At 46.9% G+C, this 61,835-nt stretch overlaps 5 protein-coding genes across 24 annotated transcripts in view; 2 read left to right on the forward strand and 3 right to left on the reverse strand.

Annotated features, from left to right (window-relative positions):
* Nucleotides 1–9,468, reverse strand: part of ZNF800 (zinc finger protein 800) — a 271,901-nt gene extending 262,433 nt beyond the window's left edge. The window contains exon 1 of the mRNA XM_032761627.2: nt 9,451–9,468. The gene's annotated coding sequence lies outside the window, so the exon portion shown is untranslated. The remainder of the gene's footprint in view (nt 1–9,450) is intronic.
* On the reverse strand, nt 1,105–14,092 carry GCC1 (GRIP and coiled-coil domain containing 1). 2 transcript variants are annotated; one of them, XR_009209306.1, is made up of 4 exons: nt 14,010–14,092; nt 12,285–12,476; nt 10,244–10,437; nt 3,648–3,784 (listed from the first exon to the last, which is right to left on the reverse strand). XR_009209306.1 is itself a non-coding variant. In XM_032761624.2 (2 exons), the coding sequence occupies exons 1-2, from the start codon at nt 5,657–5,659 to the stop codon at nt 2,489–2,491; spliced, it is 2,328 nt and encodes a 775-aa protein (XP_032617515.1). In that variant the 5' UTR covers nt 5,660–6,074; the 3' UTR covers nt 1,105–2,488. The 2 variants fall into 2 exon arrangements, 1 of the variants encoding a protein (XP_032617515.1); XM_032761624.2 differs by lacking the exons at nt 10,244–10,437; nt 12,285–12,476; nt 14,010–14,092 and adding an exon at nt 4,628–6,074 and having other exon boundaries at nt 1,105–3,784.
* ARF5 (ADP ribosylation factor 5) lies at nt 8,859–12,172 on the forward strand. The gene is made up of 6 exons (XM_032761634.2): nt 8,859–9,052; nt 9,570–9,650; nt 9,973–10,082; nt 10,544–10,615; nt 11,437–11,562; nt 11,687–12,172. Exons 1-6 carry the CDS (start codon nt 8,986–8,988, stop codon nt 11,771–11,773), a joined length of 543 nt encoding a protein of 180 aa, XP_032617525.1. The 5' UTR covers nt 8,859–8,985; the 3' UTR covers nt 11,774–12,172.
* A 101-nt stretch (nt 14,093–14,193) lies between the features above and the next one.
* FSCN3 (fascin actin-bundling protein 3) lies at nt 14,194–22,307 on the forward strand. Of its 2 annotated transcripts, none has more exons than XM_032761632.2 (7): nt 14,194–14,461; nt 15,601–16,297; nt 16,634–16,752; nt 18,946–19,105; nt 19,886–20,056; nt 20,706–20,906; nt 22,133–22,307. In XM_032761632.2, the coding sequence occupies exons 1-6, from the start codon at nt 14,318–14,320 to the stop codon at nt 20,870–20,872; spliced, it is 1,458 nt and encodes a 485-aa protein (XP_032617523.1). In that variant the 5' UTR covers nt 14,194–14,317; the 3' UTR covers nt 20,873–20,906; nt 22,133–22,307. The 2 variants fall into 2 exon arrangements, with proteins under 2 accessions (XP_032617523.1, XP_032617522.1); XM_032761631.2 differs by having other exon boundaries at nt 14,196–14,461; nt 20,701–20,906.
* Nucleotides 22,308–31,343: 9,036 nt separating this feature from the next.
* On the reverse strand, nt 31,344–60,663 carry PAX4 (paired box 4). 18 transcript variants are annotated; one of them, XM_058435750.1, is made up of 15 exons: nt 60,622–60,663; nt 55,839–55,916; nt 54,551–54,613; nt 39,330–39,761; nt 38,613–38,791; nt 36,276–36,387; nt 35,761–35,891; nt 35,240–35,455; nt 34,843–34,918; nt 34,166–34,291; nt 33,860–33,942; nt 33,430–33,499; nt 32,481–32,536; nt 32,072–32,213; nt 31,344–31,743 (listed from the first exon to the last, which is right to left on the reverse strand). In XM_058435750.1, exons 6-15 carry the CDS (start codon nt 36,286–36,288, stop codon nt 31,601–31,603), a joined length of 1,056 nt encoding a protein of 351 aa, XP_058291733.1. In that variant the 5' UTR covers nt 36,289–36,387; nt 38,613–38,791; nt 39,330–39,761; nt 54,551–54,613; nt 55,839–55,916; nt 60,622–60,663; the 3' UTR covers nt 31,344–31,600. The 18 variants fall into 18 exon arrangements, with proteins under 18 accessions (XP_058291733.1, XP_058291746.1, XP_058291745.1 ...); XM_058435763.1 differs by lacking the exons at nt 54,551–54,613; nt 55,839–55,916; nt 60,622–60,663 and adding an exon at nt 39,975–40,267 and having other exon boundaries at nt 39,330–39,535; nt 39,650–39,761; XM_058435762.1 differs by lacking the exons at nt 54,551–54,613; nt 55,839–55,916; nt 60,622–60,663 and adding an exon at nt 39,975–40,267 and having other exon boundaries at nt 39,330–39,552; nt 39,650–39,761.
* Between the last annotated feature and the right edge of the window lie 1,172 nt (nt 60,664–61,835).

The raw sequence follows: 61,835 nt of genomic DNA on the forward strand, positions 1-61,835 counted from the left end.
TCACAAAACAAGGTTGAGAGCTCGAGTCCTAGGTAACAGACAGGGATTTAGCAACAGCCAGGGCATGATACAGGGACAGGTTTATTCCCCAGATGGGAGGTGCCCAAGAAGGGGTCAGACTGCCTTCCCTCCACATTCTCCATCCATCTCTTCTTCATAGCAATCCTCCTCTGACTTGCGTGGTAATGGTTAATCACGTAAGGCTCAGCCTCATTACCTTACTGACACATCTCCTATACTGTCTGATATTCTGGGACCAGGGCCCAAGGAAAATGTGTTTTTCTCTAATTCTGATCTCAATTCTTTCACCCTCGCTCTCCCTTTCCTTCCTTACAGTATCTGTCACAGGCAAACCAGCCAAATAACTGGAAAACTTGTTTCAGGGAAGGGTGTGGGAGATAAGGAATTTTGAATTTAGCATGTCTGCATTGATTTTGTCTGTTTCTAGACCGTGTCAAGGGTAGGAAGGGAGTAAGTCTTTTAGTTTCAGTTGGGAGTTTTCACAGCTTTATGTATCTCCCGATTGTTAAAACTATTAATCAGAAATTGACTTGCTTCTTTTCCTGTTTGGTATCTTCTCAAAAGTCAAAAGCACAGGGATTATTAGTCCTAGGAAAGCAACTGTGACTATGGATCTTTCTACTCTGTCCACAGCTACCTAGAAATAACAGTTACAAGACATCCTACATTTAGAGAGAACAAGGTAAGAAAATTAAGCAAGTTTATTACTATTTTTTAGTTTAGCTTGATGTCCTGAGACACTTTTTCGGGATACTATGAATCCTGATTTTAAGGATAATAAAGTATTCATAAACAGATTACTTATAGAGGTTGAAGTGTAATTACGGAAGTTTTAAGCCTGCCTACTAAACCCATAAGAAAGCATTTTCCAGCATAGGTGGCCACACACAAACATATACACACACAATTCCAGGCTAAGAAATGTGTTATAACCAAGGTGGTTAAAGCACCGAGGTATTCTTCCCTGGATTCAAGCTCATGGATTAACATATGAAAACATTATTTCCATCCTTTTCATTCACCATTTACATTCACAATCTATTTTTGTCTAGATATATAGATACCATTAAGGTGCCACACAGGTCAAGTCACTCAGGTTTAACGATTCCATCATTTGAACACATAAACTTCTGTTCCATTTAAGTCTGTTCACTGTAGATAATCCAGGTCACCCAGCCTCTCAGTAAGATTTAATCAGTTTTCTGCACCCCAAACCCTCACAAAACAGACCTCTATGATGAAATCACAGAAAGATATATATTAGTCCAGTTAGTGGCCAAACATTGGTCTTTAGAGTCCAAAGACCTCTATAACCAGTAAGAGTAGTTGGGAGAAAAGAAGGAACAAAGAAACTGCGTTTTCTGAGAACCCCCTTTCCAGACTGCCTGAATAGGTTGCCTTTCCTTAAAAGAGCAGGATTAATCTACTTATGCCAAGACCCACTGGGCAGAAAGCACCCCAACCCAGGTTTAGCTGATCTTTACCACTGCCCTGTGAGAGCTACAGCAATCTTTTGGAATTTTCTGCAGCAAATTTTCCCCTTTTGCTGCCCCTACAAAGGCAGAAAAGCTAGGGGCCAATCTCTGAGCTAATTCCTTGAATCCAGGCGGGATGAGCATTCATCATTTGGACCCCTCTCTGTAAGAAGCTAGGACTTTATTTCTTAATGAAAGTTCAACACTGAGGAAAAGATAGCAAAGTCGTTGACTCACAATCTCAGGCCAACCTCAGGCAGATAGGTTAAGGCAGGGATAGGCAAGAGAGGTCTATTTTAACCCTATCCAGGCAAAAAGCAGGTTACTTAGGAAATCCCTAAGATCAAGCTGGTGCTCAGGGCCCTCTCTAGGATGGTCATAAGCAGTGTGATTGCATAGGTCATCCCCAGGCACTAACTAGACTAAGCTTCCCAGTTCCTTCCAGAATAAACTCACTATTCCTTAGCCCTTGGGACTAGTGGATGATCTGTCACTATTTCAAACTTCCCGGTCCCTTTCCAGCCTGGCTTTATGTCCCCAGAGAATTGGGGCAGCAATGGACCAGACTCAGACTGTGATGAGAGGGAGAAAATAGCTGGTTTTTGTGCATTTCAGAGATTAACTGAACTCCCTTTGGAGTCACATTTACTCCTAGTTTTGTGCCAGGAGCATATTATTAAAACAAAACATCTTATTTTAAAACAGCCCTACCACTGTTCCAACTTTTGCACTTCTCAGTCCTAACCTCATCTTCTCCTCACATGCACACCATCAGAAGATACTGCCCCAGGACTTTCAGTATCTCTAGGGCCTAAGGATAAAGCAGCATTAATGGCATTTGGCAGAAAATCCCATCCCACATTTAAGACTCCTCCCAGCTCAACACAGTGAAGAAATAAATGACAATGTAAGAGAAGAGGCAGCAGAAACCAGAGCCTGCCCCTTCCCACATAAAAGAGGCACAGAAATTCCACGAATTCGTGAAAATGGCATCATCTCTTGCCAGAAGGCCACCAGCTGGCACTAGTTGGGAGTCGCATTATCACTTGTTTCTCCTCTGGACTGAAGTGCAAGATAGTCAGTATGGCTGTGAGAGTCTGCTGGCGGCCCAGGGAGTCAGGTAAGGTCAGGAAGCGGTAGATGATGTTTTTGAGGTACTCCAGATTGGCTCCCTCCCTGCTCTGGTCCCTGATGTTCTTTTCAATGTGGCTCTGCAGGGCTGCAACCTCCTCACTATGCCGTTCGCCCTCCTCCAGCAGCCGATCCTGCAGCTGATGCACCTCGACCTCCAGCCTGCGCTTCTGCTTCCTCAGTGATGTGATCTCCACCTCCTTGCGGGCCAGTTGTTCAGCGTACAGAAAGAAAGTGGGCTCACTGGCCGCTGCAAGTTGCAATGCTTGGGTCAGGCTATCAGAGGATGATGTGTCAGCCGGGTCCCCAGGACCACCACCACCCACAGGACTTCTGCGTCCTGGCAGCCCAGAGGCCAAGGCCACAGACCGCAGTTGCTCCAGTTCCAAGTCCTTCTCAGTGAGCACAGCCAGGGCACGATCCCGCTGCTTGTGCAGCTCCTCCTCCAGTTTCAGTGTGCGGTCCCTGAAGTCCAGCTGGCACCGCTCCAGCTCCTGCCGGTGGAGCTGCTGCAGCCGGACCAGCTCCTGCTTCCAGTCATCAGCCTCCTGCTGGTGTTGGTGCTCCAGCTCCTCGCAGGAGAGCCGCAGGGAGATATACTTCTCCTTCAGCTCTGCAAGCTGTTCCTGGGCTGCCTCCAGCTCCTTTCCCAGGTTACCATCTTTGGTATTCTTGCTTTTGAGGACGACCTGGGCTCTCATCTTGTACCTCTCAAACTCTTCCTTCAGCTGTTTCAGCTCCTGTTGGTAATAGAGTGCAGTAGCCTTCTCCCCATCAGCAGCCTCCGAGCTGGGCATTATCTCCAGGTCACAGAGCTTCTCCATATCCAGGGTCACCTGGCTTTTCCTGGCCGCAACCTGCAGCAGCCTCTTCAGCTTCTCCATCTTATCTTTCAGGACACTGACATCCAGACTGGACTCCTCTCCATGGCTGTCTAAAGGGGACCTGCTGGAGGCTGCTAGAGCCAGTGTCTTGTTCTCCAGGTCCAGCTGCAGAATGCGCTCCTTCAGCTTCTGAATGGCCAGCTGGTCCTTCTGCTTGGCTTTCTCATAAGTGCCTAGCAGCTCAGACACCTCAGATATTTGATTCTCCAGGGCTGCCACCCTCTGTTCTTCCACCTGAGATTGCTGACGGAGTTGATCCTCTGCAAGAGCTGTCTGCAAAACAAGGGAACAGACAAAAATGCATCCACAAAAGCCCCACAGCAAACTCTGAGAAAGCAGGAGAGGGGAGCAAAAGGGTCACAGGTTTGGGATGGCCTAGCAAGAATGCTAACTAGGGATTTTTCAGTTGATTCAGGAGCTAACAAAAGTTCCTATTACCTGCTTGGGTTCTGCAAGACACATATTATACCGAACAATATTAAGCACCTTGGTACATCTGCTATTGTTCTGCTTTCCACCTAACCACATATAATGTGTGTTACTGTTGTTTTTCAAGTGCTTCCTCAAATCCTATTAAGAAATCATACAGCATTCTTTTCCTTATCCAATATTCCTGGAAGTTCAAAACTGCGCTGGATCTCCCTCTCCACATTGAAAGGAGGCACCCTTTCAATACCTGTTCTGGAAAATAGCACTTCTCCAGAACAGGCAAATCTTGAGTAAAGGCAATGACAAGAGGTTACTTCTGAGAAAATCCCCTTTGCCTTCAGCCACCCTCCCTAGAGGCACATACCAACAGAAGACACGCTGCCTTTTACTGTACAGCTGCCACTATACTGCTTCATAGAGCACAGCTGGTAAGATGCCAATGCCCAGAAGTGCAGAGCTGTCTGGCTTCAACCCAGCCTACACTGAGAAGCTCCACATCCTCCTGGAAGCACACATGTCAACACCACATAGAACAGGACTTCCCAGGTTCACTAGTGGAACTTCTCAGGTAGCATCAAAAATGACAGTGTAGACGCTTAGCTCTAACTAGCAAAGGAGGAAAAAGAAAACCTAATATTTCTCACTTCAGGTCAATGACTGATGTTTGAAAGAGATGTGGATAATTACCTTTCTCATTTCCTGCTGTAACTGAGCCTGGAAATGGCTCTTAAGGCGGGCAGCCTCTTCCTGAAGTTCTTGCAGCCGGGGGTCTGGCTGATTCTTCTCATCTCGAATGGCCTGCAGTTCACTTTTCAGCTCCTCCACCTCACGGGTCAGCTGCTTGGTCTGCAGTTCAAATCCTTCCATCTGTTCAGCTGCATATGCTCGTCCTGCCAGGGCTTCTCGGGTCTCTTCTAACCTAAGCTCCAAGTCCTGGCGCTGGGTCCTCTCCTCCTGCAGCAGCTTCTGGAGCTCACGCAGCATCAAGGCATGGTCACTCTGTTCTTGGGCCCGATCATGCTGCTGCGTGATAAGCCGGGCTTTGGTTTCTGCTATTTGCTCCTGCAGCCCCTTCAATTCTCCCTCCAGGCGGGCCCTCTCCTCCTCTGCCTTGTTACTAGCATCCTCTAAGTCCTGCTTCATCTTCTTCTTGTCAGCCACGTAAGAAGCCTCCATGCGGGACTTCTCCTGAGTAACTGTGGCCAAAGAACTGGTCAAAGTAGCCAACTGAGTCTTCATCTGGTGCAGTCTTTTGTCCACCTCCCCACCTGCAAATGGCCCATCCCCACTGCTACTGCTAACGCCACTCTCGGACCCACTGGCCTCTTCGGACTTTGGAGGTGGTGGTCCACGGGCCGGTATGTCATCTTCTACCCCAAACTCACCCTTGGTGCTGGTGAGACTGGCCGCAGTATCCAAGCTAGTGGCGGTCCCAGTGCTATCCTCGCTGTGAGTGGAGCACCGGTCATCCACAGAGTCAGGAAAGGTGAGGCCTGGAAGCTGGACACCTGCGAGGCCCACATCTGCCTCGTGGGATACCGACAGCACCTTGATGCTGGCCTCTAATGCCTCTTTCTCCTTCAGCAGGCTTTTATAGGCACGGACCACATCTTTGAGCCGTGCCTGGTACTGGAGAAGCTGCTTCTTCTGCGTCTCTATAGTCTCCAGCAAGTCTTTCTTGCTCGGGCCGCCCCCGAAATTCATCCCAAACTTCTCCATGGAGGGTCTGAACGGATTGCCCCACGTCAGCTTTCCAGCAGAACGGGAGAGGGCCGCGAAGACGCAGGCGGGGGCTTAAAGAAACAGCGAGCGGGCTGTCCCGCGGCGGGCCGCACACCTACTCCACCTAGTTATCCCGGATCTAACGCGGATCGGCCGGACGGACCGGCGAAAGCGGTGGCCGGGTCCCAGGCCCGGAGGGCTGGGGCGGATTCTACCCCGGAGGCGGGGCGACACTGGCACCAGAGGTGCACACTGCCAGGGCTCGTTAGCGCTGGCCCAGAAGCCGTTCCGCACTCTCCGCTCGTCTGGGCCACAGCAGCCCGGGCCGGCCCCCTCGGCCCACGTCGGCCAAAGGGTTATGCCGAGCGCGGCCCCATAATGACTTCCTAACTAACGCTGCCTGCCGACAACGGCGCTTCCGTGTCCGCTGGAAGTGACGTCAGCGAGGCGCCGCAGGCTCCGCCCCGAGTGGGCGCAAGGTAGGCGGGGCCACGTCGGCCGGCGGGTGGGCGCGGCCTGTTGAGAACGCAGTGGGGCCGCGAGCGGCAAAAACAGGCTTGGGAAAGGCGAAGCCAGCAAAGTCGAAGACACCAGAGTGGTACTGGTTTTGTGAGGGCACCCACGCTTGACCTCAGGCTACGATCAGCGAGCGACAGAGAGCAACGTCGCACTGCATTCTTACCAAACACCCAGGTGAACGACGCATCCAACGATTTGGGAGCTCAGGACCCATGTCCCTAAAAGGCAACAATTAAGACTCCCATTCAGACCACGAAAACTGCAGTCCTCTATAGCACAGTGCCTGGTACCTAGTGGGCATACAGCGTAATAGTACCCTTCCCTAGTTCTGCTGAGTTGATTCCACAAATATTTACGGAGGGCACTGTATAGCCATGTCTATCCTGAATGCCAGCTATATACCAGGAGCTCACAAGAGTTTTGCTATTTAGTCTTTACAATAATTCTTGTAAGCACTGTACTCATTAGCACTATTTTACAGATATGAAAACATGACGCAGAAAGGTTATACGTAACATGCCCAAGGTCACACAGCTAGTAAGTTTAGGAGTTCTAATCAGTCTGATTCTCAACGTATCACGTGCTGTGCCAGATGGTAACACCATTAAGAGACACGACCTTGCCCTCAGGGAACTCACAATCTAGTGAGGAACCATACATACAAATATGTCCTGCTATCACACCAGTATGTCTGGGTATATACAAAGTGGTATGAAAGTTAAGAGGAAAGAGGCCTGTCTAGGTGAGGCATGGAAGGCTCCTGGGAATAATACTTTGGGATTTGAAGGATGAGTCGTGATTGTCCACCTAACCAGAGATCAGGGAAACTAGCATTCCAGGCAGGTGGAAAAAAATGCAAAGACCTGTAGGGTATCAGAGTTTGACTCACCCAGAAAGCATTCAGTAGCTTAGGGTATGTGAAGGAGGTGACAACAGAGGGGCTGGCACAATAGGTAGGGACCCAACTTATGGCATTTAAATTTTATCTTGGGTTATAGTAAGGCCCTAATGGATTTTAATCTGAAAAGTGGGATGTCATCAAGACTTCTATGACATGTTGGAGGGAACAAGGGGCAGGAAACCTGTGAGGAGTCTCTTTCAGTCATGGGGAACAGAAGGTAGTGACAACAGAGATGGAAGCAAAGAGGCTGATAAAAGAGCTAAATGTAGAATTGACCTAACTTGGTGAACACTAGTTCTGTTATTACATTAGAACTCTCTAAAATGTACTCTTCAGCCTCGTAAAAGCCTTCTTAGGGATGCAAGTCTACGACTGAAAAGAAAAGGAAAGTCATGCACTCACTCACACCTGTTTCCCAAAGTCTGTCCTTGTTACAGACTTTGCACATCAGGATGGGGCAGGCCCTGGAGGTCTGTTCAGACCCCGTTTCTCAGTGGCCCAAATAACATCAAGCTGTATTATACATACCATTCAGTCACATTATCAAATCATTTTAATATTCACCATAACCCCTTAAGTTAGAACAAGTCTCCTTTTATAGATGACGAAATAACAGAAGAGTTATGAGGAGTGCCGAAGCCAAATCCTCAAGAAATGGCAGAATTAAGATTTGAACTAAAGCCTGAAATCATGTGCTGGCACGTGGTGGGTGCTCAGTAAATATCTGCTGAAAAAGCAAATGAATGAGTGAAGGTTTTTTTATTCCCAGCTCCGTTTACCTCGAGTCCATAAACAATTGATCCTAGAAGCCCACTGGGAATCCAGAGTAGACATAACACCTGCCCTTGCTCCATTGAGAATCTATCAGTCCAGTTCAACTGAACAAGCATTTGTTAGGCCTAATAATGCCTGGCAATAAGCCAGTCTCCACCGCAGAATAATTTCATTCCTATTTTGCTATTCTCCTCCCAGATGTTAAAATGAGGCAGGGAAATGACATGTGAAGCTCTTTGGGTCTACGGAGTCAAGATCCTCACAAAATCCTGAATGGGTGTGCAAGAATAAGCCAGGTCCACAAGTCTGTGGCAAAGTAAGGAACTTCAGCAAAGCGGCCAGCGCCTGGACTGAGAGGCGGGGCCCGCAGGGCGATCCAAACGAAGGTGGACTTCTCCAACAGCCTAGGAGTGGGTCTGCGACCACGCCGCCCAAGGCCGGGAATCTTACACTGGTTCTGCGGATTGGGAATTAGGAAGTAGGTGTTTTGAGGAACCATGGAAGCTAGCTAGCACTCGGGCACCTTCCCCTACCTCCCGCGCACTCTTCACACGACCACCTACTACGCGCAAGTCCCTCGGTGGAATATGAGGCAGTAAAGGGAGGACCAAGACCCCTCCCTAATCGCAGCTTCCGCTCCCCAAAGAAGAGTGGTGCACACGTTCAGTGCTACTGGTTCCCAAGGGCTAAAACCGGAGCCCCTAGGGGCCTGGACGCAACAAACCAAAGCCCAGCGGCCGGCCACTGAAAATGCGGGCAGGGGCCGCGGCGGAGCGATGAATCCTTTCCTCAGCCGCGCTCGGGCTGCTGGTTCGGCGGCCACAGGCCTGGCAGGCGCGTTAGAGACCCAGACCCGTTCCCCAGTAAGGGCCGCGCGGGATGCAGGCCAGCAGCTGCAACTCGCGGAGCTTCGGCTCCCCGAGGAGCCAGAGCCGGGGGGGGGGGCGGGGCCGAGAGCCGGGGGCGGGGCCCGGGCGGGGGCCGGCCCGCGGTGACGTCGGGAGGGCAGCGACGCGCGGAGGCGGCGGCGGAGCCTCCTCCTGCTGCTGCTGCGCCCCATCCCCCCGCGGCCGGCCAGTTCCAGCCCGCACCCCGCGTCGGTGCCCGCGCCCCCTCCCCGGGCCCCGCCATGGGCCTCACCGTGTCCGCGCTCTTTTCGCGGATCTTCGGGAAGAAGCAGATGCGGATTCTCATGGGTGAGGCAGATCGAGCGCGCGGCCCGGACCGGGGCGCCGGCCCCGGCGCAGCCCTTCCGCCCCCGCGTCCCTCCAGCCCTGCTCACCTGGGTCTCTGGCCCCGAGTCACCCACCTCCTAACGCCCCGGGGCCTCTGGTCTCGGGTGGGTCCCGGTCTGCAGCGCCAACCCCGGGGCCTGACGCCCGGAGCTGCGGGCCTGGGTGGGGTGAAGCTCCCTCCGCCCCAGCCCGGCTAGTAAGAAGGGAGGATTCCGCCCTTGGAGACGACTTTTAAAAGGAGCGCGGCCTACCTTCCGTACCCCTTGCCTCCCAGCCCTCTCCCCCTCCGCGCCCTCTTTGGAGTTGGCTCACGCCACCCGACTGCCCTCCAGGCCCCGAAGGTAGATAACGACGCGCACCTGGAGGCGCTCCCGCTCTCCGCCCCAGTCACCATCAGCTGTTGAGGCCTCTCCCTTTCCCTGGTCTCTAGGGGGCTCCCTCGCTCCCATCTCCATCCCTGTGCACCTCTCCGTTGCAGTTGGCTTGGATGCGGCTGGCAAGACCACAATCCTGTACAAACTGAAGTTGGGGGAGATTGTCACCACCATCCCAACCATAGGTGAGCCCGGGGACGAAGCAGGGAGCGGGAGCGCCGCGGCGGGCCCTCGCGGGGTCTGCTGCCAGTTCTGCCACTTTTCTGGAGCTGACCCTGACACCAGATACAGCTATTTGAGAAGTGGGTCAGGGTATCTCTACGTGGATACCGGAGGCGAGGTGGATGTGACCTAGCCCCGCCCTGTTGACTGCCAGTTCTGGGGTTCTGTTCCCCTGGGCCTTGATCATTGCCTTCTGGTTTTGTGTCCCTGCTGAGATCTAAGTAGTTTTAGTGAGTTCCTTTCTTTCAGGAGTTTTCTCATATTTTTTTTTCCAATTATCTGCAGGCTTCAATGTAGAAACAGTGGAATATAAGAACATCTGTTTCACAGTCTGGGACGTGGGAGGCCAGGACAAGATTCGGCCTCTGTGGCGGCACTACTTCCAGAACACTCAGGTGGAGTGTTGGGAGGGGACTTTCTAACCCCACGGGAAAAGGTGTTAGGGCTGGGAGAACAGAATTGTTGGCCTAGGCTGGGCCCCCAGGCCAAGGAAAAAACCCTTCCCCACTTCTACCCCTTCTGTTTGGCTACCCGCTACTCACTCTTCAGAACTCACCTTAGTCTTCCCCAGCTTGGACTTCTCTTTAGAAGCAGGATTCTGGGGCCAGGCTGCCTGATTTAGCCCTCATCACATGTCTTTATTTCCTTGCACGTCTTTAGATAAACTACTTCCTCTTTGCAGTGGGGTCTCTAGTTTGTGCCATGACTCCTGTAGAGCTTCTATAGAGTTCTGTAAACTTCCGTAGTTTACTAGATGAGAAGGATTGACACAATTACAGATGGGAAGAAAACAGAAAGGGCCACACTACGGTATGTCCCAGGCAGAAGTGATTGCTTCTCCTTCCTTCCTGCCCAGGGCCTCATCTTTGTGGTGGACAGTAATGACCGGGAGCGGGTCCAAGAATCTGCTGATGAACTCCAGAAGATGGTGAGTACCCAGAGCCCTGGGAACTGAGCCCTCAGCTTGGGGACAGAGTGATCTCTGTAGTGGTATAGAAGTCAGGGAGCCCCCCACAGGCATTGAAGACCAGGAATATAAGTTTTTCTTTGTGGACAGACACATTGTGTATCTCACCCTGTTTTGGATGGGAGTGACTTTTTCACTTTTTCTGTGCATTCTCGTGTCTTTTTTTTTTTTTTTTGAGACGGAGTTTTGCTGTTATTGCCCAAGCTGGAGTGCAGTGGTGCAATCTCGGTTCACTGCAACCTCCGCCCCCCGAGTTCAAGCAATTCTCCTGCCTCAGCCTCCCAAGTAGCTGGGATTACAGGCACCCACTGCCGTGCCCAGTTAATTTTTGTATTTTTAGTAGAGACGGGGTTTCACCATGTTGGCCAGGCTGGTCTCGAACCCTTGACCTCAGGTGATCCACCCGTCTCGGCCTCCCAAAGTGCTGGGATTACAGGCATGAGCCACCGCGCCCGGCCGCATTCTCATGTCTTTACATCTGAGTCTGAGAAGTTGTGGGGGAGATGGGACTTATATGTGGTAAAGAGAAACATTTTACATTCTTGCCTTTTCCATTTGGAAATGTTGTCATTTTGCCTAGGCAAGTACTCAAATTAGGAAAAGGTCTTTCTTTTCTGGACTTACGGCTCAGGTTACCTCAAGCTCATTTACAACTATGTCTTGTCGTCAACGGCCGACTACACAATACTTTTTTTTCCCAATCAAGATGCTAGGAGGTAGAAAGGGAATTCCCCAACACAGTAGAGGAGACGCAGCCTGGGTCCCACCTTCTCCTCTCTCAGCTGCAGGAGGACGAGCTGCGGGATGCAGTGCTGCTGGTATTTGCCAACAAGCAGGACATGCCCAACGCCATGCCCGTGAGCGAGTTGACTGACAAGCTGGGGCTACAGCACTTGCGCAGCCGCACGGTAGGGGTCCTGCCCACCTGGTGCTGAATCCTGCCTCTTGAGGGAAGCTGCAGTCTGGGACAGGGATATAAAGGCATCCCTTTTGTTCCTGGTTGCTGACCTCTTTCTTTCCTTTTCCCCACAGTGGTATGTCCAGGCCACCTGTGCCACCCAAGGCACAGGTCTGTACGATGGTCTGGACTGGCTGTCCCACGAGCTGTCAAAGCGCTAACCAGCCAGGGGCAGGCCCCTGATGCCCGGAAGCTCCTGCGTGCATCCCCAGGATGACCAGACTCCCGGACTCCTCAGGCAGTGCCCTTTCCTCCCACTCTTCCTCCCCCACAACCACAGGCCTCTGCTCCTGCTCCTGCCTGCATGTTCTCTCTGTTGTTGGAGCCTGGAGCCTTGCTCTCTGGGCACAGAGGGGTCCACTCTCCTGCCTGCTGGGACCTATGGAAGGGGCTTCCTGGCCAAGGCCCCCTCTTCCAGAGGAGGAGCAGGGATCTGGGTTTCCTTTTTTTTCTGTTTTGGGTGTACTCTAGGGGCCAGGTTGCGGGGGGGAAGGTGAGGGCTCCGGGTGGTGCTATAATGTGGCACTGGATCTTGAGTAATAAATTTGCTGTGGTTTGTACATGGTGTTGTCTGTAGCCTGCAAGGGAGAGGCTGGGTTACTGGGTACCAAGAGACAACGTGGGAGAGGATCAAAGCAGCTAAGGCTGCAGGGCAACCCCACCCACACATACCCTCAGCTCAGCTTCTCCCTCCTTATTCTTGGGCTGGAAATACTGTAGGGTTTCCAGTGGTGCAAATCTCATTCCTTCCCAGCTCCAAGGAGCCTTTGCTGAAGATTACAGGATCTCCCTTCATAGTTCCATGAACCACGTAACTGTTTCCCATCGTTCTCGTAGCTACTTAGAGCAGTTCTTCATGTTTGCCTTGCACATTAAAATTAGAGGGGGAAGGAAAGCGCATTAATAATACGAATCCTGAGGTACATTTCAGAAAATGTGATTCATCAGGACTAGTCTGATGCCCAACAATATGCATCTTTAAAATTACCCAGAGGAGGCCGGGTGCGGTGGCTCACGCCTGTAATCCCAGCACTCTGGGAGGCTGAGGCGGGCAGATCACGAGGTCAGAAGATTGAGACGACGGTGAAACCTTGTCTCTACTAGAAAAAAAAAATACAAAAAATTATCCAGGCGCGGTGGCAGGCACCTGTAGTCCCAGCTACTCGGGAGGCTGAGGCAGGAGAATGGTGTGAACCTGGGAGGCGGAGCTTGCAGTGAGCTGAGATCGTGCCACTGCACTCCAGCCTGGGTGACAAGAGTGAGACTCCGTCTCAAAAAAAATTATAAAAAAATTAAATTACCGAGAGGATTCTGCCACTAATAGTCTATTACCCTTACTTTATAAAACATCGGTGGGGTCTGGGGCTTGTAGTTCCTTGCTGCACACCACTGAGACTTGCTACTTGGGAAGACCCCTCCTATGGGGAATAGGAAAGCAGGTATAAGGAACCAGGGGCGGCTGGGCACTGTGGCTCATGCCTGTAATCCTAGCACTTTGGGAGGCTGAGGTAGGAGGATTGCTTGAGCCCAGAAGTTAAAGACCAGCCTGGGCAACATGGCAAGACCCCATCTCTACAAAAAACAAAAATGAACAATTACCTGGGCATGGAGATGCACACCTGTGGTCCCAGCACCTCAGGAGGCTGAGGCGGGAGTATCGCTTGAGCTTGGGAGATCAAGGCTGCAGTCAACTGAGATGCACTCCAACCTGGCTAGCAGAGCAAGACCCTGACTCAAAAAAAAGGAACAGGGGTGTGGCCTATTCCCCAAGTGTGATCGACTGCCCCTTTTCCCTTGGATCCTAGCCAGGCTTAGGCAGAACTCATCATCACTTCTCTTTGCCTTTGTTTTTCTTTCATGTCACTTCTTCCAGGTTCTGAGCTGGGTTTTCTCCTCAAACTTTGCAGGAAGTGAGTCCAAGAGACTATAACTCCGAGATTCTTTAGAGGGGAAAGATACCCTTGCAGGAGCTCTGACTATCTGCCCAGCCAGATGTCCTACCCACCGGCAGAGCAGCTGGGGTTGAGGAGGGGTGCTTGGCGCTCTCTCCACCTAGGCCCTTCTCCTTCCCCAGGTCCTGAGCCAGCCTTCCTGATGAATATGAGTAATTTGATGTCAACTGATTAACTAGGGTTTCCTCATACTCTCTGCAAAGTAACATCTGGAACATTTTGGCCTCATCCTCCTAAGGGCCATAAAAGCTGATAGATCTATTTCTTGGATATCTTGAACTTAAAATACTTGAGTTGCAAGGGAGCCAGGCAGAACTCACTTCCTTGGGAGGAAGGAGGTTGCTTTCTATCGTGTTATCAGAATGAGAAACGGAGGTAAAGAAAGGAAAAAACTTGCTTAAATTCACATGTTGAAGTTCTGGATCCTGGTCTCAGCTCAGCCTACCTTGGTGCCCAGAGGGGAATAGGAAGGCAAACACCGGAGGCTCTGCACCCGCTTCCTCTAGGCCATGGATTAATGCTGCTGGGCCAGGGCCCTTTCCCCACTGTGGTGGGATAAGAGGCTGCCCTCACAGTCACAATGCTCCCGGGTCACAGAGGTGCTGGGCCCCAGGCCAGCCTCTGCCTGGGAAGTTCTCTCTGGGAACATCTGGTGGGTACTACAGTCCCTATTCCAGGCCCTATGGCCTGTGGAACCTCACCACGGGGGGGAGGGCTGGGCCAGACAGAGACATCACCTGTGGTGTCGGCCCCATGGATGAGATGGAGTGGACACACAGACATCCCAAGGCTGAGGACCTAAGGGTTGGGCTCATCAGCTGGGCAGGAACCTACCTCACCTTTGAGGCATGCAAGAATACAGTCACTGCAACTGCGAAGAGTTTGGGCAGGAGACAGGTGACAAAGCAAACCCATGCTGGAACCAGTTTTCTGAGTGGCCAAGCTGTGTGTGTGTGTGTACTTGCCTGTATATGAAAGTATACTGGAACCAGTTTTCTGAGTGGCCAAGCTGTGTGTGTGTGTGTGTGTGTGTGTGTGTGTGTGTGTGTATGCACTTGCCTGTATATGAAAGCAGGGTGTACTCTCAACCTAATCACTTTCCTAGGTTCTGCCAGTGCCAGGCCTGAGACTTTTCTACTCCAGGCTTTTGTTCACAGACCCTATTGCCCCATCTCCCACCTCTCAATTTATTCCACAAGGTGAAGCCTCAGCCTTGCCCTTGCTGCCTTGTCTTGCTCTAACTGTCCCTATTCCCCATCCCAGCACAGGGTGGTTGTGTCAGAAAGAGGAGAAGTGGAGAGCCCAGGTGGGAAAGCAGAATTGTGGGCATCCAGGGGAAGTTGGACCAGTGGAGTTATTGCAAAGCCTATGTTTCTGTTCTGGTTGTGGTTTGAGAATGGGGAACTCCAGAAGCCCTAGCAGTGTCGGTCTTCATTCTAGAGAGGAATGTAGGCACCTCTGGGATGGGTGCCAGAGTGAGGCAGGGGCGAAGTTCTTCCTCTTATAACAAGGTTAATCACAGCTGAACCAGGCAGTTGCATCTGAACTGTTTGTGCTCCCATCTTCATCCCTGGAGCCAGGCCTGCCTGTAAGAGCTTTTGCTTCTGTCTTGCCATGCTGGAAGGCAATCTCTGGGGATGGAGGTATTGGCTAAGTGTGCTCTCTGCAGACTACAGTGAGGAAGAAAAAAGTAAGACTTACACCAAAGCATTTCTTTAAAAATTAGGTATTGAAGAGTGAGATTAAGAAAGGAGGGAGGTTTACCTTCTGTTAGCTGAAGGAGGTAGACATCTAGAACTTCTCTTTGGATCTTGCTGTCTGGCTGCAGGGGTGGAAGGGCCCAGAGATCTCTTGATGAGGGGAGAGTGGGAAAGTGGAAGAGTTGACAGCAAGGAGATACCAGGGCTGACGTGGAAGAGGAGATGGTTGGTGCTGATGAAGGTGCCAGGGTGATGCCAGCCATGATAGTTGCAGGGCTCCTGGGTCTCGTAACTTCGTGATACTGATTTCCCTCTTCTCCTTCCTGATGCCTCCAGACCTGGGAGATCCTGGTGAGCAATGAGCATGAGACACAGGCCGTGGTGCGACTAAAGAGCATGCAGGGCCTCTACCTGCTGTGTGAGTGTGATGGCACCATGTGTTATGGCCGCCCAAGGACCAGCCACCACGGGTGCTTTCTACTGCGTTTCCACCGGAACAGCAAGTGGACCCTCCAGTGCCTAATCTCTGGTCGTTATTTGGAGTCCAATGGCAAGGACGTGTTTTGCACTTCCCGGGTCCTCTCAGCTTACCACATGTGGACCCCCCGACCAGCCCTCCATGTCCACGTGATCCTCTACAGCCCCATCCACCACCGCTATGCCCGGGCTGACCCCACTATGGGCCGCATCTGGGTGGACGCAGCAGTTCCCTGCCTGGAGGAGTGTGGCTTCCTGTTGCATTTCCGAGATGGATGCTACCACCTGGAGACCTCTACACACCACTTCTTGTCCCATGTAGACCGGCTGTTCTCCCAACCCTCATCACAGACAGCTTTTCACATGCAAGTGCGGCCTGGAGGGCTTGTGGCACTGTGTGATGGAGAAGGAGGCATGTTATATCCACAGGGCACGCATCTGCTCTTGGGCCTGGGCTGCAACCCCGTGAGGGGTGAGGAGTGGTTCATCTTACAGCACTGCCCAACCTGGGTCAGCCTCAGGTCAAAGACTCGGCGGTTCATCTCAGTCATCTACGGCAAGTGCTGGACCCAACACAGCGATGGAGGGAGGGAGGGAGGGCTGGCTGTTGAAAAGAGGAAAATGTGTTTGGGATCAGCACAGATTTTTGAGTCTGCTAATAAGGAAGATCCTGGAGTCCCAAGGGGATCTCTTGTGCCATCGAGGACAGAAAAGCATGGGTATGGGATTTAGGGGAAAGTTGCCCTGAGTCTTCTCCAGACCTACCATGGTCCAACAGAAAGTGATGAAGTTTGAGGAGGGAAAGAGGAGGGATAGAAGCCCCGGTCATAAAACATGGAGGAGGGGCCGAGACTGAGGGGGAGGCTTTTACTGACATGCGCTTCCTCTGCAGATGGTGAGGTGCGTGCTGCTTCTGAGCGCTTAACCCCAATGTCCTTGTTCCAGTTTGAATGTGACAGTGAGAGCCCCACGGTGCAGCTTCGTTCAGCCAATGGCTACTACCTAGCCCAGGTGAGACCTTGGCTTCCTGAGCAAGAGAAACCTTAAGCGCTGAGCTCTCCCTCCCTAGACTTCCTTCTCCTTTTTCAAGGCAAATGATGAGAGGATGATGGGGGCTGTGGAGGCACTTGTTGATAAACATTCATTTTCACCCAATGGGGGCTCCTTTAAAAAAAAAAATCAACTTTATTAAGGTATAATTTGAATGTATGTAAATTATATAATACACATATGTATTAATTATGTATATTTTTACAAATAAGTATATTATGTATGTTTTATTAATAAAATGCCCCTATTAAGTATAAAATTCAGTAAGTTTTGACAAATGTATCCATCCATGCAACCATGCCATAAGCATATCACAAGTGAGAGAATATTTCCAACACCACAAAATTTCCTCTTGCTTCTTTGCAGTCAGTTTCCTTCCACCCTTGCCTCCCTCTCCTGACTACCGCTGGTCTGTGTTCTGTCTCTGTGAATTAGATTTGCCTACCTACTTTAGCATTTCTGATCAATGGAAACATACAGTATGTATGGTACATATGTTTCTTTTGCTTGGCACAATGTTTTTAAGATTTGTTCATAATGTTCGTGTATCAGTAGTCCATTCCTTTTTTTTTTTTTTTTTTTTTTTTGAGAAGGAGTCTCGCTCTTTCACCCAGGCTGGAGTGCAGTGGCGCGATCTCGGCTCACTGCAGGCTCCGCCCCCCGGGGTTCACGCCATTCTCCTGCCTCAGCCTCCTGCATAGCTGGGACTACAGGCGCCCGCCACCTCGCCCGACTAATTTTTTGTATTTTTAGTAGAGACGGGGTTAGTCCATTCCTTTTTATTGCCAAGTAGTATTCTATAATGCTGCTCATAAACATGATTTGTTTATCTATTCACTTGTTGATGAACACTTGGGTTGTTTCTAGTCTGGGCTATTATGAACAAAGTTGGCATAAGCATTCATGTACAAGTCTTCTTGTGAACATACATTTTCATTTATCTTGGGTAAATATGTAAGAGTGGAATTACTAGGTCGTATAATAGATATGTGCTTAACTTTGTAAGAAAGTGTCAGTTTTCTAAAGTGATTATACTATTTTACATTCTTGTCAATAATGTATGAGGGTTCTAAGAATTCCATATCCTCACCAACAGTAAAGCTGGCTTTTGGATTGTCTTTTTTATTTTATCCACTCTAATGGGTGTGTAATTTATGGATTTAATTCACATTTACCTTATAATTAGTAAGGTTTAGAATTTTTTTTTTTTTTTTTTTGAGATGAAGTCTCGCTCTGTTGCCTGGGCTGGAGTGCAGTGGTTCAGTCTTGGCTCACCACAACCTCCGTTTCCTGTGTTCAAGAGATTCTCCTACCTCAACCTCCCAAGTAGCTGGGACTACAGGCATGCGCTACCATGCCCGGCTAATTTTTTGTATTTTTAGTAGAGATGGGGTTTCACTACATTGGCCAGGCTGGTCTTGAACTCCTGACCTCATGATCTGCCCATGTCAGCTTCCCAAAGTGCTGGGATTACAAGCGTGAGCCACCGTGCCTGTTTTCATGTGCTCGTTGGCCATTTGTATATCTTCTCTGTGACATATCTGTTCAGATGCTTTGCCATTTGTTACTGGGTTGTTTGTCTTATTAATGAGTTGTAAGAATTCTTTATGTGTTCTAAATCCAAGTCCTTTACCAAATATATGTATTGCAAAAGTTTTCTCCCAACCTGCGGCTTACCTTTTTATTTGTTTAATGGGTCTTTTGAGAAGCAAGTTTTTAATTTCAGTGAAGTTCAGTTTATCAATTTTTAAAATGGTTACTGCTTTTCTTGTCCCAAGAAATCATTGCCTACCCCAAAGTTGTGAAGAACTTCTCTTATGTTTTCTTCTAGATGTTTCATAGTTTAACTTTCACTTTTATGCCTATGATCTACTTCAAAATGATTTTGGAGTCAAGACTGAGGTTTATTTCTCTCCCTATGATATCCTGGCATAGTTTTTATGCTGTGCTCTGGGATACAGCACAGACTGGGGGAAGAGGGAGAGCTGAGGCCCCAGCACATCTTCCAAAAAGGTTCTGAAAGCATCAACTCTGGGAACATGAAAAAGGTTGATGGGTGGGATGTGGGAAGAGGGTCTAGAAATAAAACTGGTGGGAAGAAAGCTGAGATTGTCAGTCCTTACTCCTCATCTCTGTTTCTGACATTCTTTCCAGAGGCGCCACAGGGCCGTAATGGCTGATGGGCACCCCCTGGAGTCTGACACGTTCTTCCGAATGCACTGGAACTGTGGCAGGATCATCCTGCAGTCCTGCAGGGGGCGCTTCCTGGGCATTGCACCCAACAGCCTGCTGATGGCCAATGCCATCCTTCCAGGTGAGTGGAGCAGCCTTCCTGCCAGATGATTCCAAGTCAGGGAGAACTTTAGAGGGAGGTGGAATATGATTATTAAAAAGAGCACTGAAGGCCGGGCGTGGTGGCTCATGCCTGTAATCCCAGCACTTTGGGAGGCTGAGGTGGGTGGATCATGAGGTTAGGAGTTTGAGACCAGCCTGACCACGTGAAACCCCGTCTCTACTAAAAATACAAAAATTAGCCAGACGTGGTGGTGCATGTCTGTAGTCCCAGCTACTTAGTAGGCTGAGGCAGGAGAATTGCTTGAACCTGGGACTTGGAGGTTGCAGTGAGCCAAGATCCTGCCACTGCATTGCAGCCTGACTCCATCTCCAAAAAAAAAAAAAAAAAAAAAAAAGCACTGGAGTTGGGGTCAGAAGATTTGGGTCTGTACTCGTTCAGTCACTGAATTTTTGTCATCACTTGAGCAAAGCACCTCCTTGAGCCTCAGTTTTGCCGTCTATAAAAATGGACATTTCATTGTCTACAACTCTGCAGCCTCACAGAGTTGTCATGAGGGTTAAACACATCAACACATCTCAAAGGAAGGAAGAATATTAAAGCTTCTTGGGTTTCGCATATGCTAGGTACTCTCACAAACATTTCACAAGCACCTAGCATAAGACCTGACACGTAGTAGGTGTTCATTCAGTGTTAAAATATTGACCACACCCTTCTGCAATTAGCGTCCCCCCTCCTGCTTCCACTTGGGAAAACACCTAAAGGCAGCCCATCTCCATAACTCCTTCCTATTTCTTTCAGGCCCAAATGAGGAATTTGGGATTTTATTTGCCAATCGCTCCTTCCTTGTATTGCGAGGTCGTTATGGCTATGTGGGCTCCTCGTCAGGCCATGACCTCATACAGTGCAACCAGGATCAGCCCGACCGCATTCATCTACTACCCTGCCAACAGGGTATCTACCACTTCCAGGGTGAGTGGCTCCTCTTCCCTGCCCGAGGGTTCACAGTCTAGTCCCTGCCTTAGCCCCAGCTCAGACTTCAGGGCCTGCCACTCAGGGCTTGCTCATTATAAAAGGAAAAACAGGCCAGGCGCGGTGGCTCACGCCTGTAATCCCAGCACTTTGGGAGGCCAAGGCGGGCAGATCACGAGGTCAGGAGATCGAGACCATCCTGGCTAACATGGTGAAACCTCGTCTGTACTAAAAATACAAAAAATTAGCCGGGCGTGGTGGCGGGCGCCTGTAGTCCCAGCTACTCGGGAGGCTGAGGCAGGAGAATGGCGTGAACCCGGGAGGCAGAGCATGCAGTGAGCCAAGATCGCGCCACTGCACTCCAGCCTGGGCGACAGAGCGAGACTCCGTTTCCAAAAAAAAAAAAAAAAGAAAAACAGGACCTCTGTTTGTTTTCACACTTCAAAGCCCCAGGGTGGGTTGGCGGAACAGAAAACAGTGGAATCCCTATTGGCACTCCTGCATTTCCATAGAAGGACCTGCCAATGCAGGCAGGATAGGGCAGCCAGGGGAGGGTGGCATGCCTCCACGAAGCCCCTCCAAGGCCAGATCGCTGGAAGACTTCCCTATGAATGGCCCACCAATCTGAGCTCTTCCTTCTCCAGCACAGGGGGGATACTTCTGGTCAATAACATCCTTTGGCACCTTTCGCCCTTGGGGCAAGTTTGCCCTCAACTTCTGTATCGAGCTTCAGGGAAGCAACTTACTCACTGTACTGGCCCCCAATGGCTTCTACATGCGAGCCGACCAAAGCGGCACCCTGTTGGCAGACAGTGAATACATTACCAAAGAGTGTATCTGGGAATTTTAGGTAAGGGAGAAGAAGAGGTAAGGGGCTAGGGGAGCAGAAGCCATGGGGCAAGAGGAGAAGGGAGGTGGGTGGGGAGGCATGTGATGGGAAGACCAAAATGCACTCCCAGGCTGACTTCTGTCCCGTAATTTGATCAACTCCAGACATTTATTCCGAATCTGTGCCATTTCTTGAAAGCTTATAAACCTGGGCTTGGTAGAGAGGGGACACAGTTTCCTACTGCTATGCCACACTGACAGGTGGGCTTGGAAGCACGCCTGGAGGGGACGGGGTGAGGTGTTCTTGTACATTTCTATCTCCATTAAGATGCAGAATTTCACTCTATTTTTAGGGAAAATGGGTGACTTTGTTCATGTGTGTAGGTGAAAAAAAAGATGTGCTTTCTATCCTTTGCACTTTCTATCCCTACCTCTTGGACCCCTGGGGCTCTTGAATATTTGTCCCCAGCCCCAACCCTTCTCCTGACCTCTAATGTCATGTCTCTCCAACCTCCTGATAGACAGTTGACTGACTTCGTCCTGCTAGTTCCTAAAAATCAACATAGCTGATATCAGCCTGCTCATCTTCCCTTCCTAAGGTGATCCTGTTTTCCTGCCTTCCCCAGGGCCATCTTGGGCATTCCCTCCTCCCAAATGCTCAGACTCAAGAGCTCAGCACCATCTCTCCACCCTTTCTTTCACTTCCTTCATCAAACCCTGCAAATTCTTGGCTACTTCTTTAACAATGCCTCTTGTGTGCTTGCTCCTTCTTAATTATCATTGCCACCACTTGGCTCCAGGCTTTTCTCCAGAAGCACTGCTTCTAGAGCTCCCCCGAAGCATTTCCTGCTGCCAGATCCATCCATCCAATCTCACCTCCGACATCCAATCTCATCTCCACACTGTTTGCTTTTATAACGTGCTGCTTCCCTTCCATCATTCCCTGTTCACACTCTTCAGGGCACCTTGTTGCTCTTAGTCCTGTCCCTTCCTAATGGACCTCACTTTCCTGACTTATTGTGCAAAGTGCTTTGTTTTTGACATCACACAGACCTGGAATCAAGAGCTATTAAGCTTCTTCCTGTAAGTTAACTTCACATATGTCTAGGGTGGATCCCTCATCAAGAATGGGATAAATCACTTTATTCTCTTTCCTCCCACAGGATCTTACCCAGTATTCTAAAAGCCAGAGATCAGCAAATGACTGACTTGATTGCTGACCATTTATATTTCCTCTTTCCTCTCCAGGTCAATGGGATGTCACCTACCAAAATCCAAATCCTCCAGGAAAAACTACTACACTAAATGAAACAGGAACCTCAGAGTCAAGATCCAAGAGAAGAATATCTGTTACAGCTTTTCCTACCCAGTTTAGCAAAACACCTGTTTTGTGCAACAATACATCACAACAGGCCACCCCCAAGATCCTTGTGTGCATCTTACTCAGTATAGAGTAGGGGTCTGGATGAGGGTTGAAACAGAGGCCCCAGGCTGCTCTAAGTTCTATCCAGGAGAGACCAAATGGCAAGCAGTTCTTCCACTGATCTTCCCCGTCCCCATCCAGAGCTGCTAGACTTTTTCCAGTGAACCCATGAGCAGCCAGCATTGCCCTGAAGGGTTTAGAATCCAGTTATGACTTTAAATATTTTTTGGTTTAGAAAAAAGGAAAGGTTATTAATCTTGTGGGCACAGGATAATGGTAATAACACCTCATGCCTGTATAGGCCACTTTACCTCCTCCTACCACGATTTATTCAACTTCCCCACCCATCATTACCTTTTTTCCAGTGAAGTGGGTACTTCCTCCACCACTTCTTACTTTCTTTTTTTTTTTTTTTTTTTTTTGACAGAGTCTTGCTCAGTCACCCAGGCTGGAGTGCAGTGGCAGTGGTGTGATCTTGGCCCACTGCAACCTCCGCCTCCCGGGTTCAAGCAATTCTCCTGCCTCAGTCTCCCAAGTAGCTGGGATTACAGGCGCCTGCCACCACCACCAGCTACTTTTTTTTTTTTTTTTTTTTAGTAGAGACAGGGTTTCGTCATGTTTGCCAGCCTGGTCTCGAACTCCTGACCTCAGGTGATCCACCCGCCTTGGCCTCCCAAAGTGCTGGGATTACAGGTGTGAGCCACCATGACCGGCAGACTTCTTACCTTTCACAGACAGCCAAAGTGATTTGCCCAAGATCTCATGACTAATCACAACACAGCTAGGCTTCTGACTCAAATCCAACTCTAATGTCCACCATTCTTTCAGTCAAAGCAGGATTTCCAAAATGTCTGTCATTCTTACACTGTCTTTGTGATTTGGGCCTTTATCTACCTACCATCTGCCCTGTTAATGTTTTTATTGACATAGACTCAAATACATTTATTTAGAAAGGAATATTTTTTCACTATCATAAAATGGAAAACCAGAATCACTTATCGTAAGTGGAAAATGACTATAAAAATAACTACAGATATACCTCAGAGATATTGTGGGTTCAGTTCCAGACCACTGTGGTAAAGCAAATATGGCAATAAAACAAGTCACACAAATTTTTTGGTTTCCCTAGACATACAAAAATTATGCTTACACTATACTATGAAGTATGCAATAGCATTATGTCTTAAAAACAATGTACATACCTTAATTTTAAAATACTTTATTGCTAAACAATGCTAATGATTGGCCAGGCACAGTGGCTCACACCTGTAATCCTAGCACTGGGCATTAGGGAGGCCTAGGCAGGCAGATCACTTAAGGTCAGGAGTTTAAAACCAGCCTGGCCAATACAGTTGAAACCCCGTCTCTACTAAAAATACAAAAAACTAGCCGGGTGTGGTGGCAGATGCCTGTAATCCCAGCTACTCAGGAGGCTGAGGCAAGAGAATCACTTGAACACAGGAGGCGGAGGCTGCAGTGAGCTGAGATGGCGCCACTGCACTCCAACCTGGGCAAAAGAGCAAGACTCCATCTCAAAAAACATATAGATATGCTAATGATCATTTGAACCTTCAGTGAGTCATAATCTTTCTGCCAGTGGAGGATCGTGCCTCAATGTTGATGGCTGCTAACTGATCAAGATGATGGTTGCTGAAGGTCGGGGTAGCTGTGGCGATTTCTTAAAATATGACAATAAAGTTTGCTGCACTGATTGATTCTTTCACAGAAGATTTCTCTGTAGTATGTGATGCTGTTTGATAGCATTTGACCCACAGCAGAACCTCTTGAAAAGTCAGAATCCTCTCAAACCCTGTTGCTGTTTTATCAATTAAGTTTATGTAATGTTCTAAATCTTCCATTGTCATTTCAGAGATGTTCACAGCATTTTCAGTAGGAGTAGATTCCATCTCAAGAAACCACTTTCTGGCTGGGCACGGCGGCTCAGGCCTGTAATCCTAGCACTTTGGGAGGCCAAGGTGGGCGGATCATGAGGTCAGGAGAACAAGAGCATCCTGGCTAACATGGTGAAGCCCCGTCTCTACTAAAAATACAAAAAATTAGCCAGGCATGGTGGCGAGCACTTGTAGTCCCAGCTACTTGGGAGGCTGAGACAGGAGAATGGCATGAACCCAGGAGGCGGAGCTTGCAGTGAGCTGAGATTGCACCACTGCACTCCAGCCTGGGCGACAGAGCAAGACTCTGTCTAAATAAATAAATAAATAAATAAATAACACTTTATTTGCTCATCCATAAGAAACAACACTTCACCGGTTCAAGTTTCATCACAAGATTATAGTAATTCAGTCTCATCTTCAGGCTCCACTTCTAATTCTAGTTCTCTTGCTGTTTCACCACATCTACAGTGGTTTCCTCCAATGAAGTGTTGAATTCTTCAAACTCATCCATGAGGGTTGGAATAAACTTCTTCCAAACTCCTGTTACTATTAATATTTTGACCTTCTCCCATGAATCATGAATGTTCTTAATGGGCATCTAGAGTGGTGAATTCATTTCAGAAGGTTTTCAGTTTACTTTGCTTGGATCCATCAGAGGAATCACTAATGTAAGACAGGTATAGGGTTATAAAATGTATTTCTTAAATACTAAGACTTGAAAGTCAAAATTACTCCTTGATCTGCAGGCTGCAGAATGGATGTTAGGTTAGCAGGCATGAAAACAACATTAATCTCCTTATACATCACCATCAGAGCTCTTGGGTTACCTCTCAATTAAGGCATTGTCAATGAGCAGTAATATTTTAAAATCAATATTTTTTTCTGAGCAGTAGGTCTCAATAGTGGGCTTAAAATATTCCATAAACCACGCCATGAATAGATGTGCTGTCATCCAAGATTTGTTGTTCCATTTACAGAGCACAGGCAGAGTAGATTTAGCATTATTCTTCAGGACCCTAGGATTTTCAGAATGATAAATGAGCACTGGCTTCCACTTAAAGTCACCAGCTGCAGTAGCCCCTCACAAGAGAGTCAATGACTGTCTGTTGAAACTTTGAAACCAGGCATTGACTTCTCCTGTGTAGTTATAAAAGTCCAGATGGCATCCTCTAATAGAAGCCTGTTTTATCTATATTGAAATCTGTTGTTTCATATAGCCACCTTCGTCAATGGTCTTAGCTGGATCTTCTGGATCTTGCTGCAGCTTCTATAATACATCAGCACTTGCTGCTTCACTTTGCACTTTTATGTTATGGAGATGGCTTCTTCCCTTAAGCCTCATGAACCAACCTCTGTTAGCTTCAAACTTTTCTTCTGCAGCTTCCTCACTTCTCTCAGCTTCATAGAATTGAAGAGAGTTAGGGCCTTGCTCTGGATTAGGCTTTGGCTTAAGAGAGTGTTGTGGCTGGTTTGATCTATCCAGGCCACTAAAACTTTCTCCTGTCAGCAATAACACTCTTTTACTTTCTTATCATTTGTAGGTTCACTGGAGTAGTCCTTTTAATTTCCTTCAAGAACTTTTCTTTTGCATTCACAATCTGCTAATAACTGTTTGGCAAAAGAGGCCTCGCTTTCCACCTATCTCAGCTTTCAACAGGCCTTCCTTACTAAGCTTCATCATTTCTAGCTTTTGCTTTAAAGTGAGAGACGTGTGACTGTCCTTTCTTGAACACTAATAGGGAATTGTAGGGTTATTCGCTGGCCTAATTTCAATATTGTTGTCTTAGGGATTAGGGAGGCCTGAGGAGAGGGAGAGAGAAGTGGGAAAGGCCAGTCCGTGGAGCAGTCAGAACACACATCACATTTATCAATTAAGTTCACCATTTTATTTTATTTTATTTTAGACAAAGTCTTGCTCTGTCACCCAGACTGGAGTACAGTGGTGCAATCTCAGCTCACTGCAACCTCCGCCTCCCAGGTTCAAGGGATTCTCCTGCCTCAGCCTCCCAAGTAGCTGGGATTATAGGTACATGCTGCCACACCCAGCTAATTTTTGTATTTTTAGTAGAGACAGGGTTTCACCATGTTGGCCAGGTTGGTCTCAAACTCCTGACCTCAAGTGATCCACCTGCCTCGGCCTCCCAAAATGCTAGGATTACAGGCATGAACCACCAAGCCCAGCCAAGTTCTCCATTTTATACGGGTGTGAGTTGCGGCGCCCCAAAACAATTACAATGGTAACATCAAAGACCATTAATCACAGGTTACCATAACAGATAACAATGAAAAAGTTTGAAATACTGCAAGAATTACCAAATTACCAAAATGTGACACAGAGACAGAAAGTGAGCACGTGCTCTTAGAAAAGCAGTACCAACAGACTTTCCACAAACCTTCAATTTGTTTTTTTAAAAAAAAAAAAAACAGTACCTGTGAAATGCGCTAAAGCAAAGTCAAAGTGCACTAAAATGAGGTGCACCTGGATAATGAAAATAAAGTGATGATATCAAATCCTAGTTAAACTTTTCTTCCCTGCCCAAGTCTCAGAGCCTGAGGTTCCTTTTCCCTTTACTAATAAAGGAGATGAACAACTTTTTTTTTTTATTTAGACAGAGTCTTGCTCTACTGTCCAGGCTGGAGTGCCGTGGCATGATCTGGGCTCACTACAACCTTCACCTCCCAGATTCAAGCAATTCCTCTGTCTCAGCCTCCCGAGTAGCTGGGACCACTTTTGTATTTTTAGTAGACACGAGGTTTTGCCATGTTGGCCTGGCAGGTCTCAAATTCCTGACCTCAAGTGATCGGCCCACCTCAGCCTCCCAAAGTTGGGATTACAGGTATGAGCCACCGCACCTGGCCAACAACTGTTAAAGTGGCACCAAAGACTAGGACCAAAATGAAACTTTCTCCTTGATACAATCAGAATTGAAAGGAGTTGAAAAGGGAATAATTTTCTCACTTCTGACTCAATATTATTTGAATCAACATACACACACCTCCTAAAACATTCTTAAATACCAACAGTACTTCCTATTCTCCACTCTGGAAAAATTGCCCCATACCATAATGAATGTCTGATTTTTAAATCTGTTGACAAGAGAAGGCTGAAACTGGAACATAAGAGAGATTCAGTTTGGATAGAGGAAAATGACTTTATTTTTGTAAGTATATTACCCCTCAGGAGATATAAAAGAATTTTTTAAAAATTTCAGTCCAGTAATAGGTGAGGTAAGTGAAAAGTGAGAACACTGGAGATGAGGGCATCTCCTTTCCTAGAAAGCATTAAGAATAGGCCACTTGCTGGGTGCAGTGGCTCATGCCTGTAATCTTTGGGAAGCCGAGGCAGGAGGATCACTAGAGCCCAGGAATTCGAGAACAGCCTGGGCAACACAGTGAGACTTTGTCTCTACTAAAAATACAAAACAATTAGCCAGGCATGGTGGTGTGCACCTGTACTCCCAGCTACTTGGGAGGCTGAAGCAGAAGGATTGCTTGAGCCTGGAGGTCAAGGCTGCAGTGAGCTGAGGTTGCACCAGTGCACTCCAGCCTGGGCAACAGAGAAATAACGTGTTTCAAAAAAAAAAAAAAAAAAAAAAGATAGTGCTCTATTAACCTTAAAATTTAATATCCACATATATGCAATGGGATATGCTCTTCAGAGAGATAGGACCTTGGAGGTCATTTAATGCCGAATCTCTCCCTCAGTATTCTAATCCCCCCAGCTACCTGCAGGGGATGCATTTAAGACTTCCAGCAGATACCTGAAACCACAGATAGTACAATATCATACATATACTCTTTTTTCCTATACATACACACCTAAGGTAAAGTTTAATTTATAAATTAGGCACAGTAAGAAGTAAACAATACTAATAGTAAAATAGAATGATTATCACAAATGCCACTATCACGACTCTTGCACTTTGGGGCCATTATTAAGTAAAATAAGGGTTACTTGAACACAGGCACTGCAATGCCAAGACAGTTATCTGGTAATCAAGACTGCTACTGACTAGTGAGCAGGTAGCATAAACAACATGGAGATGCAAGATTTCTGAAACTACTCAGAATGACATGCAATTAAAATCAATGAGTTGCTTATTTCTGGAATTTTCCATTTAATATCTTCAGGTTGCAGTTAATCACAAGTAACTGAAACCCAAAAAGCAAAACCATGGACAAAGGGGAGAATACTGCACACACTCAGATGCATGGGCATGCATGTGTGTGCATGCATGCATGCACAGGTGTGCACACACACACACACACACACACAATCTTATGCCCTGTTCCCCACATGGCCAACTGTCACGGGATCCTTGAGGGGTTGCTTTTCCAGCCAGAAACTTCTGTGGCTAGTGGTGCCTTTGCCTGAGTTTTGCTCAGCCTGCTGGGCTCATTCCACACACTCGGCCTGGCAGGCTGCAGTCAGCTCATGCTACTGTCCTGGATCACCTGCCAAGAGTGAGCGAGGAGTGGAGCAGTGAGGGGTGTGTGAACAAGTGGGGGGTCTAGCCACTGTGCACAGCCAGGCATGCCGGCTGTTGGGGGCAGGCAGCTCCAGGTGCTGGTACAGATGCCAGCTCTGTGCAAGGCTTCAGCAGGACTGCAAGAAGCTTCCACTGCAGGTGCTGGGGAATGCAGTGGTGCCTGGAAACTTGGAGATGCCAGGAACCACAGGGCCCCAAAGAGGGTATCACAGCCCTGGCTCGAGGAACCCATAGGTCTGGGGTCCCTGAAGAGCCACAGCTCTTCTCTCTTTCTCATCACCCACAACATGGTGAGTGTGTGTGTGTGTGAGTGTTTCAGTTCTGTTGGTGTTACAGCTCTTTCAGTCCCACCATTTGGTGGATCTGGAGTTTTTGTCCCATGTCCAGGAAGAATGAGGTATGTGGACAACTGCAGGGTGAGCAAGGCAGAGAGGAGCTTCACTGAGCAACAGAACAGATCTCAGAACACTGGAAGTAGGTAGGTCCTTTCTGCCAGGAGGTCATTTCAACTAGTCGAGGACACCTGAGGTGGGTAGCTCCTTCCCGTAGCTGGTAGTCCCAATGTCTGTGTGACTCTGGCTGAGCCCTGGGGTTTTTATGGGCTCAGAAGGGAGGAGTGTGTGCTAACTGGTCCGTAAGTGGCCATGGGTAGGTCTGGAAAAAGCACCATCCGATTGGCCAAAGGGTCATCAATGAAGTCCTCACTCTGGGCCTCCTACTTCACCCAGAACTGGCAGCCTGGCCTCCAAGCTTCAGGCTATTCCTGGCTTAAAGGAATTGCACCTTACTGCCCAGGGGCAGAACCTGTCTGCCTCCCACTATCAGCATGCTATCCATGGCACCCAGGCTGTTTGTGCTGAGGGATGCCTGCAGTCCCACACCAAGATGCCCTCAGTCCTCTCCCTCTGGCCTTTCTCCTGCACATGTTGGCACCCAAAGTCTGGAGGGGGCCAAGGTGGTAAGGGGGCTGGTGTGTCAGTGCTGCCCAGAGCATGCACACACCCAGCCAGGTCATGACAGTGCCCAGGTGCAGCCACAACTTTATTCCACAGCCGAGTGGACTCTGGGGGCAAGGAGAAGCCAGGGGGTGGGAGCAGGCACTTCTAAGCCTGTGGGGCAGGGGCTTCCTGTGCCCCTGAGAGTGCAGGGATGCCTGGGTCTGGAGCCACAGCTAGGCAGCTGCAGCTGTGTCCAGGATGTGCTCCCACTCTGCCAACTCTGTTGGGGGCATGGCTCCTGCCTGTTCCGGGTTCCCGCTGTCCTTGCAGAGCACGCAACCCCAGCCATGCCTCCCCATCTGCAGCCAGCATCTTCACAGCAGCAGCTCAAGATGGGCTGCCACTACCACCACAACCATGAGGCCTCAGCTGAGACAGCTCCTTCTGTGACCAATGCCAGTCCTGTCGCTGAAGTGAATGAATGCTTGTTCTCAGACTACACCGTGCAGATTGTCACCCCGTAAAACCTCATCTCTTTCTGTTCTGCCTAGCAGGGCCTCCAGCTTGAAAGTAGAGGAGGCAAGGCAAGGGCAAGATGTGCTCTATTACCCTTGAAATTTCATTCTAGAGCTGTGCAGTCTCATAGAACTTTCTGCAATGACTGAAATGCTCGATAGTCCTTACAAGCCACATGTAACTACTGAGCATTTGAAATGTGGCTAATGTGAGTGAAGAACTGCATTCTTCTTTTTTTTTAATGTGAATTACATTTAAATAGTCACATGTGGTTGGTGACTACTTATTTAACAGCACAGTTCAGCACAGCACAGTATTTGATAATGAAGAGGCCTCTTGAATGACATCTTCTGGATCAGTACCTATCCCAGATAGGAGTAAATAATGCCCCCACCTCCCCGCCTGCCGACCAGCATTGCACCATCGTTATCCATCCCCTGCCTTTCAAAAGGGAAAGAATTTGGAAGGATGAGCCTATCCTCCTTGCTGAATATCCCATTCTTCACCTCCTTTCCCCCATATTCCTCCCTTTCTCCACATCCTGAGACTTCTCAGGAAGGGCCTAGACCTCTATTTGAAGGGACAGAATTGAGAAGGTTTGGAACTTACTGCCAAAAGAACGAAGCAAACGTGCCCCTGGAGCATGTATAAATAAAGCACATGTAAATGGAAAGCAGAATATGAAAAATGGCATTTCACTCTGTTTGCTGCTATGACAAAAATACATGTGCAATTAGGGAATGAATGTCTATTTTCTTAGATTAAGAAGTTACAGTAAATTTTCTTTGATGTGGATATAATATTGTGCTTATGTAAGACAAGTTTCTTGTTTTTTGGGGATGCATGCTGGAAGATTTAGGAATAAAATGCCATGATATAATATGAGTGTGTGTGTGTGTGTGCACGCACACACACACACACACACGTGCATACATGTAGGCATATGAGCACCCAAACATCAAGATAGACACATATGTAATACACGTATAGATACATACATAGAGTAGATAAATTGATGCATTGACAAATACATTGTTTAGATACATGTATTGCCTACATACACACATACATGCATAGATTAGATGGTAGATACATAGATGTAAATAAATGATAGGGCAAACTGTCTATAATTGTTGAATATTAGAGTGGGCATAGGGGTGCTCATAGGGAAAACATGATGGACAACAGAACTACTGCTAATAAAAACTGCTTTTATTACTGCTGAGTGGAGGCCTCTTAAGGCCAGTGTGAGAAGTGGGTGGGTGTTGCTTTACCAGCCCCTCCAATCAGGTGATGTGCTGGAGAGGCGTCGAGGCAGGGCCAGGCAAGGTCCACACAGGAGGGAGCAATCACAGGAAGGAGGAAGGAGCCACAGTCTGTATGGGCAGGACAGTAAGGACAATGGGCAGGATGGTATTAGATCCTCCCTATGCCATCTCCTTCCCACTCCTGCCTTATTCCAAGCCATACAGTAGTGGGCAGCCAGGCCAGAGCAGGGCCTGAGAGCCACTAAGACTGGCCAGGGGACAGTGGGAGGAAGGGCAAGGAAGGCAAAGCAGTCCTGAGTCCGGGGAATTCGGCTGTGGGGGCGAGTGGCCTGTGGGGACAAATAGAGAGAGCTTGGGGTTATTGCTCCCACCCCACCTCTCAAAGTCACTATGGGAGAGAGGCTGAGACATCAGTTTCCCACCCTGCATATACACACTTGAATCCCAGTCTCACACCCTTTACCTGCTATGGCTGTCAGTGATACCATAGACTCAGGGGTTACTAGTCTCCGTAACTTTGTGGACCATGCAAAGAATGAGGAAAGCTGTATTGAGATTCCTTTGATAATCCCCAGTGGAGATCCATGCCCTCCTGGAGGTTGAGTCAGTTGGCCCTCCCCATATCCTCCAGGACTGAGGTCTGGCCTGAATTCTTACCCCAGCAGGGCTTGAGACAGGCTTTAGGTGGGGTGTCACTCAGACACCTTTCTGGTGCTGTTGCCCAGCACAGCTGATAGCAGGAGGGACCCAGTTGTTCCAGGGCAGTCAGGGCTGCTGTGGGCACACTGCCAGGGGACTGCTAAAAAAAAAAGCAAGGGAAGAACCTTAGCTTCCAGTGATGCCTCCTATAGAGAAGGCCAGGACCCCAGAGCTGCCTGCCACCCAAGTAGTATCCTGCACAACTCCAGAGGGCACCGTTCATATAGTAGACTTCGGGATAGTACTTTCTTGACATGAACACTGTGGGGACCTGGAGAGCCAGAGATCCTGGCTCAGGCCAGAAATGGAAGAGCCCATGAGCCCTTCAGTCTTCCCAGGGCACAGACTCCCCTCTCCTCCCGAGTACCTGTGCAGAGATGATTCCTGGGGCAACCCTTGGTATAGTCAGCCCCTGGGAAGCACCTATAAAATGAGAGTGAATCCACTCAGAAGGAGGAATTGGGGTTGGGGATGGGAGGAGTGTGGTGAGAGGCAGGAAGGTTGGATACAAAGAGGTTCTAGGAAAGTCAGCCACTTCTGGCAGGGGTGTGAGGAGATGGCTATTTTAACCCAAAATTGTCCTCTTCCCCAAGACGGGTCCTTGGGAAACTGGAGAAGAATGATTAAATTCCAGCGATGGTACTGGGGACAGTGCAGCCTTAAGAGTGGGGACTCTGTGTGCCCAGCATCTAGCACAGGGCCTGGCATTTGGGAGATGCTGAGTAAATGTTGGATGGATGGGTGGATGGATGCATAGATTAATGGAAAGATGGATGGATGGATGGATGCATGGGTGCATGGGTGGCTGGATGGATGCATGGGTGGATGGATGGATGAATGCATGAGCAGATGCATGGATGGATGCATGGGGAGATGCATGAGTGAATGGATGGATGGATGGATGGATGGATGGATGGATGGATGGATGGATGGATGGATAAATGGATAGGTAGATAGGTGGGTGAGCAGGTGGGTGAGTGACTGGCTGGCTGGCTGGTTGGATGGATAGATGGGTGGATGGATAAATGGATGGATGGATGGAGGGATGGATGCATGGATAGATGGGTGGATAAATGGGTAGCTGGGTGGATGGGTGGGTGGGATGGGTGGATGATGCATGGATGAATGGATGGATGGATAGATGAATGGATGAATGGATGGATGGATACATGGGTGGATGGATAAATGGATGAATGGAAGATGGATAAATGGATGGATGGATGGAGGATGGATGGGTGGATGGATGGATGGATGAATGGATGGATGGATGGATAGATGACTGAGCAGGCAGATGGATGATGGTGCAGAGAAATCACCTGGCAGCTGCATTTCCCACTTGAGCTTCTCTTGCCGACGCCATTTGGCTCTTCTGTTGGAAAACCAGACCTGAGCGAGGACAGGGACAATGCAGCTGGCTGTACTTTATGCTCCCTGTCACCTGCTGATCTTACCACATGTTCCTAGCCTGAACTCAGAATATTGACCCTTCCTTGGGCCTGACATCCTCCCTCCCTGCTCTAGCTTTTGCTCTCTGGACCCTTCCTCAACTCAAAGGTTTGGGTTGGGGAAGAGAGGACAGCAGTCAGCAGAAGGTGAACAAGGAGGATCTCATCTCTGATTGTTGCTCCAAACAAGTTTGCTTCCAATTTCTCACCTCCCCTCTCCACCTCATTGGAACCCAAAGCCCTGGCCGGCCCAGACTCTTCCTCCTTGTGGTTTGTGCACAGTATTGCAGAGGTCACTCACCCTCACCGTGTCCTCAGGCAGAGAGGTGGCAGCAGCCAGCTTTCCACGGGCCACTGAATCAGGATACTGCCCACGTTGGAACTCTGCAGAGATCAAGGCTCACAAAGTAAGGGCACCGGGAGAGAAGCAAGGCATGGGTCTTGCTCAGGCAACACTCCCCATCTGCTACAACCCCAAACTACCTTCCTCCTCAAGGCAGGGCCACTCACAGCATGCACCCCTCAGGCTTTGCCCACAGGCATCAGGGCCACTGTCCCTGTGTCACACTGAGAACTCCCTGACCCTCCATCTGCCCCAGCCCAGCACCTTTCTCCAGTGCCTCTGCTTGGCTTGGGGAGAAGATAGTCCGATTCCGGTGGCCGGTCCCTGGGTGGGGACCCCGGGGAGTCTCAGAACCACTATGGGGAGTGAGGAGAGCTGGAGCCAAAACAGCTGAAAAGGAAGACAACAGTTTGTAGTGGTTTGTGATGGTAATTCCTCTGGTCAGATGGGGTCCCTAAGTCTCTGGGGCTGCAGCCAGGAGACACCATGGGTAGAAGAGCAGAGCCAAGCTGGTGGGGCATTCATAGTTACTTAGAGGTCACTGCAGGGTCACTTGGTGGAAAGGGTGCTCAATTCCATGGTGGGGTGCATGCTTAATGTGCAAAGAACATGAATGATGCTCTAAGAAGCTATGCACGGAGCAGAGGGAGGGTATAAGATGCAGTCCTGCCTCTTCTTCAATAGATCCTGTGAACCCAGGGGCTAGGGGACCTGGGTTCTGTTCCAGGGCCTGCCATCAACTAGCTGGTGAACTTGGGCAAATCACTTCACTTTTCTGGACCTCAATTTTCTTCTGCTGGGAGAGAATGAGACTCCCTGCCTGGTCCTCCTTATTGGGTTGTTGTGAGAGTGATCCAAGAAAGAACGAGAAAGGGCTTTAAGAACTATAAAATGCTGGAGATTTGGTTCTGATTAGCCCTGGGGACAACTCCAAGACCCACCTGGTGACCTGAGCTGTGTCCACAGTAGTCCCTGGTCCTCCTGTAATGCCCGCAGGACTCGGTTGATGGAGGAGACCTGGGAGTGTCAGGGTGTTGAGTGGAGAGGTGGTGCTTAGACTCAGGTCTATACCCTGAGGACATTGCCCTTAATATCCTTTTCCCCATCTGTCTCCACCTACACATTGCTCCCAAGGGCAGCCTCGTCTCTCTCTCTCTATGCTTTCTCCTTCCCAATTCTTTTATTAACACCACTTTTCAAAAGAAAAACTTATGGGTCAGAAGAGCCCAGGAGCACTGTCACCAGCTTGGGATGCCCACATTGCCAAATAAGAAAGGTTCTTTGTCTCCCCAGAAAGCCTCTTTTCCAGCCCCAGTGTGGGGAGGGAAGGGTACTTACACTGGGAGTCTTGTCCTGGGTGCAAAGCCCTTCAGCACAAAGCTGGCGTTGGATTTCCCAGGCAAAGAGGGCTGGACACTCACCCTTCAGCTGGGCAATTCGAGCCACCACAGGGGGTGTAGCCAGCCGTGGCTTGCTTCCCCCAATGCCCTTGGGCTCCAAGACACCTGTGCGGTAGTAACGCCCTAGGATCTTGCTCACACAGCCGTTAGATACCTGATTCAGGTGAGAAGCAGGGACAGGTGAGGCACGATGGGCAGAAGGAAGGAGAGTGTCCCTGGGACGGGAGGAGGCTATAAGACAAAGCCAAGACTTACTGGACCAGGCCATGGAGTTGGGAGTCCAGCCTCACCTTTGAGGGCCTGAAGCTCCCCTTTTCAACCTCCAAGAGGATCTCCCAGGAAGTGACCCAAGTCCCAAAAGCCCTCGGAGCCTGCAACAGCCCCAGACTCTTGCCTTCAGGGGAGCCCTTTCTCCCTGCTCCCTGTCCCCATCACTGGGTAAAGGTGCTGGCCCATTACCTTAAGGCTCCGTGAGATGTCACAGGGCCGCATTCCACTGACTGCTAGCCGCACAATCTGCTGCCGGGTATCCAGAGGCAGGGGCCGGCCATTCACAAAGAGTCCCCCCAGCTGGTTCATGCTGCTGATCCCTGGGCATGAGACAGAGGTGTCCACACACCACCTCTCCCACTGCCCTGCCCGCCTGTGGAGAGGGTCACTCAGGCCCCTCCAGCCTGGCTTCCCACTACTGAGTGCATCCTCTCCTGGGAGACTGCATCCTTGCTGCTCCCAGGCTGTCAACGCAAGCCACTTTCTTTAAGAGATGGCTCACAGGTGAGTCTTTGTTCCTTGCCCATACCCGCTAACTCTTCTGATCTAAGGGAAGCAGGACAGGGCAGGAAGGGAGGGACTGGAAAAAGCTTCCCCAGAACATTGGCCAACGGCAGATGAAACAGTTGATGGAAGCAAAGCCCTGAGGTCTTCCCTTGTCTCTGTTGTCCTCCCTGTCTTCCCACTTCCCCCAGGCTCCTCACCGTCCTGATGCATGCTCCAGGCTGACCCTCCTCAGAAGGATGAGACTCCAGCTGGGAAGCCTGGGAAGGGAAGTTCCTTCTAGGAGTTCCTTTTCCAGCTTGGGGGCTGGCTCTGCAATAACGGGGGGTTATTTGGGTGAGGTCTTTTGCTTGAAATCGTCCTGGGAGGTAGTGTTTTGTGATAGAGGGTCAGGTTTCTAAAATTTGCCAGTGGGTTGGCTAAAATCAGAAAATTCTAATTCCTTTTATTTAAATCTTTGTGTGATAAAAACTAAAACACTGCAGGTTGGCTGAGGACTGGATCTTTCTTGAAGTCCTGATAAGGGGCTGGGAGGATTGAGAGGGTTCTCATTTCCTACACATTCATTACAAAAGGTTGGGGAGGTAGAACGGGATGATGCTTTCAGATATTCAAGATTTCCCCATTCCAAATGGACTGCTGTTGTCTCCAGCTGCTCCTAAGCCTTCTCAGCCCTGGATGACACACCTGAGCCAGAGATTCTGGGGTCCTCAAGTTCAGGGGTCCACCTTCACTATTAGGCAGTCCTCAGTTGGGCTCTCCAAACTGCCAGCCAAGTGCTGCACTTCAGAAAGGCTTGCTCCTGTTTTTTTATACTCTCGAGGAAGCTCTAGGGAAACTGGGACTCAGCTCTAACCCACCAGGCATTGAGGCTCTGGTCCTACACACTGGGCATAGAGATGAACACGCCTGAAGAGTCGACTTCTCCTAGGAGACTCATCTCTTAGCATCTCTAACCTGCTGAGATTGTTCATTCTGTTCATTCTCTGAAGAGTTCTAGATCTCACAGTGAAGCTTCAATTTCAGAGACCATCTTTCTGGTATCAGACACTCATTCATTCAACTAACATTTATCAAAGGCATATTGAAGGGAATGAGAAGCAGGAGAGGACTGTCCGCTGACCAACACAGAAACCATCACGAGCCCAAGAGAGACTCTGAGCAACAAGGGACACAGGTCCCACGGGCCACCATACCTCTTCTACTTTCACTAGTAATTAATGGGAGTTGAAGATGCCTCCTTTCATGCCTGGAACCCTGGTAGTGCTGGAGATCACCCCAAGGAACAGCTTATGCATAGAATTTTCTTATAATAAGTGTGCCATCTGGGCTCAGTTAATTCATCTGCAGTTATATGCTGAATAAGGTATTAAGCACCAGCACATTGCTGGTTGTTCAGGATGAAGGCAGTAAACAGAAAAGGGTAAAGTCATTGCTCTCCAACAGATTAGAGAGCAACTGGAGAAAGGAGACTAGCACCAGTGAAACAAAGAATTACAAAGAGTTTGGAATCCAGAGTCTACTTTTTTTTTTTTTGAGACAGAGTCTCGCCCTGTCGCCCAGGCTGGAGTGCAGTGGCGCAATCTCGGCTCACTGCAAGCTCCGCCTCCCGGGTTCACGCCATTCTCCTGCCTCAGCCTCCGAATAGCTGGGACTACAGGCACCCGCCACCACGCCCGGCTAATTTTTTGTATTTTTTAGTAGAGACGGGGTTTCACCGTGGTCTCGATCTCCTGACCTCGTGATCCGCCCGCCTCGGCCTCCCAAAGTGCTGGGATTACAAGCGTGAGCCACCGCGCCCGGCCCAGAGTCTACTTTTTAAGTTCAGTAGCTAAATTGGCTTTTACTCACTTGTTTCTAGGTAGGTAGAGGCACAGACCCCTTCAAATTCTCATCTTTCCAAAAAGTCGGGAAAGAAGGCAGAGGTTTTCCAAAGAGAAAACTGAGGCACAGATTGGCATTGCCACAAGTCAGGGGCTGTCCAAAGACTAAAATTCAAGGTTTAGAAGCCAGTTCCTCACCAGAAGCTACAATTTCTGGCTCCTAATCCTGAGCTCTCTTTCTCTTCTCCCACCTCCGCTTCATGTTTGTGTAATTGCCACAAAAACAATGGAGAGAGGAGAGTCAAGCAGGACTGTAAAGGGCTGTGCCAAGACAGGGTGAAGGAGCTCCAAATATCAGCCAAACCCTAAATCCTTCATGGGACTCAGTTCTCCTAAGTGACCAGAATTCAAAGGAGCAGTAGGGATGCAGGTTCAGTATCCAAACCTAAATAATCTCCAAACCTAAATCATTATGCCCCAACTCACAAACAGAAACCCCATTCCCAATAGCCACACCACACTTTCCCAACATTCATATTAACATGTCTGAAAAAATAACTGGTACTTCCAAGATAGAAAAACAGGAAAGGGGGTGGAAGGGGCAGGAGGGTGGTAGCTGCAAAGGCAGAGTGGGAGAGAAGTTGGGTTTGGCCACACAGAAGCATGGAGACAGCATGAGAGGCAGGGCAGACAATGAGCCTGCAGGTGAGCTACCTGTGTGGAGGAAATGAGGTGGGAGCTTCAGTGGGAGGTCTCAGCTTCTGAGACCCCTGCAGGCTCCAGGGGTGATGATGGTCTGGTCTTGGTAACAGCCTCCACTCTGCTCCTGCTTCAGTCCTGCCAGGGGGTCCAGAGCTACAGAGAGCCCGTGCTCAAGAGCAGAGGGCAGCCTTCTGGGAGTAGCCAATGATGTCACAGGCCATGAGCAGAGGAGAGAGGAGGAGGGAGGTGTGCATGGGCTGACTGACACCAGCCCTGAGGCAGGGCAAACCACAGCCAATGACCCACTGTGTCCTTCTATGGGGACTCCTCAGAGCCCTCTTTGTGTCCATCTACCACCCTGAAGCAAGGACAGAGCCATTCTCATACAGGCAAAAGTGTACCCACACAAGCACCAGTATTCCTGAAGGGCGTGCTGAGCATGGAAGATGGGGAACTTCAGGTTGTGTTCTTAAGGCTTTGAATACACAGAAGCAAAAAGATGCCTTCCCCAACCACCAACACAGCTTCCCAGCCAGAATGCACATGCATGGGCTTTGGGGTCAACTCCTGAGTCATGTGTGTTGCTATAAAAGATAAATGAGTATACAGACTGTTGCCTAAATACTGACTGAGTTGGCTCCTAGCACTCTGAGATAATGAGAGTGAATGGAGAAGAGTGTGAAGAGTGTGTGTCACCTAGCACCAGCTGTCCCCAGAGAGTGTCCTCACCAATTCTCCAACTGACTCCTTGACTGAGGTGACACCAAGGGTGAATTCTTGCCTGGAAATGGAAGGATCCTGGACTTCAGAACACTGACAATGGTAGTGGTGGTGGAAATGAGCCTCAGGATAGTCAGAGATGCATGTGGGTGTTTATAAGGAGGCTTGCAGCAGGATTTTCCTTCTTCCATCTTTAGATGTTATCAGGCTCCATTCTGTTAGGGATCTGATGCTTTTAGACTGTAAGTTAGTAATGGCACTGCTGTTTCCACAAAGGTTACCTGGGTCATTGGCGAGGTCAGAGGCATCGGTAGCTGGGCATGTGGTACCTGTGGAGTGGGATGCTGGAAGTGAAACACAGCCTCTAGTGCATGGAGGTTTTGTTGCCAGTCATCAGGGTCTTGGGCAGATGGTCTTTGGGTCCATTCCACACCTCAGAGTCTGTGAAACCATGGCAAAAGTTAGACTGGAAGTAAGCAGGGTGTAGGGCAATAAGACTAGACCCAGAAATCAGAGAATGGAAGACGTATGTCGTTGGTAAATGTTTTGAGGTTTTGGGGGTGAAAGTGGTTGTTGTGCATTCAGCTTGATCCTAGGGTTGGGAACTCTTGCTCTCAAAGGCCAAATATCACACAAGTGAGTTTTCCACTTTACCCTGACACATACTCTCTTCCTCTTCCACCCTCCTCCAGCATCCTCAGGCTGGTCTTGGGGTACAAGGGAGACTGCAGAGGGTGATTTCAGGACCTCGGGCAGGATAGCATTTGCCCAAGTGTCTTTACAGCCCATTCCATCCCCGGGCAGCTGGGGACTGCTGGTCACTCTATTTAGCCATGCCTGGGTGGGAGGAGGTCTCCAGTAAGGCCTGTGGTAGCCCTGCTCCTAGTCCCCCATTCCTGCCTCATCCCTCCCCTTTAGATCTGCCCCTGCGTCTAGGGGCTCAAGGCTTATGTCCTGACCAGCTATTCCTATAGACAGCTGCATGAGGGTGGAGATAGGGGTATCAGGGGGAGCAGGGACAAGCCCTGGCAGATGGTGGTGGCAGCGATTTACCCCATAAACTACCCTCTCCCTCCGCCTTTATGACGCGCTCTTGGGTCTGAACAAACAGAGGCTTTCGACCCAGAGGTGATGGGGGAGGGAAAAGTGGTAAAGGGCCCTGGCAGGGGGGCCTAGAGAGCCCAAAGGCTCTGCCACTCAGCCCTCTGCCCAGCGCGCTAGACTGTTTGAGGAGCAAATATCTGCCTTCACTGTCTGACTCTCTCAACCACCCCCACCGGGTTTGGGGCTAATTGTCCCTCATTAGCTGGGCCCAGGCCCCGGGCTGCCGCCAGCCCCCGCCATCTGCTCACAATTATACATTAACTCAAAGGTCTTGCCACCCGCCAACAGGCTGTGCGCCCCTCTCCGGGGCCAGCCGTGGCCATTCCAGCCTGTCCCTCGCCCTGATGTAGAGCCCTGATCTCTGGCTTCTTCTGCCCTTAGGAGTGCCTGGTGGAAAGGCCCGTGTCTGTAGGGAAAGTCCTGTCCTCAGGAAAGGTGGCTGGAGTTCCCCTGCCTTCCTCAAGGGACCAGAGGGCGAGCCAAGCCCGTGCGTAAAGCTGGAGAGGACTGGGCGCGGCCAGCGCAGAGACCCGCTGGCGTTGGTCTGACACCTGGTCTTGGGCTCTTGGCACCTGTTGTGGGAGGTAACACCAGCTCTAGGCTGTTTCCACCCCTCCCTATGGTGCATTTTCGTAGGCTGTGGGGTCCTGGGCCCCTTCTTCTTTTTCTCCGGAAAGCCCCATCTCCTGCCAGCCCTCAGCTTTCCAGAGCGCACGCGCCACCTGTCCAAAACCGCTCGCTGGCGGCCTGTGCCTCCCACTTTAAAGTCAAAGTGATTTCCTTGCTACAAAAATACGGGGGCTATTCGAGTTCCCTGAAAATTCTGAACTTGAGACCCTCACGCTAAAGTCGCGCTACCCCCGCAAAGCTTTATGCAGTTACCCTACTCTCCCAGCCCAGCCCCTGCTCTGACACCAAAACTCCCTCCCTGCAAATCCCTGCAGTCTCCTGCTCAGCTTCTGGGAGGCTGGCACCCGGATCCCTCCCTCTGAACGCCCCAGGGAGGGAGGAAGGCGCACACCCTCCCAACTGTAACTTTGAACTCGGGGCACAGAAGAGCCCTCCCTTTCCCCCTGTTTTTCACCATGAGCTTCTAACCTCTGAGCTCAACCTTGCCTCATATTTCTCTCAGGGCTAGGGTAGATGAGGCGGGATGTTGATTCTGCACTTTCCCAGACTAACTCCAACAGAGCTGGGTTGTTCAGGGGCTAGAGCCTAGGGCCTAAGGCGGCCAGGAGGAAGCCTATGGGGGATGTGAAGGGCAGGCTGTGCAGAGCCCAGCCCAGAGCCACCAGGACCTGCAGCCACCATGCGCCTCTGACCGCCCTTGGAGAGTTTCTCCTCGGGTCTGCCTGTGCACCAAACCCGCCAGTGTGGGGAAGGTGCTGCTTCAGGGCTGCGGTGTTCACACCCACGCTGATAACTGGAAACTGGAAACCTGAAGTTCGTCTGTTCCATGAGATCTGCCAGCTCTGCGCTCCTAGAAGCTTTCCTCACCCCACTGTGCCCCACTTTGCATGGGGTGGAAGATCTGGGGAGGCAGCTGCAGTTTGTTTTTCTTTCATTTTCTTTCTTTCTTCTTTCTCTTTTCTTTTTTTTTTTTTTTAAGACCTCTATGGTTTGACTCCGGGATGTTTGTTTTTAAGTAAACATTATTTCAATGAATCTTATTTTTTAGGACAGCTTGAGATTTACAGAGACACTTCAAAGATAGTACAGACAGTTCTCATATGACCCACACTGCATTCCCTTCATTATTAACATCTTACATTGGTATGGTACATTTATTATAACTAATAAACTAATGGTAAATATGTTATTATTACCTAAAGCTCATACTATCTTCAGATTTTCTCAGTTTTACCTGAATGTTCTTTTTCTATGCCAGGAACCCATCCAGGAGCCCGCTTTCCATTAACCATCATGTCTGTGGCTTCTCTTGGCTGTGACAGTTTCTCAGACTTTGCTTGTTTTTGATGACTTGGACAGTTTTGAGAAGTCAGGTATTTTGTGGAATGTCCCTCAATGGGGATCTATGCTTTTCTCATGATTAGGCTGGGGTTATGGATTTGGGAGAAGAAGACTAAAGAGGTAAAGTACCATTTTCAACACATCATACCTGGGCTTTGGGGTCAACTCCTGAGTCATTGCATCATGTTAAGGGTATATACTGTCAACATGGTGTATCTATCACTGTTGATGGTGACCTTGAGCACCTGGCTAAGGTAGTGTTTTTCAGATTTGTCCACTAACATTGCTATGCCCCCCTTTCCTAATGGCACTTTGCTGAAGGAAGTCATTGTGCACAGCTCACACTTAATGAGTGAGGAGTTATGCTCCACTTACTTGAGAGTGGAGTGTCTGCATAAATCATTTGGATTTTTTCCGCTGGAGCGATCTCTTTTTTTTTCTCCCATTTATTTATATCAATATGGACTTATTTTATTCTAAAGAAATGTGTTTTATTTTGGGATGTTATAATACAATATACTACTTTATTTTGTTGATCAAATTATTCCACCTTTGACAATTGGGAACCCTTTCAGTTGACTCCTGTGTCCTTTGGCATGCCCCCATTATTGTAGGGTTTGAATTTTTTTGTTTGTTTCTTTTGGGGATTTTTTTTTTGTACTTCTTTACTTTCTGCAACTGCAAGATGCTCCAGGTTATCTTGTATATTCCCTGCCCCAGTCCTAGAATCAACCATTCTCCAAGGAGCCCTGGTTCCTTCTATAGAAGAATGGTATGAGAAACCAAGATCTGGACCCTAGGTATGCTTGTTGCTACTGGGGTGTTAGTGCTTCTCTGTTCTCTCAGTTGACCAGGCAAAGAAATATATGTGTGTATACTGACCCATGTATATACACATATCTTTAATATTTCTATATGTAACCACTTGTATCTAAATTAAACTATTCGTGAGTTCACACTGATGTCTCCAACTCTAACCCATTATTACATGGATCATTCTGGTTTCCACCCTGCTTATCTGTAAGCTCCCACTCCAGCAGTGAGACACCTGGCTCCCATAATCCATCATCTATTACTTAAGTGCCCAATTCCAGCATATATTATTGTGGCATCTGAATTGTTAACACAAACCATATAGAAAAATGAAACAACTTTATCAACTGGAGTACAATGCTTTTGTACAATTTATTTTACCTTAAATTTACAGACTCTGTTCATTCCCAAAGTTACTTAAATCAGTAACTTTACCCCCACTCCCTTCAATTAGGTGGTTTCATATATCTGTAATACAGTTAGATTATTTTGTCACATTCTGCATTCTATTTTAGGATCCCCTGACCTTCGATATGGCTTTTAAAAATTTGCATACATTAAGGTTCACTCTTTGTGCTGTAAAGTTCTATAGTTTTTGACAAATGCATAATGTTATGTATCCACCACTACAGTATCATACAGAATAGTTTCACCATTGTAAGAAACCCTGATGCTTCACCTGGTAACCATTGATCTTTTTACCATTGCTGATTTTTTTGTTTTTTGGGGGTTTTTTGCCTTTTCCAGGATGTCATATAATGGAATTAGAGAGCATATAGCATTTCCAGACTGGCTTCTTTCACTTAGCAATATGTGTTTAAGTTTTATCCATGTCTACTCATGGCTTGAGAGCTCATTTCTTTTTAGTACTGAGTAATGTTTTATTGTATGGATGTACCACAGTTTATCCACTCACCTATTGAAGGATGCCTTGGTTGCTTCCAAGTTCTGGCAATTATAAATAAGGCTACTATAAACATTTATGTGCAAGTGTGCAAGTTTTTGCGTGAACATAAATTTTCAACCCATTCAATTAAATACAAAGAAGCACAATGGGTTGTATGGCAAGACTATGTTTAGCTTCGTTAAAAAAAAAAAAAAAAACTGCCAAACTGTTTTCCAAAGTGACTGCACCATTTTGCATTTCTAGCAACATAGATGATAGTTCCTGTCACTTTGCATCCTTGCCAGCAATTGGTTTTGCCAGTTTTTTGTATTTCAGCTATCCTAAAAGATATAATGGAATTTCATTGTTGTTTTAATTTGTAATTCTCTAACAACAAATGATTTGGGGCATCTTTCCGTATGCTTATTTGCCATCTGTACACATTCTCTGGTGAAGTTTCAGTTCAGACATTTAACCCATTTTTGTTGGTTTGTTTTTAAGAGATGGAGTCTTACTATGTTGTCCAGGTTGGATTCAAACTTCTGGGCTCAAGTGATCCTCCCACCTCAGCCTCCCAGGTAGCTGGGATTACAAGCATGCATACTCCACTGTGCCCAGCTTTGCCCACTGTTTTTTTTTTTTTTTTCAGATGGAATCTCACTCTGTCGTCCAGGCTGGAGTGCAGTGGTGCGATCTTGGCTCGCGCAAGCTCTGCCTCCCGGGTTCACGCCATTCTCTTGCCTCAGCCTCCCGAGTAGCTGGGACTACAGGTGCCTGCCACCACGCCTGGTTAATTTTTTGTATTTTTAGTAGAAACTGGGTTTCACCATGTTAACCAGGACGGTCTCAATCTCCTGACATCATGATCCGCCCCCCTCAGCCTCCCAAAGTGCTGGGATTACAGGCGTGAGCCACCGTGCCCAGCCTGCCCACTTTTTAATTGGATTTTTTTTATTTTTGAGTTTTAAGAATTCTTTGTATATTTGGGATACAAGTCCTTTATCAGATATACGTTTTGCAAATATTTTCTCCAAGTCTGTGGTTTGTCTTTTGATTTTCTTAACAATGTTTTTTGCAGAGCAGAAAATTTTAATTTTAATAAAGTCCAATTTATCAATTTTTTTTCATTGGTCATGCTTTCGGTTTACATCTAAATACTCATCACCAAATCTGAAGTCATCTATATTTTCTTCTGTGTTCCCTTCTAGAAGTTTTAAAGTTTTGCATTTTACATCTAGATTTATAAACCATTTTGAGTTAATTTTATGAAATGTGTAAGATCTGTGTCTAAGTTCATTTTTTAGCATATGTTCCAATTGTTGAACATTTGTTGAAAAGACCACCCTTTCTCCACTGAATTGCCTTTGCACCTTTATCAAAGATTAACTGGCTGTATTTGTGTGGACTCTCTATTCTGGGCTCTCTATTCTGTTCCTTTGATCTATGTGTCTGTTCTTTCACCAACACCATACTGTCTTGATTATATAGCTTTATAGTAAGTCCTGAAATTGGGTAAAGTGAGTCCTCTAACTTTATTCTTCTTCCACATTGTATTGGAATCTGTGTCCTTGCCTTTTCATATAAACTTTAGAATCAATTTGTCAAGATCTATAAAATAGTTTGCTGGGATTTTGATAGGGATTTCATTGAGTCTATAGATCAAGTTGGGAAGAATTGACATTTTAATAATATTGAGTTTATTCATAAACATGAACATTATTCATAAACAATTCATAAACATGAACTATATCTTCATTTATTTAGATCTTCTTTGATTTATTTCATCAGAGTTTTATAGTTTTCCCCATAAATATCCTGTGCATATTTTGTTAGATTTATATCTAAGTATTTTACTTTTTTGGTGCTTCATTTTGATAAATGCTATCACTTAAAAATTCTCATTCCAATTGTTTATTGCTGGTATAAAGGAAAGCAACTGGCTTTTATAAATTATCCTTGTATCCTGAGAAGTACTATTAATTAATTCCTGGAGGTTTTTGTTTGGTTGGTTGGTTCTTTGGAATTTTACATATAAACAATCATGTCTTCTGTCAACAAGGACAGTTGTATTTCTTCCTTCCCAATCTATGCATCTTTCATTTCCCTTTCTTGTCTTATTGCACCAGCTAGGACTTCCAATATGATGTTGAATAGGAGTGGTGAGAGAGAACATCTTTTCCTTGTTCTCAATCTTGGGTAAATGTCCAGTTACTCACCATCAAGTATGATGCTAGCTTTAGTTTAGTTTTATTTTTTTGTCTTCTGGAAATTTTATTCTGCTCATTGCTTATTTCAAACTTATAATTGTGCTATAATGCATTTTATTCTTTATTCTCTCTCTTATTTACTTTATTTTTATTTTACCTATTTCTGTTTATTTTTTAATTTTTCATCTTTTTTGGTTTTTTATATTTCTTTTTATTTCTTTTTTATTTTTTGTAGAGATGGGGGTCTCACTATATTGATCAGGCTCATCTCGAACTGCTGGCCTCAAGTGATCTTCCTGCATCAACCTCCCAAAGTTTTGAAATTACAAGTCTAAGCCACTACACCCTGCTTATAATGCATTTTAATATAATAGCTGGAAGAGCTAGTACCCTTTTCATTACTCTTTATTCAGAACTTTTCTTATTCGTCCACTCAAGTTTATTTTTCAGTTGAGCAATAATATCATTTTGTCAAATTAAAAATTTTGAGCCAGGTGCATTGACTCACACCTGTAATCCTAGCAACTTGAGAGGCCAAGGGGGGTGGATCACTTGAGCCCAGGAGTTAAAGACCAGCCTGGGCAACATGGCAAACCCCACCACTATAAAAAAAAAAAATTAGCCGGGTGTGGTGGAGCCTGCCTGTAGTCTCAGCTACTCAGGAGGCTAAGGTGGGAGGGTCACTTGAGCCCCAGAGGTGGAGGCCGCAGTGAGCCATCATCATGCCACTGCACTCCAGCCTGGGTGACAGAATGAGACTCTGTCTCAAAAAAAAAAAAAAAAAGATTGGACTGCATAATAATTAATTTAGAGAGAATTGTCATCTTCACAATATCAAGTATCCCTGTCCAAGGCAATATGTATTTTTTAATAGACTTTACTTTTTAGAGGAGTTTTAGGTTCACAACAAACTTAAACACAAGGTGCAGAGATTTCCCATATACCTTTTGTCCTACACATGCATAGCTCCCCCTGTTATCAATATCCCCAACCAGAATGGTATATTTGTTACAACTGATGAACCTAAGCTGTGGGATTTTTGTAGATTTCTTTATCAAATTGAGGAAGTTCTCCTCCATTCCTAGTTTGCTGAGTATTTTTATCATGAGTGGGTATTGGATTTTGTGAAATGCTTTTTTTACGTCAGCTGATATGATTATATGTTTTTTTTCTTCTTTAGCTTGTTGATGTGGTGAATTACATTGAATGGTTTTTGATGTGGAGCCAGCTTTGCAAACCTGAAATAAATCCCACTTGGTCATGGTGTATATTTCTTTTTATACAGTGTTGGATTTGATATGCTAATATTTTGTTGAGAATTTTTGCATCTAGGTTCATGAGCAATGTTGGTCTGTGTTTTCCTTTCTTGCAATGTCTTTATCTCTTGTATAAGGGTGATATTGGCCTCATAAAACAAGTTAGGAAGTGTTTCCTCAGCTAGCCAGCTTTGAGAGTGAGGATTTATCAAGCAGACGTAACTCAGGCTGAGAGACACATGAAGTTCATCTCCTATAACAGCATCTAGGACAGTATGGCTCAGTAATTAACAGTGGGAATTCTAGAAACATCAAACTTCAGTTCCTATCCCAGCCCTGTCATGCCATCTGCATGATCTTGGATCAGTTAACTGTTAATTCAACAAATAATTACTGAACATGTGCCAGGCACTGGAATAACAGCAGTGAATAAAAAGGGCAGAAATCGCTGCCCTCTTGGAGCCTACATCCTTTTCTAAGCTTACATTTTAAAACTTTCTGTGCTTCATTTTTCTGCATGTGTAAAATAAAAATGACAATAGTAGCTACATCATAGGATTGTTGTGAATATTATATAAATTAACAAATGTAAAACATTCTATATAAGTGTTTTATATTATTACTATTAATACTACTATTGTGCACTGACAGTTAATATTATTATTTATTGACTGAGTTCAGTAGTTATAGTCTAGGAGACTCCCAGGCCATCCTCCCTGCTTTAACTCTGTGCTCCCGTTATTTCTGTCTCTCTGCTTCTTCAGTTGGCCTTTTTTATCTTTGGGATCACTAGCCTATTATATGAAACTCCTTCTCTGGCCTAGATTTATCTTGCCTAGGAGATAGTTGGGTGGCTATCTTTCTGCTGCTTTTGAAAACTACCAAAACTTTGCCCGGCGTGGTGGCTCATTCCCATAATCCCAGCATTTGAAGAGGCTATGGTGGAAGGATTGTTTGAGGGCAGGAGTTTGAGACCAGCCTGGACAACATAGTTTTTTGGTAGAGATCCCCATCTCAAAAGAGAGAGAGAGAGACAGAGAGAAAGGAAAGAAAGGAAGGAAGGAAGGAAGGAAGGAAGGAAGGGAGGGAAAAAAAGAAAGAAAGAAAGAAAGAAAGAAAGAAAGAAAGAAAGAAAGAAAGAAAGAAAGAAAGAAAGAAAAAGAAACACAACAAAAAACCCCTGATAATTGTAATACCAGCAGCCTGGCAGACCGGCTGCACTGACATCACCCTGGACTAGTTAGAAATGCCATAAAAGCTTGACCCATCCCCAGATCAGGAAGACAGATTTAAGCATTAGCCTCCTGTCTCCTTGCCAGTCTGCTTGCAGTAAAGCTTTCTTAAAAATGGCTGGGTGCAGTGGCTCATGCCTGTAATCCCAGCACTTTAGGAGGCTGAAGCTGGAGGATCACTTGAGCCCAGGAGTTCAAGACCAGCCTGGGCAACATAGTGAGACCCCATCTCTATAAAAATTAGCCAGGCATGGTGGCACACACCTGTAGTACCAGCTCCCCTCCCAAGGAGGCTGAGGAGGTAGGATTCCTTGGGCCTGGGAAGTCGAGGCTACAGTGAGCAATGCTTGCACCACTGAACTCTAGCCTGGATGACAGAGTGAGATCCTGTCTCTAAAAAAATAAAAAGAAAAGAAAAATACCCAAACGTTTGCATTTTTTAAAGGGAAGGGGATAAGGAGCATAAGCCACCAATAGTCCAGGTCTTTGCCTGTGTGCTTTCTGAAGGTTGTGGAGTCTTGGCCTGGCCTAGGTTAGAGTGGTGGGGGGCGCTATATTTTCTCTAGCCATCACTGAAAATCAGGCTGTGTCAAGCCCCACATAGGAAAGCTCAGTATTACAGCTTGGGTAACTTTCCACTGCTTAGCAAGACCCAGAGGAAATGGGAAAGAAAATTCACTCCCTAAGGATAAGGGTCCTACCTCTCTGCCAGGAATCCAGAGCTCTTCAGCTTTACTGTGCCCACAAAGGCCCCCAAAGCAACACCTGCTCAGCCCAGCGAAAGCATTACACTACCCAGAGAACAAGCTATGCAAAGATAGGTGATTATAAATTAAGTCTCATCACTATTTTCAGCTTGGCATCATTGAATGCAATAACCACACTTGAAAGGAATCATTGTCCCAGGTTTCATTATTAGTCTAGCTGGCTTCTCCTCCCCTGCTAATCCTGGCTCATCCAATTCCTCTTCACTGGTCCTCAGGTCCACTTCTTGGTTCTGGATCAAAACAGCTCTTACTCTCTGAAGTCTCCGTTACCTGAAATCAGTGATGTAAGCCCTCCCTAGCCTGCTCCACGTTTCTCTTTTTTTTCTGGAAGACAGCCCAACACTAATGTTTACAGGAAACTTTTTACTCTCTGATTTTATTGCCTTCTCCCACTCTCCAGCATTTAGACCTTTCATGGCAACCCTTTCTTTACTTCCTATGCTGGTTTCTCTTCAGCATTCTATTTTTATAATTGAATGCATAATTATAATTGTCTCAACCAGTGTTTGGAAAGAAAGCTCTGTAGAGCTGTTTGACCTTACCTGGATAAGTCACCTGGGGTCCTGGCAGATACCCACCAGGTCAGCACCAGGGCTCCCCCTGCAGCCTGCCCAGTGCTCTGCATTTGCAGAGACAGCCTGAGAGTAATTGTCAGCAACCCAGGCTCCCTTCATTGCCACTTCTCCTGAGAGCCTCAGCAGTGTGATAGGAAGGGGAGACACCACTGAAAGGGCAAGAGGACGTGCAGACTTGGGAAAGAGATGGCTGCAGCGAGTGCTCTGACGTCCCAGTTCCCCTCCGGCACTGGATCTCCGGACACTCCCACCCTGCACTGTGTGCCTGACTTTCTTTACGGATGGAACTGAAAAGACAGGTTCTGGAACCCAAGAGTTAGATTCTCTGGGTGTTGGAGGAAGCTGGGTCTGAGATTGGAATGCTTTTTCTTTTTCTCGAAAAAATGAGGAATTTATTTTAAAACAACTGATAAAAAGATCGATCAAATTATCTAACATGATTGTCCAAAGGTGCTAATCTTTTTTTTTTTTTGAGATGGATCTCTCTCTGTCCCCTGGAGTGCAGTGGCAAAATCTCAGCTCACTGCAACCTCCGCCTCCCAGGTTCAAGCAATTCTCCTGCCTCAGCCTCCCGAGTAGGTGGGACTATAGGCATGCACCACCACACCTGGCTAATTGTTTTGTATTTTTAGTAGAGACGGGGTTTCACCATGTTGGCCAGGCTGGTCTTGAACTCCTGACCTCAAGTGATCCACCCGCCTCAGCCTCCCAAAGTGCTGGGATTACAGGCATGAGCCACTGTGCCCGGCCCAAAGTTGCTAATCTTAGTAACTCGGAATAACAATTATGTTGGATCAGTAGTAAAGAATGCTAATTTTCACTTGAGCCCAGGAGTTTGAGACCAGCCTTAGCAACCTAGGCAGACCCATCTGTACACACACACACACACACACACACACACACACACACACACAAAAGCCAAGGGAAAAAAAGAAACAACAACAACAAAAAACTAAAAACAAAAAATCAACTGAGAGTGTTGGTGATCACCTGTAGCACCAGCTACTTGGGAGACTGAGGTAGGAGAATCACCAGAGCCTGGGAGGTCAAGGCTGCAGTGAGCTGGGATGGCATCACTGCACTCCAGCCTGGGTGACAGAATGAGACCCTGTTTCAAAATAATAACAATAATAATAACAATAATTTTATTTCTGGAATTTTCTTGTCTTCTTTTTTTTTTTTTTTTTTTTTGAGACGGAGTCTTGCTCTGTCACCCAGGCTGGAGTGCAATGGTGCGATCTTGGCTCACTGCAACCTCTGCCTCCTGGGCTCAAGCGACTCTCCTGCCTCAGCCTCCCGAGTAGCTGGGATTACAGGCGCCCACCACCATGCCCTGCTAATTTTTATATTTTTAGTAGAGATGGGGTTTCACCATGTTGGCCAGGCTGGTCTCGAACTCCTGACCTTGTGATCCGCCCACCTCGGCCTCCCAAAGTGCTGGGACTACAGGCGTGAGCCACCGTGCCCGGCCCCTCTTTTCTTTTCAATTGTGGTAAAAAATACATAACATAAAACTTGCCTCTTTAACCATTTTTTACATGTACAATTCATTGCTATTAAGTGCATTCACAATGTTGTACAACCACCACCACCATCCATCTCCAGAAGTTTTTCATCATTCCAAGCAGCCACTCTGTACCCATTGAATAGTAACTCCCCAACCCTTCCTCCACTCAGCCCTTCGTAAACTATTCTACTCTCTGTCTGTGTGAATTTGCCTATTCTAGGTACCACACATGCATGAAACCATACAATATGTGTCCTTTTGTGTGAGGCTTATTTCACTTCCCATGATGTTTGTGAGAATAGATTTCTTATGCATGCTTTCTCTTCCCTCCTCCTTACCGCCCTTGCCTCAGTTAAAAATGAAAGCTTGGCTGGGCGCAGTCGCTCATGCCTGTAATCCCAACACTTTGGGAGGCCGAGGTGGGCAGATCACGAGGTCAAGAGATCGAGACCATCCTGGCCAACATGGTGAAACCCCGTCTCTACTAAAAATACAAAACTTAGCTGGGCATGATGGCACATGCCTGTAGTCCCAGCTACTTGGGAGGCTGAGGCAGAAGAATCGCTTGAACCTAGGAGGTGGAGGTTGTGGTGAGCCGAGATCGCACCACTGCACTCCAGCCTGGCGAAAGAGTGAGACTCCATCTCAAAACAAAAACAAAAACAAAAACAAAATGAAAGCTGCTTTTGGAGCTATTGGTAGAGCCTTGGGCAATAATGAAGATGTCAGTCTATGAAGATGAATGGTAAAGGTAAAACAAGTGTGCAAAGGTGTCAGTCTATGAAGAACAGACTCCCTTAGAGTTTACATATCTTTTTTTTTTTTTTTTGAGACGGAGTCTCGCTCTGTTGCCCAGACTGGAGTGCAGTGATGCGATCTCAGCTCACTGCAAGCTCCGCCTCCTGGGTTCACGCCATTCTCCCGCCTCAGCCTCCTGAGTAGCTGAGACTACAGACGCCTGCCACGGCGCCTGGCTAATTTTTTGTATTTTTAGTAGAGACAGGGTTTTCACCGTGTTAGCCAGGATGGTCTCAATATCCTGACCTGGTGATCTGCCCACCTCGGCCTCCCAAAGTGCTGGGATTACAGGCGTGAGCCACCGCACCCCGCCTTTTTTTTTTTTTTTTTTTTTTTTTAACTTTGAGGCAGGGTCTTACTTTGTTACACAAGCTGGAGTGCAATGGCATGATCTTGGCTCACTGCAGCCTTAACCTTCTGGACTCAAGCGATCCTCCTGCTTTAGCCTACTTAGCTGGGACTACAGGTGTGCACCACCACACCAGGCTAATATTTTGATTTTTAGTAAAGATGAGGTCTCACTATGTTGCACAGGTTGGTCTCAAACTTTTGAACCCAAGCGATCCTCCCACCTCAGCCTCCTGAAGTGCTGGGATTACAGGCACGAGTCATCACATCCAGCCAGAGTTTACATATCTTGAGTTCTGGCAGAGCCCCATATGAGACAGAAGACATGGCAAGAGCAATTCATCAGCCCACAGAGATACCAAGCAACTCAAACAAGAAATGGCAGCTTGCCTCTCTCCCCATGTTTCTTGTGGCCAAACCTGGGCTGGAGTTGCCCCAAGCATCACAGCAGGGGAATTCCCACAAGGGAGAGAGCCCAAGCCATCCTGAGATGGGGCTGGTTGGGATTCCAAAGAAAGAAGCACTAAATGCCAGGATGATGAGTCCAACGCATCTATTAGGGGGAACTTATATACAGAGTGGCCTGCAGCAATGCTTGCGGCAGACAGTGAGAGAAAAGGGAAGGTCTACCTAGGTATGTCCATAGCGAGGGTGTCAGGGTATGGAGTCTATATGAGGAATTTGGCTCAGGGCTGGGGCCAGTTTCTTTCAGTGTTTTGGGCAACAACCTAGATACCTTTATTAGTACCTGGGAATGTTCAAGGCCCCAGGCTGGGTTCAAGCCTGCTGGGGAAAACCTGTAGCTGGCTGGATCACAGAGTAGTCAAGGCACTCTGTGATTTTTGGTCTGGACACAGAAAGAAAGTGGGGGTAACTAGGGGACCCAGCACCTCAGATACCTGGATTTCTCTGAACTGAAGAGTGAGACTCCCTGAGCTCTGATCGGGTTAGCGAGGCAATAAAGAGTTAGCAGCAAAATAGAGGAATTAAGGTCCCAGAGTGAGCCCTGCCTCTTAGTTCTTTCTCTCCCAATCCAGTCTCATTTTTTAGAAGACATTAAAGCTGTAATCTTAAAAATTCAAGGAGTAGGAGACAAAGGGAGAAAGTTTGAAGTAAGAAGAAGGAGCATGTGGGAGGGGAAGGGAGAAAAAGAAAGCACAGGAAACTCCCTCTTCTGGACTTCTGGCTTCTTCTGTCCTGCCATCTAGAGACAGTGGGAAGACACCATTGTCAAGTGTGTGGAGGGAGGACATTGCCTAGAGAAACTGAGTTAGGCCAAACTCTGCTACTTCTTTTTGTTGTGAAACCTCAGCTTTCTATGAATAAACTAACCCTAGTTCATCCTTTTCTTTTCATCGAAGGGAATTGTGTTCTTTTGCTATACAGCTGCCTAACAAAGTACTACAAACTGAGTGACTTAGACTACATAAATTTATATTGCCTCACAGTTCTGGGGGCTAGAAGCCTGAGATCCAGATGTTGGCAGGGCCATGCTTCCTCTGAAGGCACCAGGGAAGGATCTGCTCCAGGCCTTTCTACTAGCTTCTGGTAGTTCCTTGGCTTGCGTCAGCATAACTGAAATAATCACGTGTGTGTGTGTGTGTGTGTGTGTGTGTGTGTGTGTGTGTGTTTCTGTGTATCTCTTCACTGTGTCTCTGCATTCTTTTCCTAAGGACACCAATTGTATTACTCCGTTTTCATGCTGCTGATAAAGACATACCTGAGACTGGGTAATTTATAAAGAAAAAGAGGCTTAATGGACTCACAGTTCCACATGGCTGGGGAAGCTTCACAATCATGGCAGAAGGCAAAAGGCACGTCTTACATGGCTGCAGACAAGAGAGAATGAGAGCCAAGTGAAAGGGGTTTCCCCTTATAAAACCATCAGATTTCATGATACTTATTCCCTACCACAGGAACAGTGTGGGGAAAACCGCCCCCATGATTCAATTGTCTCCCACTGGGTCCCTCTCACAGGCATGTGGGAATTACGGGAGCTACAATTCAAAATGAGATTTGGGTGGGGACACAGCCAAACCATATCACCAGTCATGTTGGATTAGGTCCCATCCTATGCCAGTATGCCCTCATCTTAACTAATTACACCTGCAATGACCCTATCTCCAAATACAGTTACATTATGAAGTACTGGGACGTGAGGACTTCAACATGTGAATTTTGGGAAGACACAATTTAACCCATAACAGAAATGATTCCATTGTTTTAATTAGCACCTCTCTTACAGTAATCCCTTAGCACTGAGGCCCAGAGAGAGATCGCCGGGTCCCTTCTAAACCACATCCCCAAGAACCAAGCATCTTCTCTTCTGTTCTTTCCTTCCTGGCGCCAAAGATGAGGTCCTACCCTATTTCCTAGGCAAGGACTGTAGAGTGAGTGCCCAGCAAGGTAATAATTCTCCTGGTTCTCACCAACATGCCATTTATCCTTTCACCTTCCCCACAAGCACTTATTTGGGGGCCACTCCATGGGGCAGACATGGGGTCAACACCACTTTCTACCGTCATCATGTTCTCGGTGGTGCTTTTAGATTTCAGTTTAGATTCATCCTCTCTTTCCCTGAAAGTTCTAGGCCTCAAGGTGAGGAGAAGACTAGGAGCTGTTCAGAGTCCATCTGACCAACACAGTCTTCAAGTTACTTGCTGCCTCCTGAAGACATCTGACCATAGGACCAGGATATATGGGGTAGAGGAAGAGGCCAGAGCACTGGGTATGCATGCCAGCAAGGCTTCTGCTGGGCAGCCTGAGGGCAGCATTTGGCCTCTAGCATTTGACCTAGAGGGAAGAAACCTCTAAAAGGGGGCAAAGGCTCTGATAACGAGCATAGGGTTGAGACAATCAAGGACTATGAAAGCAAATCCCCTTCTTAAAAAGCACTCCTAGGGCTTCCGAAATTTCTCAGATACTGTCATCTCTGTCTTAACCCAAGAAGAAGATTAGAGTAGACTGGACTCCCTCTAATCTCTAAATTGTAGGAACAGAAATTTTCTTGGAAGATAAAGGACAAACAAGTTGGATAAAAGGGAAAAAACTTACCCAAGGTGCTGAATAAACGTTTCCGTAGGAGGAACATAGAGAATTGCCACAGTAACTTGAAGCAATGACTCATCCAGCCTAATGGAGAAAACAGAGATGGGTGGGCAAGAGGCCTTGTGGGATAAGAAAAAATGGGCATATGTGGTGAATATTATGAAATGAAGAGGTCTTTGGCAATGCCCCAGGCCGCTGTGTGTGTGTGTGTGTGTGTGTGTGTTGGGGGGCGGGGGGGGGGGGGGTGGACGGTCTCTAAGAGACTTCCAAAAACAATGACTCATGTATAGTTTAACTGGCAGAAGGACTATGAGCTTGAATTTAGGAGTCAAATAAAGTGGGTTGGAATCTTGACCTCCTGAGCCTCAGTTTTATTGTCTTTATAATGGAAACATGTCTTCTATGAGATAATTACAGTAATTTCATGAGATAATTTGATTATATATATAAAATATCTAGTAATGTGCCTGTCCCATTGTAGAGATTGAATAAATGGTAGTTTTTATAATTTACTGAAGCACCAATAGAAGGCAACAAGAGAATTCTTAGCTATCAAAAATCACAAGCATAGGGTTTATACAGGTACACTGAAATAGTGCACAGCAAAACAAGGCTAAGCAAAAAACTCAAATAGCAAAAAGTCTTTTGCTGTTTTTCTAGGCTGCTGTTTTATGGTCACATGGGATTCACGCCTATTCATTCTTCTCACCTAGGTGAATTCTATCTGGAGGCTAGAACAGTATAACCATCAATCACGCTGTCACTGAAGAGAAGCAATTTGCTGTCCTTCCAGGGTGCACTATGGATTGTTTTGGCCAGGAGACAGGGCTGGTGGGACCAAGGCCTGCAGTGTAGCAGTGACACTATTCCCCGAATGAGTAATTAAAACTGAGTTTTGGGGCTTTTCTCTAGCATTATACAATCAGCACTCCCTCCTTCTTCCCCTCTGGGGAATTGACCCTGAGAAATGCCCTCCCTCTCTTTGGAGGCTCGGGGTGGGAGGGAGGTGAGGACCTCTGTGAGCACCCAAGCAGTTCAGGGCCACCTTTTGGGGAAAAGTTCCACAGTGCCACCTACTTTCTAACCAATTACAATCTTTTCTGTGAGCATTGATTATGCTCCCACTATGTTCTGACTCCTTTTCTCTCTCTTGCTTTTCCTGGTCCCAGAAAGTTTTTACATTGATATGAGATGCAGGCTGAAAATCTTTAAGGAAAATTATGTATTAAGGTGGAATATATTTTTGTAGGGTACTGTTTAGTTATAATTTGTTTATTTTTAGTTTGGGGGAAGAGACAAAGCCATTTAACAACATGGAGAAGGCATAAGCAAGAAATAAGATGAATCAGAGGAAAAGAGAAAGAAGGGAAGTGAATGACTAGTGGAGTCTGTGTACCTATAAACATTAGAGTAATTCAACAGATTTTCCCATTTGTCTGTCCTGGCTAGGAAGATGAAATTGGTCTCACATCTTAGGAAATAGCAAGCTAGAAATCTAACTTCCTTGAAATTCCATGAGTAGCAACCCCCAGGAAGAGAAACCGTTCTAATCCTTCCAGGGGAACTCAAATACCAAGACGGAAATGTTTAAAGTTATAGTTAAAATGAATGAACATCCTTTTGTTTGCTCCTGAATCTAGGGATCCAGAGTTCAGAAGAGACATTCCTCTTAATCACCTCGTCCTGACTACAAGGGCCAGATGGGTGGGGAAAGTTTATGTTTGTTTGACTATCACGGTGAAAGAGGTGGAGAGCCACAGCTTCAAGTGGAGCTTGGTCTGGAGGAGAGTTCTGGGCTGGGGAGATGGTAGTGAGTAGGCAACATAAGTATTTTAGACCTCTTCTGTAGAAGTTGGGTCCCAAATGACTTAGTCAAATTAGGCTGCTTGAAGAATACAGAGTTTGAATCTTCTAGTGCCTTAGGATTTTGATTTTATCATTTGATTTGTAATTAAGAACTTCTAAGCTCTAGGAGGAGGAGAATGTTTGAGGGTCAGATGCTTTCTTTCTCTCCTGTCTCATTTTGGATTAGAATAGGACATAAATGGCTACAGTCCCAGAAGATGACTTAAGGGAAGACAAACAAAATGATCTTACAGTATCTCCTGGAATTATTGCCATTAATGTGAAAGGCAAAATAATAAAGCTCCTAGAAGATATAAGAAAATATCTTTATGACCATATGCCAGATACATGTATTGTAAAATGCTCAACCCTGATTAGAAATCAGGGAAATGCAGACCAGGTGCAGAGGCTCATGCCTGTAATCCCAGCTGAGATTAATTTTGGGAGGCTGAGGCGGGCGGATCACTTGAGGTCAGGAGTTATAAAGAGCAGCCTGGACAATATGGTGAAACCCTGTCTCTAGTGAAAATACAAAAAGTAGCCGGGTGTGATGGCACACGCCTGTAATCCCAGCTACTCAGGACGCTGAGACATGAGAATCGCTTGAACCCAGGAAGGGGAGGTTGCAGTGAGCCAAGATCATGCCATTGCACTCCAATGTGGGCGACAGAGCAAGACCCTGCCTCAGAAAAAAAAAAAAGAAGAAAGAAAGAAAAGAAAAACAAAACGAAATCAGGGAAATGCAAATTAAGACCACAGTGAGATACTGCTACGCATCCACCAGAATGACTGAAATTTGAAAAGACTGACAATATCAAATGTTGGTGAGGATGCAGACCTAGAATTCTCATATATAAAAATACAAAATTAGCTGGGCATGGTGGCACATGCCTGTAATCCCAGGTACTCAGGAGGCTGAGGCAGAATTGCTTGAACCTGGGAGGCGGAGGTGGTGAGCCGAGATCACGCCATTGCACTCCAGCCTGGGCAACAAGAGTGAAGCTCCCTCGAAAGAAAGAAAGAAAGAAAGAAAGGAAAGAAAAGAAAGAAAGAAAGAAAGAAAGAAAGAAAGAAAGAAAGAAAGAAGAAGGAGAGAGAGAGAGAGAAAGGAAGGAAGGAAGGAAGGAAAGAGAGAAAGAAAGAAAGAAAGAGAAAGAGAAGGAAGGAGAAAGAAAGAAAACAATTCACTATGAACCCTAGAAACATTACCCAGCAAACCAACAGTACATTAAACTCTGCTGTGTCTCTAAAATTCTGTTAGGTTATTTCTAATGTACACATGTCCTATCACTGTGTTGTAATCGGTATGCAAAACTGTTTTGTGTCCTGGCTTTTTATATTGTACTTGATTTACATAAATATAGCTTACATACATGTCATTTAAATAGTTACCTAGTATTTCATTCTGTTTATATACCATAAGTTTTCTTAGCTATTTTCATGTCTTTGGGGCTTTGAGTGGTTTCAAATTCTCAAGATCATCATCATGTCACTAACCTTATTAAGAACTCCCTAGATCCCAGGCAATCTAAGTAGAACTTTTCATTCATTATTTCATCATATTGGAGACCAACCCTGTGAGCCAGGCACTATTTTTATTCCCATTTTACAGATGAGGAAACTGAGATTTGGAGAGATGAAGTAACCTGCAAGTTTCACAAAGAACTTTCACAAACAATTCTTACCCTGACAAACACATTCCATTGTCCTTACTCTCAACCCCTATGTCATAACACTTGCTTTGAACTCCTCTGTTCTTCCCTGGTAATTTTGTTTTTTCCCTTAGAGTTCCCAAAGTGGAATTGCCAGGTCAAAAGACTTGAACAATTTTTGAAGGCTCTTATGCATATTCCAGTTTCTTCTCCAGCTACTCTGAACCAGTTCGCAATGACATCAGGAAGGTTTATGTGAAGGCTCAGAGTCATGTCAAGCGTAGGAAACCCAACTTTAGGGTCTCTCTGTACAACTTCCCTCACTAAGATGGTGTGCGCTGGTGAATACCTAAATATTACCCTCTTCATTTGACCCTCTTAGAATGTTTTAGAAGATCTTGTTTTCCCTTTATTACATGTTTTGTTTGACTGTCAGTACCTAGTAAGAGAGAATTAGATATTTTGGCCCTTTTATTTATTTATTTCTTGAGATACAGTCTCACTCTGTTGCCCAGGCTGGAGTGCAGTAGCATGGCTCACTGCAACCTCTGCCTCCCGGGTTTAAGCAATGCTCCTGCCTCAGTCTCCTGAGTAGCTGGGATTACAGGCATGTGCCACCACGCCCAGCTAGTTTTTGTATTTTTAGTAGAGAGGGGATTTCACTATGTTGGCCAGGCTGGTCTCGAACTCCTGAACTCAGATGATCTGCCCACTTGGCCTCCCAAAGTGCTGGGATTATAGGCTTGAGCCACTGTACCTGGCCTTGATCCTTTTATTTTTAAGCAGAGTTTTTGCTTTTATAGTGATTGCTGTTTCTTACCACAGACTCTTTCACTGAATCACAATTCAGCAAATTCCTATAGGTTTTATGTGAACTTTTGTAAGAAATAGCCACATTTCTGCACCTCTTACTAACCTCTGTTAAAAAACATTGCCTATTGGAGCTATCATCTCACCCCAGTTAAAATGGCTTTTATCCAAAAGACAGGCAATAACAAATGCTGGCAAAGATGTGAAGAAAATGGAACCTGTACACACTGTTGATGGGAATATAAATTAGTACAACCACCGTGGAGGACAGTGGTTGTACTAATTAAAAATAGGCTAATTAAAAGTTAAAAACAGGCTGAGTATGGTGGCCCATGCCTGCAATCCCAGCACTTTGGGAGGCTGACAGAGGAGGTTCATTTCTGAGTCCAGGAGTTTGAGACCAGCTTGGGCAACACAGTGAGACCTCATCTCTACAAAATAAAAATTAAGTTAAAAAATTAGTTGATTGTGGTGGCACATACCTGTAGTCCTAGCTACTGGGGAGGCTAAGGCAGGAGGATCACTTGAGCCCAAGAGTTCTAGGCTGCAGTGAGCCATGGTTGTTCCACTGCACTCCAGCGTGGGTGACAGAGCAAGACCCTGTATCAGTAACAACAACAACAAAAATTAAAATAGAGCTACCATAGGATCCAGCAATCTTGCTGCTAGATATATACCCAAAATAAAGGAAATCAGTCTATGAAAGAGATATATGCACTCTCATGTTTACTGCAGCACTATTCACAATAGCCAAGATTTGGAAGCAACCTAAGTGTCCATCAATAGATGAATGGATAAAGAAACTGTGGTACATATACACAGTGGAGTACTGTTCAGCCATAAAAAAGAATGAGATCCTGTCATTTGCAACAACATGGATGGAGCTGGAGGACATTATGTTAAGTAAAATAAGCCAGGCACAGAAAGACAAATTTCACGTTTTCACTTAATTGCGAGAGCTAAAGATTGAACTCCCAGAGATAGAATGATGGTTATCAGAGGCTGGGAACGGTAGTGGCATGGGGGACTGGAGGAGGTGGGGATGGTTAAGGGTACAAAAATATAGTTAGATAGAATGAATAGGAGCTAGTATTTGATAGCACAACAGGGTGACTACAGTAAACAAGAATTTATTGTACATTTAAAAACAACTAATTATGATTGGAATGTTTGCAAAACAAAGAAATGATCAATGTTTGAAGTGATGGATACCGCATTTACCCTGATGTGATTACTATACTTGTACGTCTCTATCAAAGTATCACACATACCCCATAAATACATTCACCTATTATGTACCCATAAAAATCAAAATTTGAGAAAAAACCGAAAAACATTGCCCATTATATTACTCATTGTTCTTTAAATTAACAGTCATGTAATGAAAGTCTTCTAGAATTCAGTGTCAAGGGAAATGTTTGTCTCTTCCCATTAAATAATATGCTTACTTTGATCAGACAGTGAGAATTATATAACCTTAATGTGTCTTCTTTGTTTTTGCCTTGGTTACAAGTACTTCTAATTCAAATTTGAAGTTTAACCATTATAATGATCTCATCCTGAGTTTCTGATATTAGAATGTGAGCTCCCAGAATGCAGAGATTTTGTCCATTTTTGTTCCCTGTTCTAGGGACAGAGCTCCAGGCAGAGGGAAACAGCTCAAAGGCTCTGTATTGAGATCTTAAAAAAAAAAAAA

Source organism: Hylobates moloch, unplaced genomic scaffold (genome assembly GCF_009828535.3).
Source record: "Hylobates moloch isolate HMO894 unplaced genomic scaffold, HMol_V3 SCAFFOLD_1, whole genome shotgun sequence".
NCBI lineage: Eukaryota > Metazoa > Chordata > Mammalia > Primates > Hylobatidae > Hylobates > Hylobates moloch.

Coding starts and splice junctions, on each gene's coding strand:
- ARF5 (XM_032761634.2), top strand. CDS start 8,986: ATGGGCCTCACCGTGTCCGCGCTCTTTTCGCGGATCTTCGGGAAGAAG. Junction 9,053..9,569: donor GCAGATGCGGATTCTCATGG/GTGAGGCAGATC, acceptor TCTCCGTTGCAG/TTGGCTTGGATGCGGCTGGC. Junction 9,651..9,972: donor CACCACCATCCCAACCATAG/GTGAGCCCGGGG, acceptor AATTATCTGCAG/GCTTCAATGTAGAAACAGTG.
- PAX4 (XM_058435750.1), bottom strand. Junction 35,456..35,760: donor ACATCTCACGGAGCCTTAAG/GTAATGGGCCAG, acceptor CACCTGAATCAG/GTATCTAACGGCTGTGTGAG. Junction 33,500..33,859: donor TGCCTGAGGACACGGTGAGG/GTGAGTGACCTC, acceptor GTCCTCGCTCAG/GTCTGGTTTTCCAACAGAAG.
- FSCN3 (XM_032761631.2), top strand. CDS start 14,318: ATGGATGAGATGGAGTGGACACACAGACATCCCAAGGCTGAGGACCTA. Junction 14,462..15,600: donor AGAGTTTGGGCAGGAGACAG/GTGACAAAGCAA, acceptor TGATGCCTCCAG/ACCTGGGAGATCCTGGTGAG. Junction 16,298..16,633: donor GTTCATCTCAGTCATCTACG/GCAAGTGCTGGA, acceptor CTTCCTCTGCAG/ATGGTGAGGTGCGTGCTGCT.
- GCC1 (XM_032761624.2), bottom strand. CDS start 5,659: ATGGAGAAGTTTGGGATGAATTTCGGGGGCGGCCCGAGCAAGAAAGAC. Junction 3,785..4,627: donor TACAGCAGGAAATGAGAAAG/GTAATTATCCAC, acceptor CTTGTTTTGCAG/ACAGCTCTTGCAGAGGATCA.